The 71,801-nt window shown below is 38.8% G+C and overlaps 3 protein-coding genes and 1 long non-coding RNA gene across 7 annotated transcripts; 1 reads left to right on the top strand and 3 right to left on the bottom strand.

The window, feature by feature from the left end:
* Positions 1 to 17,007: 17,007 nt before the first annotated feature.
* On the bottom strand, positions 17,008 to 17,346 carry LOC135657274 (sigma factor binding protein 1, chloroplastic-like). Its single transcript, XM_065175942.1, has one exon. The coding sequence runs from the start codon at positions 17,344 to 17,346 to the stop codon at positions 17,008 to 17,010; it is 339 nt and encodes a 112-aa protein (XP_065032014.1).
* Positions 17,347 to 30,063: 12,717 nt separating this feature from the next.
* LOC135657271 (flavonoid 3',5'-hydroxylase 1-like) lies at positions 30,064 to 37,802 on the bottom strand. Of its 3 annotated transcripts, none has more exons than XM_065175937.1 (3): positions 36,623 to 37,736; positions 34,585 to 35,065; positions 30,064 to 30,909 (listed from the first exon to the last, which is right to left on the bottom strand). In XM_065175937.1, the coding sequence occupies exons 1-3, from the start codon at positions 37,511 to 37,513 to the stop codon at positions 30,212 to 30,214; spliced, it is 2,070 nt and encodes a 689-aa protein (XP_065032009.1). In that variant the 5' UTR covers positions 37,514 to 37,736; the 3' UTR covers positions 30,064 to 30,211. The 3 variants fall into 3 exon arrangements, with proteins under 3 accessions (XP_065032009.1, XP_065032010.1, XP_065032011.1); XM_065175939.1 differs by lacking the exon at positions 30,064 to 30,909 and adding an exon at positions 34,077 to 34,214 and having other exon boundaries at positions 36,623 to 37,802; XM_065175938.1 differs by lacking the exon at positions 34,585 to 35,065 and having other exon boundaries at positions 36,623 to 37,711.
* A 25,694-nt stretch (positions 37,803 to 63,496) lies between these two features.
* On the top strand, positions 63,497 to 70,042 carry LOC135657273 (uncharacterized). Of its 2 annotated transcripts, none has more exons than XR_010504732.1 (5): positions 63,497 to 64,806; positions 64,998 to 65,358; positions 67,876 to 67,980; positions 68,091 to 68,204; positions 69,393 to 70,042. It is a non-coding gene; the product is annotated as an uncharacterized LOC135657273 (long non-coding RNA). The 2 variants fall into 2 exon arrangements; XR_010504733.1 differs by having other exon boundaries at positions 64,926 to 65,358.
* LOC135657272 (uncharacterized) lies at positions 65,686 to 69,738 on the bottom strand. Its single transcript, XM_065175941.1, has 8 exons — positions 68,732 to 69,738; positions 68,532 to 68,664; positions 67,811 to 68,026; positions 67,288 to 67,443; positions 66,933 to 67,185; positions 66,457 to 66,857; positions 66,251 to 66,367; positions 65,686 to 66,130 (listed from the first exon to the last, which is right to left on the bottom strand). Exons 1-8 carry the CDS (start codon positions 69,736 to 69,738, stop codon positions 65,771 to 65,773), a joined length of 2,643 nt encoding a protein of 880 aa, XP_065032013.1. The 3' UTR covers positions 65,686 to 65,770.
* Positions 70,043 to 71,801: the final 1,759 nt, after the last annotated feature.

The raw sequence follows: 71,801 nt of genomic DNA, 5'->3' as shown, positions 1-71,801 counted from the left end.
CGATTGGGCAATAGGCTGCAGGAGAGGACGATGCGCCGAAGAATCGGACGAAGCGTCGAGGGACCAATGACATGTCGGACAACTTGGTTAATTGCTTAGGATTAATTGTCTCGATCGAAGTTTTGTTTTAAGTGTGCAGGATTAACTACGATGAGAGTAAGACAAGCAGCAGGAGTTGCGCCGGAGTCAAGATCATGATCACGTTGGGAGTTCGAGAGTTCGACGGAAGTTCGGACGGTCGTCGGAGGTTCAGAGAGAACAGATCCGAGAAGTCCAGAAGCTTGCCAAGCGAAGCTCGTCGGAACTCGCCAAGTGGATCGTCGCAAAGTCCAGGAGTATGCCGGATGTCCGCAGAAGGATCACCGAGGGTTATCGGTTGATCGACGGAAGTTGGCAGGAAACTCGCCGGAAGAAGCGATTGACGCATCGGAGCAAAGCTGCAGAAGTTGTCTTAGAGTTAATCGTAGTTAGCATGATGATTAAGCATGAAAATGGGAGGTGATCCCATTAGCTTAATCTTGGGGCAATTGGGCCCCTGAAAAGATTCAAAGTGGGCCGAATGGAGTGAACCATTCGGACCCTGATTGCACCAGGAGGTGCAACCGCCCCAGCCAGGAGGTGCAACCGCCTGGGCTGTGGGGTTGAGAGGTGCAACCGCCCCAGCCAGGAGGTGCAACCGCCTGGGCTGTGGGGTTGAGAGGTGCAACCGCCCCAGCCAGGAGGTGCAACCGCCTGGGCTGTGGGGTTGAGAGGTGCAACCGCCCCAGCCAGGAGGTGCAACCGCCTGGGCTGCGAGGCTGGGAGGTGCAACCGCCCCAGCCAAGAGGTTGCACCGCCAGAGCTCAAGTTCCGAGCTCTGCCAGGCGATGCAACCACCGAGCTCAGTCTTCGAGCTCTGGCAGAGAGGTGCATCAGCCTGAGCTCAGTCTCGAGCTCTGCCAGGTGATGCATTCACCAAGCTCAGTCTTCGAGCTCTGGCAGAGAGGTGGATCAGCCTGAGCTCAGCTTGGAGCTCTGCCAGGTGATGCAACCACCGAGCTCAGTTTCGAGCTCTGCCAGGTGATGCAATCACCAAGCTCAGTCTTCGAGCTCTGCCAGGTGATGCAACCATCGAGCTCAGTCTTCGAGCTCTGGCAGAGAGAAGCAATCGGCAGAGCTCAGTCTTCGAGCTCTGCCAGGCGGTGCCACCTCTCTAGTCGAGAGGTGCAACCGCCTGATCCCAGAATTCTGGGATTTGATCGATTTGATCGTTTTGAGCTCGAATTTTGAATTGGGTTGGGGCCTATAAATACCCCACCCATTCAGCACTGAATTGACCAAGAACTGACCCGAAATCTTGATCTTTTCAGTGGTTCTTAGAGCTCAAAACTGCTAGTTTTCCTCCTCCTTCTGTTCTTCAAGTTTGAGTTGTAAAGAGAGGAGAGAAAACATCTGTAAAGGTTGTCTCCTAAGCCTGTCAAAAGGAGAGAAATTGTAAAAGGGCAGTTTGGCCTTCGCCCATTGAAGGAAGGCACCTAGTTGACGTCGGCAACCTCATCGGCGGAGGAAGCCAAAAGTGGAGTAGGTCAAGGCTGACCGAACCACTCTAAATCTCTGGTTTGCGTTTATTTTCGAGCACTTTATCATTACTGCAAACCTCCCTCATCACTACTGCTCTCTGCGCTTTCACGAACAAGTTCTAAGTGCTGTTCTTCCAAATCTGCATTCAGACGTAAATTCGTATTTTCATACATTACAGTTTACGTTTACGTTTGATTCTGCAGAACTGTTTTCCGTGCTTTTACGAATGAGCGTCTTTGCAGTTTACGCTTACATTTTAATCCTATTAATAACTGCAATCTGTCCTCTACGATTTTACGAACGAGTTTCAACATTTAGACGTAAAACTGCATTCAGACGTAAATCGGCTTTCCTCGCTCAATCATCAGATTTCAGTTCACGTTTACGTCTTGATTTCAACTGCATACTGCCTTCTGCGAGTATACAAACGAGTTTCAAAGTTTAGACGTAAATCTGCGTCTAGACGTAAAACTGCGTTTAGACGTAAATCTGCGTTTAGACGTAAAACTGCGTTTAGACGTAAAACTGCGTTTAGACGTAAATCTGCGTTTAGACGTAAATCTGCGTTTAGACGTAAATCTGCGTTTAGACGTAAATCTGCGTTTAGACGTAAATCTGCGTTTAGACGTAAATCTGAGTTTAGACGCAAAACTGCGCTTAGACGCAAAACTGCGCTTAGACGCAAAACTGCGCTTAAACGCAATCTGCGCTTAGACGCAAACTGCACTTAGATACAAACTGAGAATTTGCTTTTGCATCATAATAGTTTTTGAACGAACGCAGCTTTTGGTTTTTAAATTATTGTAAGATTTCCGCTGCACTAATTCACCCCCCCCCTCTTAGTGCTCTCGATCCTAACAAGACGATACAGGGGAATCCAATCCATTGGACCTGTCTGTCCTCAGTTACCGTGTACCTATAGTCCCTCATCCATCTAATATCCCAGAGACCGTATATCGAGCATGGTGCTGTCAGACCCATACGGTTTCTACTCGAGTCTCGCTCTAATCGGATTCTCCCGGAGAACTCTTTCTCTCTCAACCCGAATGACCCTAGCCAGGGATTTGTCTGAGCAAGAACACATAGGATATTCCTCTCATGACGCCGAGAGTGGATGATCCTCTATTGACACTCAATAGCCCTCGTAAGGTCGACTACCACTCCCAATGACCAGCTGTACTAGATCTGGGGACAGCCAAACCTATAAGTCTGGTATCAAAGAATGGAGCACTCATACAGGACATCCTTGGTGTCTCAAGTCTAAGGACCAGATACACCACTAGGACTACGGAATCGCTGTCTGACAATAAGGCATCATCAACCATCCAGCATTCCGTAAGCGGATCAATCAGTGAACTCATTCTCCAATGAGCACCTGTACTGTATCCCTAGTGTCCCTACACGAGCAGCTATGAGACCAGCTGCATCCATCATATGGACGGGTATACAGCACACCAGTCTATCCGGTTATCACGATGTCCCTCTCGAGTAACCTATGACCGGGATTACTTAGGATATGTGTTTAAAGGTGAATCGATCTCATTATCGTGATCTCATCACGATCCGATTCCCATTGCACAAATCCAAGGACATCACAATATATATATGCATTTATGCAATAGTTATAAAGTGATATATGCCAAAATATAATAAGCAAAAAGATTCTGTATCAAGTCACACGTGCCATCACTCACGTGATTGGCTTGCTGGGCACCTATGACTAGCATAATCTCTCTATTCTTGTGTTTTTTAACTAGGGATGAGAGGGGTATTTATAGGCTTCAAGTTGATTCAAACTTGGAGCCTAAAAATATCTCATCCTGAGTTTCCCGAGCACGGGCGGTACCACCTCCTGCGCTGGGCGGTACCACCGCTAGTGTCAGTCTGATATTGGGCGGTACCATCACTTGGCACCCTGTCAAGGGCGGTACAATCGCCTAGACTAGCTGTACCACCGCTTGACATAGTCTTGAAGACTGTGCCATGACGGTGTCACCTCTTGGGGCACTGTTTGGGCCTTTTCATTGGGCCCAACATAGTTCTTACATGGGCCCAACTGGCCCCTAATTGGGTTGGCCCAAATCTAAAGTCAATTATGTGCTAACTATGATTCCTAAGACATATTCTATGCTAAACAAGTCTGTAAGTCTAGTTTCTTCCGGCGAGCTTCCGGTGATCTTCCGACGAACTTCCGACGATCTCTCGGCAATGTTCCAGCGGACTCCCGACAAGCTCCTGGACTTCACGACGATCTTCTTGGCGAGTTCCAACGAGCTTCTTTGGCAAGCTCCGGGACTTCTCGACAAAACTTCCGATGAATGTACGAACTTCCGACGAACTCTCGAACTCCCAACGAAATCGCATCCTTAACTCCGGGACTTCATTTTGCTTCAAGCCTTGCTATCGTAGTTAATCCTGCACATGTAAAACACACTTCGATCTAGACAATTAATACTAAGCATTAATCATGTTGTCCGACATGTCATTGGTCCCTTGACGCTTCGTCCGATTCTTTGGCGCATCGTCCTCTCTTGCGGCATATTACCCAATTGGCTAGTTAACTCTGCAACTCCAATATCCTTGGCGCAATATTCACTCTTCTTGGCCCGATGCCGGAATCCATGGCCCGAAGCCTTCTATCGATACGTCGATTGATTCTCTAGCTCGACATCCAATCTTCTGACATATTTTCCTGCAACACAACATGATTTTTCTTACTTTAATTATCTCATCTTGATCAAAGCATCCTTCGTCACTCAAAACATAGATTAAATCATAAACACCTATCAATTTGTTTCATCATCAAAATACGAGATTTAATACTTTTGGCTCAGTGAATTATTATCTTCATAATAATTCACTCGACTCATCGATTACGAACGTACTAGGCCACTACACCGTAGTCTCAAACGATATAAGGGAATCTAATCCTTTGGATCTATCTATCCTCAGTTATCGTATACCTATAATCTCTCATCCATCTAATATCCTGGAGACTATACATTGGGCATGGTGCTGTCAAGCCCATATGGTTTCTTCTCGAATCTCGCTTTAATCGGATTCTCCCAAAGAACTCTTTCTCTCTCAATTTGAATGACCTTGGCTAAGGATTTGTTTGAGCAAGAACACATGAGATATTTCTCTCATAATAGTGAGAGCAGATGATCCTCTATTGACACTCAATAGCCCTCGTAAGATTGGTTGCCACTCCCAATGACCAATTATACTATATTTGAAACTTCTAAACCTATAAGTTCATTATAAAAAAAATGGAGTACTCATACAGGACATCCTTGATGTCTCAAGTCTAAGGGCCAAGTACACCACTGGGACGACGGAATCGTTGTCTAACAATGAGGTATCATCAATCATCCAACATTCCGTGAGCGGATCAATCAGTGAACTCATTCTCTAATGAGCACTTACATTGTAGCCCTAGTATCCCCATATAAATAGCTATGAGACTAGTCGCCTCCATCATATAGATAGGTATATAGCTAGTTTATTAAGTTATCTCGATGTCCCTCTCGAGTAACCTATGACCATGATTATTTTGGGTCTATGTTAAAAGGTGAATTAGTCTCATTATCGTGATCTCATCACGATCCGATTCCCATTACACAAATCTATAGATATCATAATATATTTATGTATCAAGCAATATAAAGTGAGAAAATATCATAATAATAATAAGCAAAAAAATTATGTGTCATGTCATACACTCATGTGATTGGCTTGCAAGGCACTATGACTAGCAATAACGAGATATTTTCATATGTTGATTTTGTAAATTGACTCGAAAGTAAGAAGTTCATTTCATGATTCATATTCATGTTAGCTGAAGTGTCAATTTCTTTTAAAAGTGTAAGGCAATCGTTTATTACATCATCAATATTAGAAATTAAATTTCTGACATGCTTTAAGACCATAAATAAGGTAATCGCTTATTGAATCATCAGGACTTAGTGTGGTTGACTCAATTACTAGACCATTGAAGATATTTTGTGATAATATCGTAATAATTTTTTTCTCTAAAAATGATTAGTATTCTAGTGGTTTTAAGCATATTGAAATAATGTACTTAGTGGTTAGAGAAAGAATCCAAAAACAATGTGTCAATTAAGAACATAAGCACCACTTTGATGATTGTTGATCTATTTACTAAAGTTTTATAACCTAAAATGTTTAAAGAATATATTCTTAGAATGAGACTTGTGATCAACTCAAGAAAGATAGGCTGATGTGTATAAGTGAATATTTTTATTAATTTTTTATTACTTAATTAAAATTATTTATTTCTGTTATCCTATTGACATTTATGTATATATAAATTCTAGTTGAATGTGATTATAGGATTATCTTAACAAGATAAATTACAAAGATCATTATGGACTATAATAAAAAATATTAGAATCTAAAAATGAACTCAAAAAGGATACAATCACTTGCTATGAACACAAAAAGTCAGGGCACTCCAAAGTTGAGTGTACAAAACTAAAAAAAAAATTGCCAAAAAAGAAGAAAGCACTCAAGGTAACTTGGACTATTCCAGTACATCTAAAGATGAGGAGCAAACCAACAAAGTCGATGTGGCCAACTACACCTTGATGGCCTTTGACGACGAGGTATGCGACTCAACTGAAGCTTCTTTACTTTACAATGAATTACTTAATGTTTTTCATGATTTGTTTGATGAATGTAAATTAGTTGGTAAAAAATATAAATTATTAAAAAAGGATCACCCTTCTCTTTCTAATGAGTTTAAAAATTTTAAAAATGAGTATGATAAATACTTGTTAACTCCTTGCACTAAAATATGAAGAGATAGATTTATATAAAAAGAAATTTATGTTATTAGAACAAGCATTAGAAAATTTTAAAATTGGTAGCAAATCATTAAATATGATTCTTACCAATAAGGGTCATGTTCATGGAAAGGAAGAAATCAGCTTTATGAGTAACACTCAACAAAATCTAACTACATTTGTTAAAGGACTAACATTACATATTTTTCCTAAGGTTAAGTATAATTTTTGTAGTAGACATGGTCATTTTGCTTATAAATATATATTTAAAAAGTATGACTCGTATAAATTAGTTTGGGTTTCTAAAGGAACCATAAATGACTTTATGCCAATAGACAAGATAGGTAGATCTAATCTTGAGGGACCCAAAGTCAAATTGGTACCTAAAACAAACCCACCTTTCTTATAGAAATGACTATAATCGAAAGCTATGAGCAAAATGATATCTTGATAATGGATACTCAAGGCATATGACCGGAGATCCAACACACTTCATAAAGCTCACTAGATGAAATAACAATAGCATTGACATTGAAATTATTTGATTAAAGATGTTTTTTTTATGTTATACTATTGATCATTATTATGACAAAACTTATTTTTCGGTTTTAATCGATGATGTATGGATTTAGCATAAAAGACAAGAGCATGCTTATATGAAATCAATCACATGAATTGAAATAGCCAAAAAAGAATAATATATTTTTCTTGAAAATTTCTCTATCCCTTAAGCTTATCGAATTTTTCAATAAGAGATTGATGAACCTAATTATGATATTTTTGAATCTCTTGAACTATAAAAGTGATTTTGATTATTTAAAATTGAAAGAGTTTTTTTCAACCGAATCATGAACTCTCTTGAATTCTTGACTTGAGGTATCTTTTATAGGAATCAAAATCTTTTTTATCTTCTATGATTTCTTCGTTTTACCATTTACTAAAGAGGTGAATTATGCAAACAAACCATGATCTTGATAATTATAACTTGAGATTTTTATATAAATCAAGATCGTTCACTATAATTCTCTTATTTTATTGAAGAGAATTATTCAAATGAATCATGTTTTTTCTCTTGATTCATGACTTAAAATTTTTTTTGAAGATCTTTTACTATTTGATCTCCTAAGATTTCTTTTTGTTATTCAAGAGGAGATTTATCAAAATAAATCATATCTTTTGGTGCTCATGATTTGATATTAATATCTTTCATGTCATAATTTATTTATCCCATATGACTCCCTTGTATTCATGAATTATATACCTCATCACCAAATTGATATCTTTTTTTCATGATTTAAAAATTTATGTAAAGAGAAAAGAATTATACTATTGTATTATTCTCTTCTTTATGATAATGACAAAAGGGGAGACAAAATTGCTAGCTTACATATTTCAAAGAAAGGCAAAGATTGTTAGCTTGCACATCTCAAAAGAGAAGCAAAGTTTGCTAGCTACACATTTTAAGAAAAGCAAAAGTGCTAGCTTTCACATCTTAAGAAAAGTAAAATTGCTAACTTTTATATCTCAAAAACTTACTAGCTTGCATGTTCAAAAGTGAAGTAAAACTTGCTAACTTACTAAATTGCATGTTTCAAAAAATTTACTAGTTGCACTTTTCTCCTTTTTGTTGATGACAAAGGGGGAGAAGTTATGATGATGATCATGCATGGTATACTTTAATGGTTTGAAATTATGATGAGTTGAAATTATGCATGTGTGCATGCAGCGATGTGAAAGTCATTGTTTAAAAAGTTATCATTCTTTTTGATTGAAAGTTTATTTTAATTCAATATGACACATTGATAAGAGGAGTTTAGTTTAAACTCTATCATCAATTGGATATCATCATCAAATAGGGGGAGATTATTGAATCTCAGATTTTGATGATGAAATCAATTGATGAAGTTAAGATCTAATATGTGTTTGAGTGATATAGGACTAAATTCGATTATGGAAAGGCAAATTGATTAAAGAACGAAGAATCAAACGTTGGGCCGGAGTGGAACATGTCAGAAGATTGGACATTTGGCAGGAGGACTGGTCGACGTGTTGGAAGGACTTCGTGCCATGAGTTTAAGCATCGGGTTGTAGGATTGAACATTGCGCCAAAGGAGATCGGATGTTACGGAAGGTCAATATGCTGATTAGATAATATGTTAAAGGAGAGGACGATGCACCTAATGATCAGATAAAGCACCATATAAACCAATGACATAATGGATAATATATGATTCATCCTTGTAATCATGTGTGTCTAGATCAAAATAGTCTAGGACTAATTGAGTTAATTTCGGGTGTAACTAGGCTAACTCAATTAGGGGCCTATTGGGCCTGATTTTGGGCTGAGTTGGGCCCATTGGGAGGCTCATTCAGTGACTCATAAATGGGTCAAGTGGTGGCACCGCCAGACTAGGCGGTGGTATCGCCCAGACATAGTTTCCCAAACTATGTCAGGCGATGGTACTGCCCAGTGTCAGTCTAGTAGACAAAGTTATGATGATGATCATGCATGGTATATTTTAATGTTTTGAAATTATGATGAGTTGAAATTATGCATACAATACTCATGATTTTATGTGCATGCAATGATATAAAAGTCATGGTTTCAAAGGTTATCGTTCTTTTTGAAGAAAAGTTTATTTTAATTCAATATGACATATTAATAGGGGGAGTTTAGTTTAAACTTCATCATCAATTGGTTATCATCATCAAATAGGGGAAGATTATTGAATCTCATATTTTGATGATGAAACCAATTGATGAAGTTATGATCTAATATGCATTTGAGTGATGCAAGACTAACTTCGATCATGGAAAGGTAAATTGATTAAAGCAGGAAGAATCAAGCGTTAGACTAGAGTGAAACATGTTAGAAGATTGGACATTGGGCCGAAAGACTGGTCTGTTAGGATCGAGTCGGCACTAAGAGGGAGGGTGAATTAGTGCAACGGTAAAAACATCAATTTTAAAATTTCGTTTCGATTAAATATGATATCTGACAAAGCTCGTATAGGTAATATGTTCAACTTGAAAGTGTATGGAAGCATAGTGAAAGTAAAGTAGTTTGCAGTAAAGGTAAATTGTATAAAAGAATTACAAACCAGATTTTTATAGTGGTTTGGTCGTCGTGACCTACATACACTCCGTAGATTCCCCTTTCGTCAAGGCCACCGGCATCCACCAACGATCTTCTTTCAATGGGCAAAGATCAACTACCATTTTACACCCCTCTTCTCCTTCTTATAGGTTTAGGAGACAATATTTTACAACCCTCTTTTATAAGGTATCCCTCATACATCTCATTTAGAACTCTCTCTAAGCTTTTGGAAGAGGGAACTCAACTTTCTAATAAGGCTTACAACTTTAGAATCTTAGAGTTTTGCTCAACTTTCTTGTTACTCCTTGCAGGAATAGTTGGGGTATTTATAGACCCCAAATGGCTTCAAAACTTGGAGCCAAAATTCAAATCCCTGAGATTTCGGGGTACGGGCAGTACCACTGCCTTCAGCCTGACACTGGGCGGTACCACCACCCAGTCTTGCGGTACCACCACCTAGAAGACTATGTCTGAGCGGTACCACTGCCTAGACTGGTCGTACTACCACCTGACAATCTCGTAGATTTTGTCTAGACAGTACCACCATTTGACATGGTCTTAGAGACTGTGCCACGACGGTTTTGAATTGGCCGAACACAGCTCAAACTTGGGCCCAATTGGCTCCTAATTGAGCTGGCTCAATTCTAACCCAATTATGCCTAAAATCTACTTTGATCTAGATAATTATTACAAAGCAAATCAAATGTTGTCGAGCATGTTATTGGTTCATCGATGCCTAGACCGATTCTTCGGCGCATCATCCTTTCTTGCGGCCCATTGCCCAATCGGCCAGTTGACCTCCGCAACTTCGATTTCCTTGGTGTAATTTCCGCTCTTCTTAGCCCGATGCTCGATCCCATGGCCCGAGGCCTTCTATCAATATGTCAACTAATCCTCTAGCTCGACGTCCAATCTTTTGACATGTTCTACTCCGGCCCAACATGATTATTTCTGCTTTAATTGTCTTTCCTGATCGAAGGTAGTCCTGCGTCACTCAAAACGCAGATTAGATCATAAACACATCAATTGGTTTCATCATCAAAAATCAAGATTCAACAATCTCCCCCTTTTTTATGATGACAACCAATTGATGACGGAGTTAACCTTAACTCCCCCTATCAATATACCACATCGATAGAACCTTGAATTCAAATTGAATTCAAGTCAAAGCAAATTTAATCATAAATATTTGCAACACATTATATGCATATCATTGCTTTGCATGCATCATTATCTTAAGTTTTGCATGCATTATCATAAATATTTTAAATCATCATGGTATCAAAATATCAAAGTATATTACATCCTATCCCATACATAATTCTCATATCATCGTATCTTCTCCCCTTTGTCATCAACAAAAAGGAGAAGTGCATCTAGCCAATTTTTTGAGATGTAATTTCAAATCAAAACATAATTTCAAGTTTTATCATCATGCAAGCTAGTAATTTTCTTTCTTCTCTTTTAAGAAGTGTATTTGTTGCTTCCTTTGCAAAGCGCAAGATAGCAAAATTTTACTTCATTTTACAACATGCAAGTTAGCATCTTTGGAAAGTTTTATATCATTTTCCAATATATAAGCTAGCAAATTTTGAGATGTTCATGCATCATGAGTATTGCCTCTCTTGAGATGTGTAAGATAGTACTTTTGCTTCTCTTGAGATTGCAAAATAGCAATTCTTGATGATGTTCAAGATAGCAAGTTCTTTCTTCTCTCTTGAGAAGTGCAAGCTAGTAATTTTGCTTCTACTTTGAGATGTGCAAGCTAGTAATTCTTGCTTCTCTTTTGAAATGAGCAAGCTAGCAAGTTTTAGATATACAAGTTAGTAAAATTTTACATCTTTTTAGAACATGTAAGCTAGTGAGTTCTTTCTCCCCCTTTGTTATTGTCAAAAAGAAGAGAAGAATACAGTTTTGTAATTCTTTTCCTTTTACATTAATTTTCACATCATAACAAAGATAAATTTAAATCAAATATGATGAGGTATACAATTTATGAATATAAGGGAGTATCATAAATAAATCATGGCATGAAAGATATAATATCAAATATTATTTGAATACCAAAAGACATTATTCTAATAGAAAATTTTCTCTTAATCAAAATGCAAGAATAATACAAGAATAAAGAGCAAGAGATTTTGATTCATAAAAGAAAATCTCAAGTTAAGAAATTAAGAGAAGGTTCATGATTCGATTGGAAAAAAAATCTCATTTAGATTCAAATCATGAAATCATCAAAATCATTTTCAAGAGATTCAAAATGACATAAATTGATTTATCAAATCTCTTGATATCAATGCTCTAAGCATCACATAAATACAAATGTAATCAAATGAAAATCATGACATGAAAAATGAAAGATCAAGAAAGATCAATTCGTAAATGATTCATCTTAACAAATCTCCTTTTTAAATAATAAAAAGAAAATCTTAGGAGATCAAATAGTATAAGATCTTTAATAGAAATTGTTAGTCATTAATTTTAAAAAAGATATTCTCTTTAGTAAACAACAAAAGAATTGTAGGAGAAAAAATAATCAATCATCTTGATTCATGCATAAGAAATCTCATAATTTATATCGAAAAGCTCCTCTTAAATATATATAGCAAGTAGAATCATAAGAGAATAATGAAAAGCCTTGATTCATATAAAGAAAATCTCAACTTATCATGATTTGATAAATATTCTCTTAAAAGAGTGAATCATACGTGCATCAAGAAAGATGTTTCATGTTGAATATATCACAAGTCATAAATGCGATAAATGATTTAGTTGAATATATCATCTCATTAGTAAAATGAGTCATATGAAAATAGATCCAAAATCATCATCAATATCACTTTTCGAAAAATTCAATAAAGGCAGCGTAGATAGATTCCTATAAAAAAATAGCTCAAGTTCTTTTAGTTCCAAATTTTGTGATTGATTTCATGTAAGTATGCTCAAGTTTTTTTCATATGAAAACCATCTATCATTTTTAAAATCGAAAAACAATACAAAATCATCAAGATACACATAATTGTTTCTTATAACATACAAGGAATTAATCTTATTTAATGTGCAAGTATTATTAGCAATTCTCATGATAAAAAATATATATATTTAAAACTAATCATGAAAAATACTAAGTAATTTTATGGTAAGGAAAAAGATATTCGATTTAGTCGCTTACCTTATTGACGAAAGCCGTCAAAGCGTAGTTCGCCACATTGCCCTTGTTGGTTTGCTCCTCATCTTCGGATGAGCTCGTTTTGTCCGTAGTCACCTTGAGTGTCTTCTTCTTTGGCAACCTCTTCTTTTTAAGTTTATTTTTATTCTTCGATTCTTGTTTTAAAATTTTTTTAAGCTTTATTGTTAAGAGTTCAAAGTTATCATCACTTGAGCTTTCGCTTGAGTGGTCTTTATTTGTTCTAAGTGTCAAATCCGATAAATTCTTCAATTGGAAAATGGTTCAAGTTCTTAGATTCTTGAATAGCCGTTACTTTAGGATCCCAACTCTTTGGAAGGGATCTTAATATCTTGTTAACAAGTTCAAAATTTGAAAAAACTTTTACCAAGTGTTTTTAAACTATTGATGACATCCATAAAATGGGTGTATATGTCAATAATAGTTTCGCTTGGTTTTATATGAAATAACTCGAAATCATGCATCAAAAGATTAATTTTAGAGTCTTTAACTCTACTCGTCCTTTCGTGTGTGATTTCAAGTGTATGCCAAATCTCATAAGTAGTTTCGCAAATAGAAACATGATTAAATTCATTTTTGTCTAAGACGTAAAACAAAGCATTCATAGCTTTGGCATTCAAAGAGAAAGTCTTCTTCTCCAAATTATTCTTTCAACGGGCAAAGATTAACTACCCTTTTATACCCCTTTTCTCCTTTTCACAAGTTTATGAGACAACCTTTTACGATCCTCTTTTACAAGGTATCCCTCATACACCTCCCTTAGAATTCTCTCTAAGCTTTAGGAGAAGGGAACTCAACTTTCTAATAGGGTTTACAACTTTAGAATTATAGAGTTTTGCTTAACTTTCTTACTACTCCTTGTAGGAATAGCTGGGGTTTTTATAGACTCCAAATGACTTCAAAACTTGGAGCTAAGATTCAAATCCCTAAGATTTCGGGGTACGGGCGATACCACCACCTGCACTGGGCGGTACCACCGCCTAGAAGATTGTGTCTGGGCGATACCACTGCCCAGACTAGCGGTACAATCGCTTGACAGTCTCTCAAAGATTGTGTCTGGGCGGTACCATTGCCCAAATCAGTGATACCACCACCTGACACAGTCTCGGAGATTGTGCCATGACGGTTTCACATGTTGGGTCACTATTTGGACCTTTTCACTTGGCCCAACACAGCCCAAACTTAGGCCCAATTGGCCCCTAATTGAGTTGGCCCAATTCCAACCCAATTACGCCTAAAATCTACTTCGATCTAGAAAATTATTACAAAGCTAATCAAATATTATTCGGCATGTCATTGATTCATCGACGCCTCGTCCAATTCTTCAGCGCATTATCCTCTTTTGTAGCCTATTGTCCAATCGGTCAGTTGACCTCCGCAACTCTGATTTTCTTGGTGTAATTTTTGCTCTTCTTGGCCCGATGCGCGATCCCATGGCCCAAGGCCTTTTGTTGATACATCGACCGATCCTTCGGCTCGACGTCCAATCTTCTAACATGTTCCACTCCGGCCCAACATAATTCTTCTTGCTTTAATTATCTTTCCTAATCGAAGTTAGTCCTACATCACTCAAAATGTAGATTAGATCATAAACACATCAATTGGTTTCATTATCAAAATCCAAGATTCAACATGGTCGACATGCCGGAAGGACTTCGTGCCATAAGTTCAGGCATTGGGCCAAAAGATTGGATATTGTACTAAAGGAGATCGGATGTTACAGAAGGTCAATATGCCGATTGGGCAATACACCAAACGAGATGACTATGCGTTGAAGGATCATATGAATCAATGATATATCAAGCAACATAGGATTCACGCTTGTAATCATGTGTGTCTAGATCAAAGTAGTCTAGGTCTAATTGAGTTAGTTTCAGGTTTAACTAGGCTAACTCAATTATGGGCTCATTGGACCTGATTCAAGGTTGAGTTAGGCCCATTAGGAGGCTGATTCAATGACCCATATATGGGTCAAGCGGTGGCACTGGTAGAACAGGTGGTGGTACCACCAAGATACAGTCTCCCAAATTGTATCAAGTGGTGGTACCGCCCAATGTCAGTCTGGTAGGCAGTAGTATCGCCCAGATTGGATAGTAGTACCACCAGTTGTCAAGGGTGCAGGTGGTAGTACCACCCAATACTGACGGTGGGACCGCCAGTACCGTTGAAACCGAGGATGTGATATTTTTTTGACTCTACTTTTGAAGTCATTTGGGGTCTATAAATACCCCACTCTTTCCTAATTGAGGTAGCAAGAAATTAAATAGAAAGAGAAATAATACTTGAGTGAAAATGTGTTGTAATCTCTTTTAAAATTTAGAGTATCTTCCTCCTAGAGTTAGAGGTATTTCTAAGGGAGGAATGACGTCTAAGTGTAAAAGAGAAGTATAAAGGTTCTTTCCTGAGCATATGAAAAAGAGAAAGAGTTGTAAGAGGGTAGTTGATCTTCATCCGTCGAAAGAAGATCGATAGTGAACGTCAATGGCCTCGACGGAAGAAGAATCAAGAGTGGACGTAGGTCGGGACAACCGAACCACTATAAAATTAGCTTGCATTTCTATTTATGCTTTTTATTCATATTGCTTACTGATTTACTTGCTCACTACTTTTATGCACATTGCAAGTTAAACATCTTTTCGATACTGGTTTGATTGAACGATATTTTTGAATTAATGTAATTTTTATGAAAGCACTAATTCACCCCCTCTCTTAATGTCGAAACGATCCTAATAGAAGGGAGCATGATATTGATGACATAGAACCATTGTGACTTGTATTGATAATCAGATTTAATAAAGTATTATTGTATTTATTTGACTTGTTGACTTATTTTAAAATTTATGACCATGCATAAAATATTATTTAATTTTTCTAAAATTGAATTGATAAAATTATTTTTAATAAACTTTTATTTTATTTATTTTAATTTTAATTTTTTTATCTTATAAATTAATGAGTAAGTGAAAAAATATTAGATAAGATAATTAAAAATATGATTATATTTTGATTATGGTTATTATACAATAAAAAGAAAGTCGATAGATTTCTTAGGAGATGACCTCTCTCACCTATAATATATAGGATATCCTAAAGACTTAATACACCTTATAACATAATACAACAAGAGATTATATATCTATTCTCAACTCTCCCTAATTTCTATTTCATCACTCATGGTGGTTCTTTGAGAGATAATAAGAGAGGAGATTGGTATTGCTGCATTCTATAGATTAAACTATAAAGTGCATTCTATGAATCAAATAAAAATATTCTCATTGAAAAATACGCACATTGGATATATGATTATTTGATTTTAGATTTGATATTAAAATTATTCTGTATAATAACAATAATATGAATACAGTTAAATTAACATAATTAACTAGCTAAAACTATACTAATTGTATGGACACCCATAAGAAAGTTCATGATAGCTGACTTGGCTACCTGGTTGATAAAAGAACACAATTGCCTTAACTATGATAGCTCACTTGGCTACGTGGTTGATAGCACCATCTTATCTATCTAACCTATCAAATATGAAAGCAAGTGAACTACCATAAGTGTTTTATGAATAGTGGACAGCAAAGCAAAAGAACGGAACATCAATGAGCATTAACTCAACCTTATAACACTGGTTTTAATTAAACATGTATAGATCAGGAGAAGATTAATGGAAACATAAGAAATTAGAAAAAAAAAAAAAAAGATGTTTTATTTTTTCTTAAATAAGGAGAATATCAATATTGAGAAGACTTAACATATATTAATAGATGGTGTCCCAAATACTGATAGAGAATACCAGTGTTATATGTTTTGTTACCTACAAGAATTTTATTGTATAAAAGGAATTTTTAGTTACTAGGGATGTAATCATACACATTTCTTGCTTCCCTTTTCTAGTGAGAAGGTAATTAAGTAGAGGTCTTGTGCAAAAATGTTGTTCATTTTTGTAAGAAAAATCACTTCCTTTTCATAAATCCCAACTTTTATTTGGAAGATATATAATTTTTGTGGCCAGGAGGCATAATATATGGGTAAAAGAATTGTTTATGAAGGAATTCCATGAGATGCTACTCCACTTCATTCACCACTACACATAAAATCTTATATACATCTCCTATATTTGTATCATCCCAATGCCTTCCAATAACCCATGGCCAAGCATGTTTGATCTTTTCATAAGAAGATCACACTCAAATAAGAGTTTACTTGCAAGTGCAATGGAAAGTACAGTAATACTACCAAAGGAGGAATATATACAGAATCCTTGGGAGAACACCACCATGATGGAGTCACACTTGTTAAACTCCCAACGTCCTCTTACTTGAGGATTGGAGCTAGTACAGCGTCGGCTACATGAATCCAGAAAAGCTCTCCAGCATTCGTGCAACAAACGCCTCATCAAACGCTTCGATCGGAGCCACCAAGCTGTTCTCCTGCTCCACGTTGCAGCTGACGCCATGATTCGACGGGGTCGAGCTCGCCGCCGAGGGAGATGCAGACGCTGTCGAGGAGTCATCCGTCGTTTCGAGCACCGAGTCCCGGCCGGTGAGCCTCTGAACGAGGGAGCGGAAGGTGGCGGCGGTGGCGGTCACCCTCATGGGGTCCGAGATGTACACCACCTTGATCGGGGTCTTCTTGGCCGCCTTGGACCGCTTGAGGCACTTGGGGTGGACGCCCAGTCTCTTCATCGCCAGGAACTCCTAAGGATGAAGGGGAGGAGATTTTTATGGTGCAGAGCCGTGGTTTTTGGAGAGGAGGGTATGCGGTTTCTGGGAAGAGATGATGGAGGGAGGAAAAAGAAATGTTATCAGAGCATGGCGTGGCTACTGTGCATCCAATAAAGATTCGTGCACACACCTATATATACAGAGAGAGAGAAAGAAAGAGAGAGAGAGAGAGAGGGAGAGGTGTGATGGGGATAAAAAGAGGAATAACCTTTGTATAGGAACAAATACTAGAAGACCAAAATACGCAGCGGAATAAAATGGAAACACAATCAAACAGAACACCAAGATATACGTGGAAAACCCCTTCAATGTGAAGGGTAAAAACCACGGGGCAAACTAGAGATAATCCACTATGAGAATAATGAATATACAAATCTCAATCTCTTGCTCAAAACCCTAGCAACAACCACAAGAGAATAACTGGGATACAAGGATCACGTCACTGCTCACAATATCTAAAACCTCCCCAAGTAATCACAGCAAGAGTCTACTGTAGATTTGATCTAACCTGAGATGAGAACACTGCTAGATGATTGTGAACAGTCTCTCTGCGTTGTCCTTGTCTTCTTCCCTTTCTTTCTCTTCCTTTTCTGCCTTGATCTCCTTCTTCTCTTTGGAATCCCGTGGCCTCCAAGATCTGCCTCGTTGCTGCCTTTTTATAGCCTTAATCTGCCTCTAAAACGCAGCCACCACACCCCCCTAATCTTAATTAGGGTTAGGTTAAGAGAGAGTGTGGGCTGTGGGCTGATAAAGCCCACATGGGCTGAATATGGGCCATCAGCCCAACAACCTCCCCCTTCAGCCCATAAGGGAGGCTGTCCCATGACTCCTCAATGTGAAGCCATGCCGACCAACTGTCGGCATATCTCCTGTCTTTCTTTTGGTAAGGTCTTCGTTAACATGTCTGCTCCGTTGTCATCTGTATGAATTTTCTGAAGCTGCAACTGCTTCTCTTCAAATACATTTCGAATCCAGTGGTATCTGACATCTATATGCTTTGACTTGGAATGAAACATTGGGTTCTTACACAAATGGATGGCACTCTGGCTGTCACAATGCACCACATAATTTTTTTGTTTCAGCCCCAATTCTTGTAAGAATTCTTTCATCCATAATATTTCTTTGCATACCTCTGTAGCAGCAATATATTCTGCTTCTGTGGTGGAGAGAGCAATACACCTTTGTAACCTGGATTGCCATGACACAGCTCCCCCTGCAAAAGTAAGTACATAACCTGAAGTAGACTTCCTCGTATCTATATCTCTGGCCATATCTGCATCTGTGTAACCTGTCAACACAGGTGGTCCACCTCCAAAGCTTAAACAAACCTTAGAGCTCCCTCTGAGATATCTAAAAATCCACTTCACCGCTGCCCAGTGTTCTTTGCCTGGATTTGCAAGAAATCTGCTAGTAACACCCACTGCATATGCGATGTCTGGCCTCGTACATACCATTGCATACATTAAACTTCCAACTGCTGAAGCATAAGGAACCTTTTGCATTTTCTCCTTCTCCTCATCACTTGACGGACTCTGTTCTGAGCACAACTTGAAGTGACCTGCAAGAGGAGAACCAACTGGCTTAGCATTGCTCATACTGAATCTTTCCAATACCTTCTCGATGTATTTCTCCTGTGACAACCAAATCTTCTTATTTTTCCTGTCACGAGAAATCTGCATGCCTAGTATTTGCTTTGCTGGCCCCATGTCCTTCATTGCAAAAGACTCACTCAGTTCCTTCTTCAACCTGTCAATTTTAGACATATCTTTCCCAAGAATAAGCATGTCATCAACATAAAGTAAGAGAATAATAAAATCCTCACCAAACCATTTGATGTACACACAATGATCTGAAGCCATTCTTTTGTATCCATTTTCTGTCATAAATGAATCAAACTTTCTGTACCACTGTCTTGGAGCTTGCTTTAGCCCATACAAGCTCTTCTTCAACTTGCAGACAAAATTATTTTTACCTTTAACTTTGAAGCCTTCTGGTTGCTCCATATAAATTTCCTCCTCCAAATCACCATGAAGGAAAGCTGTTTTCACATCTAACTGCTCAACCTCCAAGTCCTGGCTAGCAGCAATACCAAGAGCAACACGAATAGAAGACATTTTAACAACAGGAGAAAATATCTCTTCAAAGTCAATACATTTCTTTTGACCAAAGCCTTTCACAACCAATCTAGCTTTGTACTTTGGTTGAGAACAATATTCTTGAGTCTTCAACCTAAAAACCCACTTGTTCTTCAAGGCCTTCATTCCATTTGGTAGTAGCACCAAATCATAAGTGTGGTTCTTCTGAAGAGCATCCATCTCTTCCTGCATAGCAGCTAACCACTTCTCTTTCTGCTCACTCTCAATTGCTTCCTGGTAACTCTCTGGTTCACCTGCATCAGTAAGCATCACATACTCATCTGTAGAGTATCTTCTGGAAGGTTGACGTTGTCTAAAAGATCTTCTCAACTGAGGTTCTGCGGGAACTTGCTCTCCTACTTCTTCTTGCTCAACATGTCCTACAGGTAGATCAATATCAGGTTCTACACCATCTTCCTGCATATCTCCCCCATCACCCTGATATACTGGAGGAGTAATTGGGTCACAATCTGCTAATCCTTCTGCAGAAGTCTTGGCTGATGCCTTCTTCTTCAAATCCTCAAAGGTTTGATCCTCAAAGAAGATCACATCTCTGCTCCTGAACACCTTCTGCTTTTCTGGATCCCAAAGCCTGTAACCAAACTGATCATGTGAGTAACCAAGAAAAATACATTCTTTAGACTTACCATCCAGCTTGGACCTCTCATTATCTGGAACATGTGCAAATGCACGACAACCAAACACTTTCAAATGCTTGTAGGAAACATCTTTCCCTGACCATACATGCTCTGCAACATCACCATCTAGGGCTGTACATGGTGATAAGTTGATCACATCAACTGCAGTCCTCAAAGCCTCATCCCAAAACCTTTTGGGTAGCTTGGCCTGTGAAAGCATACATCTGATATTTTCCATAATGGTGCGGTTCATCCTCTCTGCAATTGCATTATGCTGAGGTGTACCAGGAACTGTCATCTCATGTTGGATTCCATGTGACCTGCAATAGTCATTAAACAATCCTGTATACTCACCACCATTATCTGATCTTATGCATTTCAATTTCCTTTCTGTCTCCCTTTCAACCCTGGCATGAAACTCTTTAAAGACATTAATAACCTGATCTTTGGTCTTCAAAGCATAGGCCCAAACTTTCCTAGAAAAATCATCTATAAAAGTGACAAAATAAAGTGCACCACTTATACCAAGAACATCAACGGATCCACCAGGAGTTTTTATCCTCAAAGGACCACATACATCTGTATAAACACGGTCTAAGGCATGCATTTTTCTAGACAAAGCAGCACTAGCAAATGAAACTCTATGTTGTTTACCAGCTAAACAATCAATACAAGGGTTCAGATGTATACCTCTGAGATCTGGTAATACCTCTCTCTTGGAAAGAGTTTGCAGCCCCTTCTCGCTCATGTGTCCCAATCGCCTATGCCACAACTCCATACTGAAGTCTTTCTCTGTAGCATTTAACTGCTCACCATAAGCTTTAGCCTGCAACCTGTACAAAGTATGACATTTCTTTCCATTAGCTATAACAAGAGAACCCTTACTGAGTTTCCATTGCCCTCTGTGAAATCTGCTTTCATAGTCTTCATCATCTAGTCTTCCAACTGAAATTAAATTCAGCCTCAAGTCAACCACATGTCTCACATCCTTAAGTACCAACTTGCAGCCAAGGTTGGTCTTTAAATGGATATCACCCATGCCAATGATGTCTGCTGTGCCATAGTTGCCCATCTTGACAACACCAAAGTTTCCAGACCTGTATGTAGCAAAAAACTCCCTCCGAGGTGTAGCATGATAAGAAGCACCTGTGTCAATCACCCACTCAAGATCCTGACACACACAAGAAAAAATATCATCAGAAGGAGACAAAATCAAATAATCACCACCCTGCACTATAGCTGTAGTATTATCCTTTGATTCTGTAGACTCCACTTCTTTTCCCTTTTTCTTGTTCTTCTTAGGTTGCTTACATTGGTTCTTGTAATGTCCTTTCTCACCACAGTTATAGCAAACAATATCTTTTCTTGATCTTGACTTGCTCCTACCCATACGTGAACTGCTTCTGGACTTTGACCTTCCTCTGTTCTCTGAGATAAGTGACTGTGAATCATTCTGAGATGTTGCTGAACTCTTTCTTCTCAACTCCTCATTCAACAAACTGCTTATTACTTGACTCATAGTGACAATACCATCTGGCGCAGAATTACTGAGGGAAACCACCAGTGTCTCCCAACTTTCTGGTAATGAACTGAGAAGTAACAATGCCTGCAACTCATCATCAAGAGACATTTTCATAGAGGATAACTGGTTAATAATACTCTGCATTTCATTCAAATGCTCAGCAATAGAAGCACCCTCTCTATATTTTAGGTTCACAAGTTTTCTGATCAAAAAAGCTTTGTTGCCAGCTGTTTTTCTCTCATAGAGACTTTCCAATTTTTTCCAAAGAGAATATGCAGAAATTTCAGTAGAAACATGGTGAAAGACACTATCATCAAGCCACTGTCTAATAAACCCAATTGTTTTTCGATCTAACCTCTTCCACTCATCATCTGTCATAGTTGTAGGTTTTGCACTATCCCCTTGCAAAGGTCCATACAAATCTTTGCAATACAAGAGATCTTCTATTCTTGGTTTCCATATCATCCAATTATTTCAATTTAAACTAATCATGCGAGAAATATTACTGGCCTCCATGTTCAAATACAAAAATTAAATCACCAAAACCCCGCTCTGATACCAGTTGATGGGGATAAAAAGAGGAATAACCTTTGTATAGGAACAAATACTATAAGACCAAAATACGCAGCGGAATAAAATGGAAACACAATCAAACAGAACACCAAGATATACGTGGAAAACCCCTTCAATGTGAAGGGTAAAAACCACGGGGCAAACTAGAGATAATCCACTATGAGAATAATGAATATACAAATCTCAATCTCTTGCTCAAAACCCTAGCAACAACCACAAGAGAATAACTGGGATACAAGGATCACGTCACTGCTCACAATATCTAAAACCTCCCCAAGTAATCACAGCAAGAGTTTACTGTAGATTTGATCTAACCTGAGATGAGAACACTGCTAGATGATTGTGAACAGTCTCTCTGCGTTGTCCTTGTCTTCTTCCCTTTCTTTCTCTTCCTTTTCTGCCTTGATCTCCTTCTTCTCTTTGGAATCCCGTGGCCTCCAAGATCTGTCTCGTTGCTGCCTTTTTATAGCCTTAATCTGCCTCTAAAACGCAGCCACCACACCCCCCTAATCTTAATTAGGGTTAGGTTAAGAGAGGGTGTGGGCTGTGGGCTGATAAAGCCCACATGGGCTGAATATGGGCCATCAGCCCAACAAGATGTAGAGGAGCAATCAATGGGGCAATAATGGTCTGGTATTCGGCTTTCGAGAAAGATATTGGTAGGACATAATGACGTAGTAGTTGGGGTTGAAGATGACGACGATTAGATCCTGAAGGGAAGTTATTGTTGGATTTTATGTCGGGTGGTTCACATGGATTGCAGCGTAGTTGGCAATAGAAAGAAAGGGAACCACAAATCATACTTTGTGAATCCGAATTCAATATATGCGTCAAAATAATCCGTATCAGAAACACACACGTTATATATATATATATATATATATATATATATATATACATGAACATAATTTATCACATGATCATCTTCTATTTGCACTTCATTTGACCTACTAAGTTGAACTTTATACATGGATATATGATTAAAGTAGTACAAATTATGTTTTCACCAACTACCATGACTAAATCATAATAAATCTGATGATTATGAAACCTGAAAGGTGGGGCTACACTGATCCATTGTTATTTTGTATTGCATTCAATCATGTTATCATAACATTCAATAAGTTTAAACATAATAATTTTTTCAATGTGTTAGATAGTTTAGTTGGTAAAAAATTTGATAGTTTTTCTTTTAGGGTCATGAGTTGCTTTCGTCACTTATCTTATTTTTAAAAAAAATGTAAACATGATAAACTTCACCTTTTTAAAATTGAGAGTTTGATATTTGCATTTGATAACGAAGTTAAAACTATCATAATCAACATTAGGTGAAGAAGATATAGTTTATTCATATTGTTTTAAGTTATTCTTGTATTTGGAAGTATAATTGGGTTATGATCATTATTTATAAACTCGATTCAGTCGGAATAGATAGAACATATATACTTATGGTGCTATTCGATTTGACTGTCAATCCATACTAGTCGCGGTTTAGATTGTTGCTGAGGAGATACTTAGAACTAGTGGTTAACAAATTATATATATATAATTTTATTATAAATATTTTATGTTCATAATTAGATAATATTTATATATAAATAATAATAATAATAAATAATAATAATAATAATAATAATAATAATAATAATAAACCTTTGACTTGGGTCAGTCCACCACTTGTTAAGTTGATTAGGGATAATTCCTTTTTTTGTAGAACTGCTTAAGATTTCAGCTAAAAAAATGAAATAATTTTTCATTAACTCAATTGAATGGATCAGTCTTCCCATATGAGAAGCTCATCAGTTCAACTGTAATGGGTTGCAATCATAAATTGGACATGGGTCATATTGAGTAATGATCAGATTAATATGATTGGACCGATCTGTTGTTTTCTTGGTCCATGCTCAATCCAATTAAATGAAGACTTAAAATAAACCCCATTCTAGTTCCCAATTTTTAGGGTTTTGGACTCAGACCAACCCACCCCATTCCAAACCCTACTCAAGAAATTATAGGGAATAAAAATTAGTAGGTACAAGACCAAGAATTGCAGCCAAACACCGATGGCATTTGGATGTGATCCACTGTGCTACGTTTAAGCTGCTTCAATGAGGTCACCATCAATTTCTCTCTCTGCATCCCACATTTGTTAGTCTCTCCAATGATTCGATTCCTTGATAGTACTATTTCACCAGTTTTTTAATGCCAGTACATGAAGGCAAACCTCCTCCCATATGATGTTAAGATTAATTCAAATAATTAAAATTAAATAAAATTAAAAAATCAAGATTTAGATTTAAATAAATAGATTATGATGAAAAGATTTATTTGAGATATGATAGATTTTTTTATTATTTTAAAAAACTTATGTTTTATCTTTTAGTCAATATAAATAGGTACCTTGGATCAATTAAAAAACACCATAGATTGGAAGTACTCTTTGTTTTCTCTATTATTCTCTTCCTCTTCTCCTTGAAATTTTATAGAAAAGCCAAAAGTGTAGTATCAGAGCTAACAATATGGTATCAGAGCTTGGTTCAAATAAGATCAATAGTATGATATTAGAGCCAAAGAAGATCAATAGGAGTATATCGATTAAAAAGAAAAGGAAAGGCTAATAGATCTAAAAAAAAAGAATATGGCAAGCATCAGAGTTTGTTCTTAATTTACTTCTTCCTATCTTTAAAGGTAATTATCAATTTTGAATTATTAAGATGAAAACCCTATTTATTTCATAAGAATTATGAAATTTGATAGAAAATGATAATGTTAAGTATAATTTACAAGATCCCAATATTACTAAAGATCAAAGAAATCAGATGAATGAGAATATACAAAAAGATATAAGAGCCCTCTATATGCTACAACAAGCAATAGATGATTCTGTATTTTTTTGAATCATGATGGCATCAATATTAATAGAAGCTTAAAAAAATATTAAAAAATATGTTTAGAGGCACAGATAAAGTAAAAAATTTTAAAACTTCAAATTTTTTAGTTTGAATTCGAAGCTCTTATGGTGAAAGATTATGAATCTATTATTGATTTCTTTTCCAAAGTATCTTTTCTTGTGAACCGATAAGATCTTACGATGAAAATCTAACAAATCAAACTATAGTAAAAAAGGTTTTACGGAGTTTATCTCCAAAATTTGATATGATTTCTACCGAAGAAGCTAAAGATACAAATATATTATCTATTGATAAATTAATGGGCTCCCTTTTAGTTCATAAACAAAAGGTAAATAGATCTTCAAAAGAAACTTCATAACATAATCAAAATAGGTAAGATGAAGGATTAAAAGAAAAATTCAGAAATCGAATGGGAGAGATCAAAATAGTAGAGGTCATGATCGAAAATGAAGGTAATAAAGAAACTCATCAATATTTTTGTTACAAAAATATTAGACATTTTAAAAAAAATTGTTGGTACAAAAATAAAAATCCAAATGTTTCTCTCAGCTCTTACTATGATCATCTTGAAAAAGATTGTTAGAATTAAAATTAAACAAATATCATAAGAAAAATAATGATGAAAAATGAGATAAAAAATTTTTTTTTTATAGTATCTAATAAAGAATATTCTAGATCTATTTGGTTTTTAAATAGTGGATGTAGTAATCGTATCATAGGGGATAAAAATTTATTCCAAATGCTAGGTGATTCAATCAAATCTATAGTACAAGATCGGAAATGACAATAAGGTTGATGATGTGATATTTATTCTTAATTAGATCGGAAATGACAATAAGATCGGAAATGACAATAAAGTAGAAGAAAAAGAAATAATTATTGTGAACACTAAATTTGATAAAAAAAAAAATATTGATGATGTGATATTTATTCTTAATTTAAAATAAAATCTTATCAATATAGGATAACTTATGAGAAAAGGATATTATACTATTTCTAATGATACAAAATACTTGATTTATGATAAAAAAAATTAAAAAATTAATAGCAACTGTGAGAATGACAAAAAATAAAATGTTTCCTTTATTGTTTTCGGATTTCTCTTTACATGCTGGTACAAAGGCTATGATTATCTGAATTTTTGTTGGTCTATATAAATTATCTCATATGATAAATTTATCAAAATAAGACTAAAGTTGATGAAAGTTTTGATGAGAGCGATGGGGAGCCACAATACAAGAAGCAAAAATTTTAGATTGTATTTCATCTACCACTAGTAAACATATTATAAAGACTATAAAAAAGGAGAGTACCAATACTGATGAAGATAAGGATGATAACTTTGAAGAAAGTTTCCATGATGAATATTCAAAATGGCAATAGAAATCTCAAGTATCAAAAGCCAACAATGGTTTTAACAAATCTTCTAAGGAAAATAAAAATAAGCAACCATTAAATATTTTAAAAAATATTAAAGATGCAAAAATGATATATGCAACACTAAAGACCAGTTTGCCGATATCTTTACAAAAGTTTTGGTAAAAAAAAAATATTTTATAGACAACTTCAAATTACAACTATTTGAATTAAGGAAGTGTATTAAGATTAATTCAAACAATATAGATTAGATAAAGAAAAAAAATAAAGATTTTGATTTAAATGAATAGATTAGGATAAAAAGATTTATTTGGGATATGGTAGATTTTTTAATTGCTTTAAAAATATTATAATTTACCTATCTTTTAGACAATATAAATAGATACTATTGAATCAATCCAAAAATACTATGGATTGGATTGGAAAAACTCCTAATTTTATCTACTATTCTCTTCCCCTTATCCTCGAAGTTGTGCAAGAAAAATCAACAGAGCTACAATGCACGACAATGACAAGCATGTAGTTGCAGTGAATTCAAGAATCAAAGTTGGGCTTCAACTACATTGAGATATCACATGTGCATACCTAAATGAAAGATAGGGGAGCTTTTCGTTGTGCAGTGTCATATAGATGAAATGAGATTACATGCATTGCATGTCCCACTTCATTCATTGGTATGGACTTGAGCTTTTCTTGTGGGCGCTTTGTGCCTGCGGTTGGGAGACCATAAAGCATTTCTGATGTATTGAGTAGGGATTTTTTTTCTGCAAATGATTGTCGAAAAACACAAAATAAAGGGGAATTTTCTTTTAAACCTTACAATGTAGTAAAATCTTGATCCTCATTTATGTTTTACACATTTTCTCTCTATTATTTTCATTTGTATCGAACATTTTGACCTAAATTTCGATTAAAAGTGGTTTTTCTATGAATATAAACAAGATTAAAAAAGGATTGTAATTTTTAATAAAACTCGACATGTGGCTAATAATTAAGACTCTAAGCAACCAATTATGTTTATACATGGTATCCAATTGGCCATTGATAGTCCACTTAACCAAATGATTATGTGGCTTCATTTCATATGATGATATGATACTATATAAGCATGATATCTAAAACAGAATATTTATATTTGATGAATGTATTAAGCTTTAGTCGAGATCTAATATTACGATTTGATCTAATGAGATAATTTTATTTGGTATAAATCATCAGTCAAAATATTTAAATTAAAATTAAAATTAATGCACCCATCAAATCCTTATAAGAAAATACGTGATAAAAAAAAACTAAGCTCTGAAGAAGTCGTCAGCTCAAATACTTCTGAAAGATCATTTGATTTGTTAACTTAATATGTTTCAAATTAGTGATCAAATCAATCGATTTCAAGATGTGGATTGATGTCCATTTTAACAGTAACAAATATCTAGAAGAGTAATAAATTATTATTTGAGTTTCACATATATATATATATATATATATATATAAAAAAAAAAAAAAAAAATAAGACAACGATTTGTTTGCAATTTAGTTGCAGGTTGATGCAGGAAGATGATCCATCACCAACCTGGGAGAAATAATCGAGAAACTTGGGTGACTGTTGCTATCTTGCATGATATTGTCGTGTTCTCGACGTCCCATGAGTGCTTTCGAGGCCAAACAAGGATGTGAACTCAGAGATGACGGCTTTGGCACGAAGCGAGAGTAAGGACGGAATTGAGAGAGCAGAGTTCATATGCTGACAGGAGACTTGCCCTTGCAGCGAAGCAATCAAGAAAAACAGAAGCAAACAAATGGCGACCACAACAGTTCATGGTGAGGCTTGTGTACGAGAAAATGCTACAATAATATATTTCTGAAAGGAATACATGACGAGCAGATGAAAGAGCCAATTGTATTCCCTCACTGATCCTTACAATTCCCACTCGTCATCTTATCCTCACGGGATGTGGACCATGGCGTCTTTCTTTCTTTTTTGCTGCTTTGTTCTCCGAGCTAATCCTCCAGATTGTGGCTTGGTCACATCTGACCTCTATCGCTGCAATAAGGGCATAAGTCACAGCTGACTCTCACACCATCTTCTTCTTCTGTGATATGTAACAAAAGAGTATTTAGTTTTTGGATCAAATCGCAGGGGAAGAAGAGACTGTTTTGCTTCTGTCGTTTAAAGAGAGGCAATTAATTGTTGGAACCATCCACTTCTATCAGAGACAGACAGTCTCTGATCCTTTTTATTTTGAAGTGCTGTTGCTTTTATACTTTCAAGCACTGAACCAGTCATTCCTATATGCATGCATCCTTGTTCAAGCGGTAATATGCTGCATCTTAATATCCCATGTCTTGTGTTCAGTTTGCATAGTGTTCATCAAACCCAACTTTTTTGGGGTTGAAAAAGTTATCTATGGATTGTTAAAGCATTTATGATCTTTAAGATAATATTAAAATATGTCATGAGTTCTCAAATCTTATATCGATCATATCAAGCCTAAACGGATTTGCTTATTAAGTCATTTCCTAACTCCTTAAACTTGTAGGATTTGTGATCCCCAATTCAATCTTTAAAAATGATGAACAAGTCCAGTGATCCTAAAGCATCAGATTTAAGATTCAGCCGGTGGCCAACTCTGGGGCGAGACTGTCACAACTCGAATGCAGTGTTCAGGCCTCAGCCCATCTTAATCTACAGCAACAATCACCAAAGCTTGTTTAGCTACCAACGTTTGTGTCTTGTGAGATATTAATTAGGAGAGGGAGAGAATGCTCTTGTAATTAGAGAGCTTATCAGAGTATTATGATTGATTAATGAATCAGAGAGCTCAGAGTATTATGATTTATAGATATTTTGAGATTTTTTTAAATACCCTTAAACTAGTTGATATTTAGCTATTGGAAAGGATAAATTTATCTTTTCTTCATAATTTAAATTACAAAATAATCAAAATACTCTTGATTGATGTTTGATCGGGAAAATTGGTTATTTGTTACCCTCGATCCGATGATCAACGTTGGGACCAAAGGATCGATCGATTTTAATGTTGACTATTTATTTATTTATTTATTTTTAAATTTATCAGTTTGAATTGGAATCGAAATAATTGATTATGGTCTTAATTTTAGTTTTATTTCTACCTACTTAGTGTTCATCAAAACCAATTCACTCAACTAACTCTCTCTCTCTCTCTCCCTCCCCCTTTTTGGGTTTAAGAAGTTCTCCCTCTTTCTTGAAGAATGATTGCTGAAGCATATGTTGGATTTATGATGTTTAAGATGACATTAGAATATCTATTTTGAGATCTTTATTAATATATTGTAACACAAGTGATATTTTCAATTAATTTTTTAAGAACGATGATCAAGTCGCCAGTAATCCTAATGTTCTCAAGCATATGCCAAAAGCCAATGCAGCCAGTGGTCAATTCTGGGACTGAAACTGGCCAATCCTGTTCAGGCCTCAGTCCATCTTGATCTATAACAACAACAACAAGATGATTGTCATCAAAGCATGTCTAGCTGCCAACTTCTGTCGTGTAACGATGCAGGTGTATTCATTCATATTCTATGGTTCTTCAAGCCATCCCAGTCTCAGTCTTTTGATGTAGCTACACATATCGACAATAGTTTTGCCGGCAATCGTATCACAGGTAGAGAAGCTACGTTCTTGTACAGCTAGCTACCTTTCAATTTCTGAGCTGAGAGAGCGAGAGATAGATAGATAGATAGATAGAGAGGGAGGGAGATCAGGCGTAGGCCGCCGGCGACAGGCGCGGGCGCAGAAAAACTTTGAGAGGCACAGCCTTGGGAAGAGCCAGGCCAAACTTCTCGTCCATGTTGAGCTCCTCGCCGTCGGGAAGGCTCCAGTCGAAAGCGTGCACTAGCATGCCCAACAGGTACTGGACGAACACCATGCCCACCAGCTTCCCCGCGCACACCCTTCTCCCGGCCCCGAAGGGGATGAACTCGAAGTCGTTCCCCTGCGGATCGTACCTCGCGCCCTTGCCTGTGATGAAGCGGTCGGGGTCGAACACCAGCGGCTCCTCCCACACCTCCGGGTCCCGCCCGATGGCCCAGATGTTGACGAGGAGCCGGGTGTTCTTGGGGATGTAGTAGCCGTTCACCTCGCAGTCCTCGTGGGAGAAGTGGGGGAGGCTGAGAGGGGTGGACGGGTGCAGCCGCATCGCCTCCTTGCATACCGCCTGCAGGTATGCGAGCTTCGGCAGGTCGGTTTCCTCCAGCAGGCGGTCGCGGCCGACCACATCGTCCAACTCCGCCTGCGCGCGGCTGAGGATCGCCGGGTTCTTGAGCATTTCCGCCATGGCCCACTCGACGATGATGGCGGAGGTATCGGTGCCGGCCGTGAACAGGTCCTGCATCAACACAGCTTGTTATGCACACTGTTCGAGTCAGATCAACTCAGAGAAATGCATTACATGGAATGGAATCAAGAGAGCCTCAAAACAGACACCCATATGATCCAAGCTGTCAATCTTATCATATCTATCTACCCTGCCGCCAACATCGTATTGAAAACTAAGTCATTGGCTAAATCACTCCCTTACTTTCTGCTCGTTTTGCTCAATCTTGCCGGGACAAGTGTACGCAGAAGAGCCTGACTTCATTAATAGGCTAAGTATTGAACAAGACAAAAGTCGTATCAAACACTTCATTACGGCGTTGACAAGCCACTACCATCTTCATTCTTGATGTGTATACGACGAGACACAGCCGATAAGTGTCCCAGAAAGCCCAAAGAACGAGCGTGGTGACGAGGATAAAAAGAGGAATAACTTTTGTATAGGAACAAATACTAGAAGACCAAAATACGCAGCGGAATAAAATGGAAACACAATCAAACAGAACACCAAGATATACGTGGAAAACCCCTTCAATGTGAAGGGTAAAAACCACGGGGCAAACTAGAGATAATCCACTATGAGAATAATGAATATACAAATCTCAATCTCTTGCCCAAAACCCTAGCAACAACCACAAGAGAATAACTGGGATACAAGAATCACGTCACTACCCACAATATCTAAAACCTCCCCAAGTAATCACAGCAAGAGTCTACTGTAGATTTGATCTAACCTGAGATGAGAACACTGCTAGATGATTATGAACAGTCTCTCTGCGTTGTCCTTGTCTTCTTCCCTTTCTTTCTCTTCCTTTTCTGCCTTGATCTCCTTCTTCTCTTTGGAATCCCGTGGCCTCAAAGATCTGCCTTGTTGCTGCCTTTTTATAGCCTTAATCTGCCTCTAAAACGCAGCCACCACACCCCCTAATCTTAATTAGGGTTAGGTTAAGAGAGGGTGTGGGCTGTGGGCTTATAAAGCCCACATGGGCTGAATATGGGCCATCAGCCCAACAACCTCCCCCTTCAGCCCATAAGAGAGGCTATCCCATGACTCCTCAATGTGAAGCCATGCCGACCAACTGTCGGCATATCTCCTGTCTTTCTTTTGGTAAGGTCTTCGTTAACATGTCTGCTCCGTTGTCATCTGTATGAATTTTCTGAAGCTGCAACTGCTTCTCTTCAAATACATTTCGAATCCAGTGGTATCTGACATCTATATGCTTTGACTTGGAATGAAACATTGGGTTCTTACACAAATGGATGGCACTTTGGCTGTCACAATGCACCACATAATTTTCTTGTTTCAGCCCCAATTCTTGTAAGAATTCTTTCATCCATAACATTTCTTTGCATACCTCTATAGCAGCAATATATTCTGCTTCTGTGGTGGAGAGAGCAATACACCTTTGTAACCTGGATTGCCATGACACAGCTCCCCCTGCAAAAGTAAGTACATAACCTGAAGTAGACTTCCTCGTATCTATATCTCTGGCCATATCTGCATCTGTGTAACCTGTCAACACAGGTGGTCCACCTCCAAAGCTTAAACAAACCTTAGAGCTCCCTCTGAGATATCTAAAAATCCACTTCACCGCTGCCCAGTGCTCTTTGCCTGGATTTGCAAGAAATCTGCTAGTAACACCCACTACATATGTGATGTCCGGCCTCGTACATACCATTGCATACATTAAACTTCCAACTGCTGAAGCATAAGGAACCTTTTGCATTTTCTCCTTCTCCTCATCACTTGACGGACTCTGTTCTGAGCACAACTTGAAGTGACCTGCAAGAGGAGAACCAACTGGCTTAGCATTGCTCATACTGAATCTTTCCAATACCTTCTCGATGTATTTCTCCTGTGACAACCAAATCTTCTTGTTTTTCCTGTCACGAGAAATCTGCATGCCCAGTATTTGCTTTGCTGGCCCCATGTCCTTCATTGCAAAAGACTCACTCAGTTCCTTCTTCAACCTGTCAATTTTAGACATATCTTTCCCAAGAATAAGCATGTCATCAACATAAAGTAAGAGAATAATAAAATCCTCACCAAACCATTTGATGTACACACAATGATCTGAAGCCATTCTTTTGTATCCATTTTCTGTCATAAATGAATCAAACTTTCTGTACCACTGTCTTGGAGCTTGTTTTAGCCCATACAAGCTCTTCTTCAACTTGCAGACAAAATTATCTTTACCTTTGACTTTGAAGCCTTCTGGTTGCTCCATATAAATTTCCTCCTCCAAATCACCATGAAGGAAAGCTGTCTTCACATCTAACTGCTCAACCTCCAAGTCCTGGCTAGCAGCAATACCTAAAGCAACACGAATAGAAGACATTTTAACAACAGGAGAAAAAATCTCTTCAAAGTCAATACCTTTCTTTTGACCAAAGCCTTTCACAACCAATCTAGCTTTGTACTTTGGTTGAGAACAATATTCTTGAGTCTTCAACCTAAAAACCCACTTGTTCTTCAAGGCCTTCATTCCATTTGGTAGCAGCACCAAATCATAAGTGTGGTTCTTCTGAAGAGCATCCATCTCTTCCTGCATAGCAGCTAACCACTTCTCTTTCTGCTCACTCTCAACTGCTTCCTGGTAACTCTCTGGTTCACCTGCATCAGTAAGCATCACATACTCATCTATAGAGTATCTTCTGGAAGGTTGACGTTGTCTAGAAGATCTTCTCAACTGAGGTTCTGCGGGAACTTGCTCTCCTACTTCTTCTTGCTCAACATGTCCTACAGGTAGATCAATATCAGGTTCTACACCATCTTCCTGCATATCTCCCCCATCACCCTGATATACTGGAGGAGTAACTGGGTCACAATCTGCTAATCCTTCTGCAGAAGTCTTGGCTGGTGCCTTCTTCTTCAAATCCTCAAAGGTTTGATCCTCAAAGAAGATCACATCTCTACTCCTGAACACCTTCTGCTTTTCTGGATCCCAAAGCCTGTAACCAAACTAATCATGTGAGTAACCAAGAAAAATACATTCTTTAGACTTACCATCCAGCTTGGACCTCTCATTATCTGGAACATGTGCAAATGCACGACAACCAAACACTTTCAAATGCCTGTAGGAAACATCTTTCCCTGACCATACATGCTCTGCAACATCACCATCTAGGGTTGTACATGGTGATAAGTTGATCACATCAACTACAGTCCTCAAAGCCTCATCCCAAAACCTTTTGGGTAGCTTGGCCTGTGAAAGCATACATCTGATCTTTTCCATGATGGTGCGGTTCATCCTCTCTGCAATTGCATTATGCTGAGGTGTACCAGGAACTGTCATCTCATGTTGGATTCCATGTGACCTGCAATAGTCATTAAACAATCCTGTATACTCACCACCATTATCTGATCTTATGCATTTCAATTTTCTTTCTGTCTCCCTTTCAACCCTGGCATGAAACTCTTTAAAGACATTAATAACCTGATCTTTGGTCTTCAAAGCATAGGCCCAAACTTTCCTAGAAAAATCATCTATAAAAGTGACAAAATAAAGTGCACCACTTATACCAAGAACATCAACAGATCCACCAGGAGTTTTTGTCCTCAAAGGACCACATACATCTGTATAAACACGGTCTAAGGCATGCATTTTTCTAGACAAAGCAGCACTAGCAAATGAAACTCTATGTTGTTTACCAGCTAAACAATCAATACAAGGGTTCAGATGTATACCTCTGAGATCTGGTAATACCTCTCTCTTGGAAAGAGTTTGCAGCCCCTTCTCGCTCATGTGTCCCAATCGCCTATGCCCCAACTCCATACTGAAGTCTTTCTCTGTAGCATTTAACTGCTCACCATAAGCTTTAGCCTGCAACCTGTACAAAGTATGACATTTCTTTCCATTAGCTATAACAAGAGAACCCTTACTGAGTTTCCATTGCCCTCTGTGAAATCTGCTTTCATAGTCTTCATCATCTAGTCTTCCAACTGAAATTAAATTCAGCCTCAAGTCAACCACATGTCTCACATCCTTAAGTACCAACTTGCAGCCAAGGTTGGTCTTTAAATGGATATCACCCATGCCAATGATGTCTGCTGTGCCATAGTTGCCCATCTTGACAACACCAAAGTTTCCAGACCTGTATGTAGCAAAAAACTCCCTCCGTGGTGTAGCATGATAAGAAGCACCTGTGTCAATCACCCACTCAAGATCCTGACACACACAAGAAAAAATATCATCAGAAGGAGACAAAATCAAATAATCACCACCCTGCACTGTAGCTGTAGTATTATCCTTTGACTCTGTAGACTCCACTTCTTTTCCCTTTTTCTTGTTCTTCTTAGGTTGCTTACATTGATTCTTGTAATGTCCTTTCTCACCACAGTTATAGCAAACAATATCTTTTCTTGATCTTGACTTGCTCCTACCCATACGTGAACTGCTTCTGGACTTTGACCTTCCTCTGTTCTCTGAGATAAGTGACTGTAAATCATTCTGAGATGTTGCTGAACTCTTTCTTCTCAACTCCTCATTCAACAAACTACTTGTTACTTGACTCATAGTGACAATACCATCTGGCGCAGAATTACTGAGGGAAACCACCAGTGTCTCCCAACTTTCTGGTAATGAACTGAGAAGTAACAATGCCTGCAACTCATCATCAAGAGACATTTTCATAGAGGATAACTGGTTAATAATACTCTGCATTTCATTCAAATGCTCAGCAATAGAAGCACCCTCTCTATATTTTAGGTTCACAAGTTTTCTGATCAAAAAAGCTTTGTTGCCAGCTGTTTTTCTCTCATAGAGACTTTCCAATTTTTTCCAAAGAGAATATGCAGAAATTTCAGTAGAAACATGGTGAAAGACACTATCATCAAGCCACTGTCTAATAAACCCAATTGTTTTTCGATCTAACCTCTTCCACTCATCATCTATCATAGTTGTAGGTTTTGCACTATCCCCTTGCAAAGGTTCATACAAATCTTTGCAATACAAGAGATCTTCCATTCTTGGTTTCCATATCATCCAATTATTTCCATTCAAACTAATCATGCGAGAAATATTACTGGCCTCCATGTTCAAATACAAAAATTAAATCACCAAAACCCCGCTCTGATACTAGTTGATGGGGATAAAAAGAGGAATAATCTTTGTATAGGAACAAATACTAGAAGACCAAAATACGCAGCGGAATAAAATGGAAACACAATCAAACAGAACACCAAGATATACGTGGAAAACCCCTTCAATGTGAAGGGTAAAAACCACGGGGCAAACTAGAGATAATCCACTATGAGAATAATGAATATACAAATCTCAATCTCTTGCCCAAAACCCAAGCAACAACCACAAGAGAATAACTGGGATACAAGGATCACGTCACTGCCCACAATATCTAAAACCTCCCCAAGTAATCACAGCAAGAGTCTACTGTAGATTTGATCTAACCTGAGATGAGAACACTGCTAGATGATTGTGAACAGTCTCTCTGCGTTGTCTCGTGGCTCCAAAGATCTGTCTTGTTGCTGCCTTTTTATAGCCTTAATCTGCCTCTAAAACTCAGTCACCACACCCCCCTAATCTTAATTAGGGTTAGGTTAAGAGGGGGTGTGAGCTGTGGGCTGATATAGGAGGAGGCCGGAATCTAGTGGTGATCATGTTGTTATGAACTCGACAAACAATGGATAATACCGTTGACCCTGGGAAACTGTTATTGAAGGTAACAAAGCAGTAATTTGAAGATATGATTCCCATCGGAAAACTTACGAAGATGAGTGCTTTAACGTTGACTTCCGAGATGGTCTCCCCGTCCTCCGTCACCTTGTTCGCCATGACCTTGTCGATGAAGTCCATCCTCCCCTGCCGCTCCCCCTTGGCCGCCTCGTGCTCCTCGAACAGCTTCGTCACCATGGCGTCGAACCTCAAGTGCACGCTCAACATCTTCTTCTGTATCCCCTGCAGGTCCATCCACGCGATCGACGGGAAGAAGTCGCCGATGTTGAACTGCGCGCCGCCGGTCAGCATGTCCACCAATATGTCCTTGAACTTGTTGGACTCCTCCCCGTGGGCGTCGAACACCCGCCTGCTCACCAAGATCAACCCGACGACGTTGGCCAGCGTGCACACCAGCACGTCCATCAGCTCCACCGGCTCGCCGGCCTCGGCCAGGCCGTGCAGGGAGCGGGCCATGCGCCGGAACTCATCCCGGCGGACGGGGGCCCAGTCGGCGAAGGCCTTGCCGCCGAGGAGGTGCAGGCTGCACATCTTGCGGAGGAGCTTCCACGTCGGGGTGTAGTCGGCCATCACCAGGTTCTGGCGCTGGTAGCTGACGTCGCGGGCGCTGATGGGGTCGGGGCGGTTGGCGAACTGGGCGTCGACGGTCTTGAGGAAGGCGCGTGCAGCGTCGGCGTTGGAGGCCACGACGCAGCCATGAGAGCCCAGCCGGAGGAACATGATGGGGCCGTAGCGCTCGGCGAGGCGGGCGAGGCTGGAGTGCGCGCTGGCCCCGACGAGGAGAAGCGAGCCGAGGATGGGGAGCCCCCGGGGGCCCGGCGGGTAGGGGAAGCGGGAAGGCGACTTGCGGAGGAAGCGGTGGAGGAGGAGGTGGACGAGGAGGCAGAGCGCGGTGGCGGCCACGAGGTAGGGATCGATCGCCATACCGCTGCCGATGGTGCAATCTATGAGAGTCTTCTCCTCGTGATGAAGCCCGGAAGTGCTACAAATAGCCGCTAAGAGAGTAAAAAAATGTGAACATCAATTTTTTACTTTTCTGCGCTCATAGCAATCTTTAACATTAAACTATACAAGAAATAAAATGTACAGAAATGAAACGAAAGCTATAAAACTTTGTTCAAAATACGATCACGTTTTCGTTGGTAGGTTTATGTTAACCGCAGGACGAAACAATCATAAAAAGGATGAAGAGGTGCCAGTCTGTTCTCTAAATCAATCCTCGATCCAGATTGCCAGTGTTAATGTATCAAAAAGCATGTAAGTTAAAATCAATTGTTATTTCTATGATTCAGTTCAACATGAAAGACAAATTTTGCTTCATCCATAAGAAATGGTCTAAAAGAAAAAGGTTTGGTCGTTTTCATTCTCTTTTTTTTTTTATTTCACATAACATGGTGGAAGTAAATGGAAAAAGGTGAAAATGATTGTGCTGAATTTGTGATGGAAACTCTCTCTCTCTCTCTCTCTCTCTCTCTCTCTCTCAATGGGATGAAAACATGGAGGAGGATAAGACGAGATGCAGTAGATAAAGGAAGTTGAAACTTTTGCTGGACAATCAAATGAATCCATTTTGCAAACCTAGTGAATGGCACCCCCTAAGAATGCACAACAGTTGTGATTTAACTGTAGGAAAGCAGAAGAGAGACGAAGAACAGCAACAAACATGGCAGATTTGGTGGGAACGGGAGCAGATTGCTGTGACTTGTTGGCATTTAGCATCTGTTCCATGTTATCTTGCTGATTCCATGTTTCAACCAGATCTGTAACACCCGAGTGAATCAACTCAACACTTCCCCACACAGCCTTCTCCTAAACAATGCTTTGACTGACATCAGGCTGGCATAAGGAATGAAACAGATGTGGCATCTGAAAGCTACAGTTCATCTACTCTCTTATGTTGCCTCTGAAAGCTACACTTTTTTTTAATGAAACTTCCAAGTTTGAATTGATCGACACCCAATACAGGAGGCTTCAGAAAAATCATGAACTACCCAAATCAAACAAACGGGTGTTACTTCTTGAGGTCCATAATTGCTGTGGGATTTGTTGAAACAGATAGGGATGTTAAGGTCCACGAAAAGAAGTCCCGAAAAGTTCAATCGCATGTATAGCACCACTTCTTTGACTATTTTTACGTTTGATGATGTTTATGTATTCACACTGTTCTTGTTGAGATTATTTGTGCTGCTATAAGGTTAAGGCTCCATGAACTAATAATCCAAGATGAGAAACAAATATAATTCAATTGTAAGAATCAAAATGTTCTATCATACTATCTGACTTTACAGTGACCTTCAATAATTTGATCAAAACCAAAAGTGATAGCCCTCGAGCGAGCTATTATAATATAGTTAGCGAAGAGTAAGTCTTGTTATAGCTATATAATAAGATCATTTAGTCTTATATTAATTAAGGAGTAGGGACTCATAAATCCATTGAATCTTCTTTACCCTTAAAAATTCTTTTTAGAGTTAATGTACTCTAAAAAGTAAAATCGTATGGTACACTCATATGTCCAAAATGGATAATTCCCCAAAAGTCCAATCGCATGTATAGCACCACTTCTTTGACTATTTCTACGTTTGATGATGTTTATGTATTCACACTGTTCTTGTTGAGATTATCTGTGATGTTATAAGGTTAAGGCTCCATGAACTAATAATCCAAGATGAGAAACAAATTTAATCCAATTGAAAGAATCAAAATGCTCTATCATGCTATCTAACTTATAATATAGTTAGCGAAGAGTAAGTCTTGTTATAGCTATATAATAAGATTATTTAGTCTTATATTAATTAAGGAGTAGGGACTCATAAATCCATTGAATCTTCTTTACCCTTAAAAATTCTTTTTAGAGTTAATGTGCTCTAAAAAGTAAAATCGTATGGGTACACTCATATGTCCAAAATGGATAATTCCCAAAAAGTTCAATCGCATATATAGCACCACTTCTTTGACTATTTTTACGTTTGATGATGTTTATGTATTTACATTGTTCTTGTTGAGATTATTTGTGCTGCTATAAGGTTAAAGCTCCATGAACTAATAATCCAAGATGAGAAACAAATATGCAGGAATCCAATTGAAAGAATCAAAACGCTCTATCATGCTATCTGACTTCACAGTGGCCTTTATTAATTTGATCAAAACCAAAAGTGATGGCCCTCGAGCGAGCTATTATAATATAGTTAAAGCGAAGAGTAAGTCTTGTTATAGCTATATAATAAGATCATTTAGTCTTATATTAATTAAGGAGTAGGGGCTCATAAGTCCGTTGAATCTTCTTTATCCTTAAAATTTCTTTTTAGAGTTAATGTGCTCTAAAAAGTAAAATCGTATGGAAACACTCATATGTCCAAAATGGATAATTCAACGCAAGCCCAATGACCGCTAAGTGATTTATCACCATTAAGAGTCTTCCCTGACCTCTTCTAATATATGTATGAATAGTATCTGTAAGCGCTTAATGGAATTATTCTACTTTTAGTGAAGCGAGTTAACTAAAATCTAAAGATGCATTTTAATGTAATAATATTTGCCTTAAAGGACGACAATGATGTCATGACAACTTGTACTTGATTTAGAAAGGATAAAGGACATTGCTCTCTTAGAAATTGATTGATTGACATTGAAAAACTCTAGTAGATGCATTTATTCTAATTGATCTTGGAAAACTAAATGTAAATAAGTTAAACTTTTATTAGAAATTCTTATAAAAGAAATTTTAATGATTTGTATACTCTTCTACTTTTAGAGATTCAGTTGTTTTTTATTTTTCTTTCCGCTCATTATATACACTTAGTTTTCTTCTAATATACTCTTCTAGAATGAGGAGTCATGTCTCATAATTTGAGAATCAAATGTGAAATATTCATGGTATGATGCGTCATCTTCTCTATAATGATGATGTTATTGTTGTGATGCAAATCAATACTTAGCGGAGCTAAATATGCTGTAAATATGAAATTGTACCATACATAATGGAGGTTAATTTGCACCAAATATGCAATCAAAACAAGATTGGAGATAATATTAGAGAAGCAGGAAGAAGAATCAAGTAACTGTTTCAGTTGTTATATTTGAGAAAACTCTAAAATGTAATAGGGAATTAAAATGTAATCATCTGTAACATCTACAATATTCTTACACCAAAAGGTTCCCCACAGTTCATCTAACGTAAATGAATATATAAAAGAATCAGTAATACTTGACATAACATGTTCTTTCTTTTCTTACACTCTATATACAATGTGATGTAGAGAGAGATTGCATTACGTTCCCTGTGGATTAGAAAAATCGATGTGGCTTGGACTGCATGCTATGTCATCGTTACGTAATAAAGAGGAGCTGTGTCATCATCCGTAGAAATTTCAAGAGCTTCTTGTCGACAGTCCAATCGATCACCAGCGGTTTTGCTCGTCTACCTCAATAGTCTCAAGGTTTTCTAGTTGCGGACATCACGGAGTTGAATTTCTATTGTATCTCTGAATAGTCAACTGACTTTGCATACAACTTTTCCAAGATCAGACTTTTCTACGTCAAGACTCGAGAGTTTGACTTTATGGATGTAAGCAGCATAGCGAGATCTTTAGGTTACACGAATTCAGGTAAGTCGAAGCAACTTCCAACAGCAGCCTAAAAACTGAAGAACTATATGATATTTTGCATCTGGTGCAGGTGCTGATCATAATATAGGAGCTTTGTGCATGGATCCTAGTTTTGGTTTGTATCTGCACTGCATAAACTAAAAGCTAGATGACAGTGAGGGCAGACAAGTCGAAATGACACCTCCGAGATATGTAATCTTTTCTTGACATCACTGCTTGCTTCTGTGTTCCACGATGCCTTGTTTTCTTGTCCATGGAAAGTTTTGCTAGCTCATCACGCTGTATTCATGCAATTGACGTCCTCTTTTTGAAGATGAAAGCTCTTCTTCCTCCGAACTATTCGATTGTGGAGAGAAAAAGAAGAGTGGTGAGGCTTTTGTCAAAATAGATAAAAAGATAAACCCTTTTTACATGTTAGTTCGATGTTGTATGCTGTAGTCACTACAAGATTTACGACTCCAATTTCTACTCGTTATGAAACCTATTTGAATCACAAATATAAAAATTATGCGCATGTAAAAGGATCAGAACTTCGGTGTCCCTACCAATGTTTAGGGTTTGTCATGATTATTGATACAATTGTTTAAAACACTCACCAACAAGACAACATGGACGTGAATCAAAAGATCAAGATGAGAAGGTCAACCTCTTCTCGAACAACCAGGGCGACTATTGTCACCCTATTATCTTCATGCTATACATATATATATTCCAAAGACTATTACGTAGAAACCGATAAGCATAACGAATGAGATTTTCCTAACTGCATAGCATATGAGATTTCTTCAACCCTGTTGTACAGAGTCTTCGAGTCTATTTCCATGCTTCAGTGCATAATGCTGGAATGTAGTTCCTGCAATATATCAACAGTTTCACAGTAAAAGATATCTAGAAACAATTAAGCAGCCGTAACCCAAAAAGACACATGAAGCATCAAACATTCAGAAGATTTATTACCATTTGTATGTGCAATGTCACCCTACTCCATGCTCAACATACTGATGTTATTTTTAGAATTTGAAAAAATATATATATATTTTTTAAAATAGAAGTATTAAAACTTCAAAAAAATTTGTACAATCAATAAAGTGATATCATCTATGAACATGAAAACAGAATGGCACTTCATGATTGTCCCTAGACATTCATGTGACCGAATACAATGTACCAATTTAAAAATTAAAAGTATTGAATTTTGAAATAATTTCATACAACCAATGAAGTGATAGCATCTACAATCCCTTAAAAAGATTTTTTACTTTACAATTGTTAAAACCTGTTTTCGGGTAAATAATCAGTATTTAAACTAAGAATTAATGTATGCTTATCATAAAAAAAAAAAGAAGATAAACTATTTTCTTAATCCAACTTTACCATCTATGAATGTGCTAGCTAGTTTGATTGGTAAATATATTGTCAAATCACTGCAAAGTATTAAAATCAAATCCTCAAAATCTGTCTTTCTGCCTCTTACCCAAGTGTTCACTAGTTTACTTGGGATTTTATTGAACCAACTTGTCCCCTCCTCCAGACTAACTATTAGTTGAAACTTTAATTTGCATTGATATATTTTAAGAGTTATTATGATAACAATATTGTGATTAATCTCATAGGCAACTTTTGCATGCACTAAAATTTAAATGCTAATTAAAAGAGAAAGCTTTGCTACCTTCCATAATTGTTGATTCTGGAATGCGTGACACTTAGATGCCTTCCCTCCTCTTTTTTTTTTTTGTGAATTGTTTCTCCAAGATTGGACATTTCAGAATCATTAAGGATCGGAGGCCGGAGAGATACTGCCACAAATCTTGGGGTAATGATTTAAGCTTCGGGCAAACCTCGATATGCACCCGATGAAGCATCGTGAGTTGTTGTAGTTCAAGCGGCAAGGACAGTAGGTTTGGACAATCATCAATTAATAAACTCTCGAGAGAGGTGAGCTGACCAATGTCTTCTGTTAATGAAGTTAGACCTATGCAATCAAGAATATTGAGTCTTTTGAGGGACGTGGGGCACCTAGGCATTTTTCTCAATCTCCCACATTCAATGATGCAAAGATCTTCTAGCTCCGGTGGGAGTCCAATTGGTATTGTTGTTGATGATGATGGAAGTGCAGGCGAGAAATCAATCAGGTTGCCACAATCCATTGCAACTAATGATTTCAAGGACTTCAAGCCTTGAAACTCCTCAGGGAACGTCCTCAGATCTTCACAAGAATCGATTGTCAGAGTGTGAATGGAGACGAGGCTTTTCCAAAACATGGACCGCCTTCATGAGAACAACCAATCGCAGTTAACAGCATTCAATCGTCGAAGCCCTATACTCCATGATGCCTTCGTGTCCTCTCCCTGTATCTCGATCTCGTTGCGTCCAACGATACGTAATTCTTCAAGGAACTGTAGATCACGAGGAAAGGTAAAACGTGTCTCGCCATCTACAGTTGCACTATCAGCGTAAATCAAGAGGACGGCTAATGTGCTCAGGTTCTCAATCGATCCCAACAACATCCTGTTGCCGCTCGGCATACCCAGAAATTTGAGGGAAGGCAACCGTGGCATTGATCCCAACTTCGAGCACTCTGAGATTCTTAGCTCAACAAGGTGCGGGAAGCACTTCCCCTCCTCCACTGCTCCGCCACCCTCCACCTCCCACCATTGCTCCAAGCTTGGCATCCCCTCCAGAACCAGCCTTTTCAATGCCGGGAATGTTTGTTCTCTGCAATCACCTCCACCTTCACCACGGATGATATGCTTCAGGGAATCCATATGTTTTAAACATAGCACCTCGAGCGAGGGCAGCAGCCAAAACGAAGGGAGATGATGGCAATTTCTGCATCCACCGAGATGAATCTCCACCAGCAGCTGGTACCGACTCAACAATTGCTCATCTGATGACCACGTCGGAAACCTGACTCCTCCGTAGCCCCAGATCGATAAGACCTTTATGCCGTCGGGTGGTGCCAGTGCTTCCAATAACGCCTCGCTATTCTCAGCTCTCGTCTCAACATTCTCGGAAAGTGATTCTTCCTCGGTCCATTCGACAACTCCCCAACATAGTGCCAAAGAGTGTAGGTCTCGTTTAGAATGGAGATTAGCTTCTCTTGCATTTGCAGCATCTCTCACTTTTCCCAGGCCATATATCTCTAGTTTGCCTGAAAGGTTTAACTCCTTTAGCTGTCCTATTCCTCTCCCAGCACCAACACCCACGATGTATTTTGACAATGTGTGCAAGCAGCTTAATCTCCCCTGAGATGGCCTTCGGGCATGTCCCTCAGCTCCGTACATTCATCGAGAAAGAGATGCCTGAGATTACTCATTTTCTTCATCTTACTTGGTAACTTACGTAGCTGTCGACATCCAGAAAGCTTCAACGTCTGCAAGTTGAGCAGCGTGGTGATAGCTTCAGGTAACTCCGCTATTTTAGAGTAAGAAATGTCCAGGAATCTGACATGCTTGAGATGTTGTGCTAGATTTAGCTGTAAGCATAAAAATCTGTAATTATGCTAAGTCAATAATGCGGAATTAACCTATATGCCAGGATTTGAAATCAATACATAGATCAAATTATACGATGCGTACCTTTTGAAGCCATCCTTTGATCTGCTCAGCACCGTGATCAAGATTGCTGCAGGCTCCGTCTTTAATCCGATTGCGCTGCGGAATCTGCAGGGAGTGCGAAGAGTAGACCCTTTCTCCTCTCTTCCTATCCGATCACTCAAATTGATGGATTTGGGGAGAGAGTTTTGGGGAGAGAGTCGAGGAGAATAACTAAATTCCTCAACGGAGAGATGCGACGTTATAACGCTCTAACACCCTTTCTCAGAAGATTTCCTCCCATCAAGGATATCTCCGAGGAATCGTTCCGTAATGGACTTGGCTAAAATATCGCAACGGAACCCAATTCTATTATATATCTTATTCAATAAAAACGCCACATATTCTAACATTCTCCCACTTGGCCCATTAATTGATAAGATATAAAAGAGATACAAAATCAAAACAAACAAAACAAAATTTGTTTGAAAACAATTTTATCTAATTGGATTCCAAAAAATTTTGAAAAGCATTTTATACATGGCCATGTTTTAAAAATAAGCCAATAAGTCCAATAATCACAATAATACTATATTAAGTCCAACTATCAATGCGAGTCATAACGGTTGTATTTCATCAATGTCATACTCCCTTCTATGTACCACAACATTGTTAGTCTTTCCTAACATAGTCCATAATGACCCCTGTAATTTGTCTTGTCAAGACAATCTTGTTATTACATTCAACCATAATATGCATAAACATAAATGTAAACAGGATAGCAGAAACAGATAACTTTAATTAAGTTAAAATGTCAATAATAGCATCCACATAAACATGCATCACCATATCCTTTATGACTTGCTCACAAGCCCCATTCTAAGAACATGTTCTTTGAATATTTTGCACTATAAGGCTTTTGTCAATGGATCAGCAATCATCATAGTGGTGCTCAAGTTCTCAATTGACACTTGCTGTTTCTGGACTCTTTCTCTAACCACCAAGTACTTTAACTCAATGTGCTTGGAACCACTAGAGTACTTGTCATTCTTAGAGAAGAAAACTGCTACGGTGTTATCACAAAATATCTTCAGCGGCTTGGTAATTGAGTCGACCACACCAAGTCCTGAGATAAAATTTCGCAGCCATAAAGCTTGATTTGTGGCCTCAAAGCATGCCACAAATTCAGCTTCCATTGTTGATGATGCAATAAGCGATTGCTTTGCACTTTTCCAAGAGATTGCCCCACCAGCTAACATAAATACAAATCCTGAAGTGAACTTCCTGCTGTCGAGGCAATTTGCAAAATCAGCATCTGAATATCCAGTTACTTCAAGCTGATCAGATCTCCTGTATGTGAGCATATAATCTTTTGTCCCTTGTAGATATCTCATTACTTTCTTTGCAGCTTTCCAATGTTCCATTCCTGGGTTGCTTTGATATCTACCCAGCATTGCAACTGCAAAACTGATATCTGGTCTTGTACAAGTTTGAGCATATAGTAGACTTCCAACTACGCATCCATAAGGAATATTCTTCATTTGATTCTTTTCTAAGTCATTTCTAGGGCACTGGTTTTGACTGAATTTTTCACCTTTAGTAATAGGCACATCATTGGTTGAGCAAAGCTGCATATTAAATCTCTCCAAGATACGATCAATATATCCTTTTTGAGACAATCCTAATAATCCTTGAGATCTATCCCTGAATATCTCAATGCCAATGACATAGGATGCCTCATTCATATCAACCATCTTAAAGTTCTTGTTGAGAAATATCTTGGTTTCGTGCAATAAACCAAGATCACTACTGGCAAGTAAAATATCATCCACATATAAGACCAATATAATAAACTTGCTCCCACTTACCTTCAGGTATATACACTGATCAACAGTGTTTTCCTTAAATCCGAAGGAAGTAATGGTATTATGAAACTTTATATACCATTGTCTGGAAGCTTGTTTAAGGCCATAAATGGATTTCTTAAGTTTACAAGCCCAACTTTCTTTTCCCTTTTCTATGAATCCTTCAGGTTGTTCCATATAGATTTCCTCATCCAGATCCCCGTTCAGAAATACCGTTTTCACATCCATCTGATGCAACTCAAGATCATAATGAGCTACTAATGCCATAACGATTCTTAATGAGTCCTTTTTAGAAACAGGAGAAAAAGTCTCATTATAGTCGATGCATTCCTTCTGAGAAAAACCTTTGGCCACAAGTCTGGCTTTATATCGTTCGATATTGCCCGTTGAGTCGCGTTTTGTCTTAAAGACCCATTTACAACCGACTCTTTTACAATCATTGGGCAATTCAACGAGATCCCAGACATCATTCTGTACCATTGATTTTAACTCTTCTTTCATTGCATCATACCATTTTTCAGAATCGTTACTTTCTATGGCTTGTGAAAACGATAAGGGGTCTCTTTTTATTCCTATATCATAATCTGATTCTTGTAGATATACAACATAATCATCAGAAATGGCATGTTTCCTTTTCCTTTGAGATCTTCTCAAATCTGCCAATTGTGATTGTTCTACAAGATCATCAGCGGCGACATCAACATCATGTGAGAGTTCTTGGATGTTATTTTGTTGTTCACCCTCATCAATACTCTCATTGATTTGAGGAACAACAATCTCTCGGACAGGAGATGATATGGGAGAATTAACCTGAATCTCCTCAATATCAAAATTAATCCTTCGAGATTTTTCACTCCCATTAATTTCGCCATTTTCTAGGAATTTTGCATTACCAGATTCTACTATTCTCATACTATGATTAGGGCAATAAAATCTGTATCCCTTGGATTTTTCTGGATAACCAATAAAATATCCTGAAATAGTTCTTGGCTCCAATTTCTTTTCATGTGGATTGAATACTCTTATCTCTGCAGGACACCCCCATATATGTAGATGTCTCAGACTGGGTTTCCTACCAGTCCATAACTCAAAAGGAGTCGATGAAACTGACTTGCTAGGAACCCTGTTCAAGATGTACATAGCTGTCCTAAGAGCTTCACCCCACATCGACTCAGGTACAGAGGAGTAACTCATCATGCTCCTAACCATATCCATCAGAGTACGATTTCGCCTTTCAGCAACACCGTTCTGCTGTGGCACACCTGGTAATGCATATTGAGCACAAATACCCCGTTGTTCTAGGAATCTAGCAAAAGGACCAATATTCTGACTAGATCCATCATATCTGCCATAAAATTCACCACCTCTATCAGATCTGACAATTTTAACTTTTCTATCTAATTGTCTCTCAACCTCATTTATGTATACTTCAAGAGTATCAACGGCTTGAGACTTTTCATGTATTAGATAAACTTTGCCATATCTGGACAGATCATCTATAAATGTGATGAAATATTTTTCTCCACTAAAACAAGGAATATGGAGTGGTCCGCAGATATCAGTATGAATAATCTCAAGGAGTTCTTTACTTCTTGTGGCATTTTTCTTTATTTGTTTAGTTTGCTTTCCCTTAATGCAATATATACAAATATCAAAACCAGTGAAGTCTAAATGTTCCAAAATATTATCCTTCACTAATCTTTCAATTCTTTCCTTGGAGATATGCCCCAATCGTCTATGCTACAATATGGAAGATCTTTCATTATTGAAACTATGTTTAATCCAACATTTGATTGCAGGGTCATTAGTGTCTTTGCAAACTCAAGATCCAAATTAATTCTGTACAAACCATCACACAGAATTCCAGAACCAACTTTTATTGAATCGTAAAATATGCTGAGTTTGCCACTACCAAAAGAAATACAATATCCCAACTCATCAATTCTAGAAAGAGAAATCAAATTTCTAGAAATTGTAGGGACATAACATGTGTCAACAAGATCCATCAAGTGACCCGTCTCTAAGCGTAGACGATAAGTTCCCATTGATATCACTTTCGCTTTAAGACGATTTCCCATAATAATGAATCTTTCATGTTCTTTTGGTTTCCGAATTGAAAGGAATCCCTGCATGTTATTTGTAACATGAGTTGAAGCACCGGAATCTATCCACCAAGTGTTAGAAGGAACTTCTGTAATGTTTGATTCGAAACATACAAAGGTCGAGTTAATACCTTTCTTTTTGAACCAAGTCTTGCGTTTAATGCAATCCTTCTTCACATGTCCTTTCTTGCCACAAAAGAAGCACTTTACAGTAAAGGCTTTCTTTTCATTAGTCTGTTTAACATTTCCAGACTTAGCAAATCTCTTTGATAGATGATGCTTCAACTTTCTTTTCTTATTACCTCCTCCTTAAGTAGTCGTCATAACATTATATGAATTTTCCTGCCTTAATCTCAATTCTTTCTGAACACACATGCTAGTCAACTCATTCAAGTTCCACTTATCCTTATTTGTATTATAGTGAATCTTGAATGGGCCAAACTGAGAAGGAAGAGAATTAAGAATAAATTGCACGAGGAAAGATTCATCAACATTCATGCCTAATGTTTTAAGTTTTGCAGCTTTGTCGGCCATATTGAGGATATGATCCTGAATTCCTCGAGTACCATCATACTGAGCCGTAGTCAGTTCTTTCATCAATGTGCCAGCCAATGACTTATCAGCAGATTTAAATCTGTCTTCAATAACTTTTAAATATTCCTTTGCGCTAGTTGCAATCGGTAATGAAGTCTTTATGTTATTTGCAATTGTCATTCTTATGAACATTAAACTAAGCCTATCAGATCTTTCCCAAGCCTTCATTTCATTTAACTTGTTCTGCAGTACTTGCTAGTCATAGGTGCCCAGCAAGCCAATCACGTGAGTGATGGCACGTGTGACTTGATATATAATCTTTTTGCTTATTATATTTTGGCGTATATCACTTTATAACTATTGCATAAATGCATATATATTGTGATGTCCTTGGATTTGTGCAATGGGAATCGGATCATGATGAGATCACGATAATGAGATCGATTCACCTTTAAACACATATCCTAAATAATCCCGGTCATAGGTTACTCGAGAGGGACATCGTGATAACCGGATAGACTGGTGTGCTGTATACCCGTCCATATGATGGATGCAGCTGGTCTCATAGCTGCTCGTGTAGGGACACTAGGGATACAGTACAGGTGCTCATTGGAGAATGAGTTCACTGATTGATCCGCTTACGGAATGCTGGATGGTTGATGATGCCTTATTGTCAGACAACGATTCCGTAGTCCTAGTGGTGTATCTGGTTCTTAGACTTGAGACACCAAGGATGTCCTGTATGAGTGCTCCACTCTTTGATACCAGACTTATAGGTTTGGTTGTTCCCAGATCTAGTACAGCTGGTCATTGGGAGTGGTAGTCGACCTTACGAGGGCTATTGAGTGTCGATAGAGGATCATCCACTCTCGGTATCATAAGAGGAATATCCCATGTGTTCTTGCTCAGACAAATCCCTGGCCAGGGTCATTCGGGTTGAGAGAGAAAGAGTTCTCCGGGAGAATCCGATTAGAGCGAGACTCGAGTAGAAACCGTATGGGTCTGACAGCACCATGCTCGATATACGGTCTCTGGGATATTAGATGGATGAGGGACTATAGGTACATGGTAACTGAGGACAGACAGGTCCAATGGATTGGATTCCCCTGTATCGTCTGGGGACTACGGCGTAGTGGCCTAGTACTTCCGTAGTCGATGAGTCGAGTGAATTATTACAGAGATAATAATTCACTGAGTTAGAAGGAGTTCTGACAGGTATGACTCACGGCCAGCTCGATATTGGGCCTAGAGGGTCACACACATATGGTAGGCATTGCGATGAGTAGAGGTTCGGATATGAGATATCCGACGGAGCCCTTGTCTTATTGGATGCAGATCCAATACCCACTAGGGAAAGGACCCATTAGGGTTTTGACACGGGATCTCTATAAATAGGAGGGATTCACAGCCTCATAGGCTAGAGTCTTTGCTTGCCCTTCCTATTCTCCTCTCCCTCTCCCCCTCAGAGTAGGCCTGGAGTTTTGAGGAGCGTCGTCGCAACCCTGCTGTGTGGATCACCGCTAGAGAGGAGGACGCTTGACCTCCTTCACCCTCTCCTAAGGATCTGCAAGGAAACAGAGATATACGATCTCCCTAGGTAACACAATCTCTATACGCAGTTTTGTGTTTTTGCGGATTTTGCGCACCAATCTTCGCACGACGATGAACATCTTTTTGGGAATCGGGGATTTTTGTTTTCTTGTTCTTCCGCTGCGCATATGATGTCGCCCCCCCTATGATTTCCCAACAGTGGTATCAGAGCCAGGTTGTTCGTGCGAATGATTGGTTTTTGAACTGCGTGTGTTGTGTTTAGGAAGAATATTGACGTCAAAATCGTTGACGCAAAAGCAAGGAAGGGCAGCAACAGTTGCTGCCCTCGATCTGCATGCCTGCAGCCAGCCGCAACCAGGCAGCACAGCGCCGGCGCATGCGCAAGCGCTGTGCCTGCAGCAGCCGGCCGGCGGTCTGCTTGCAGCAGGCTTGCGGCCGGCGGGGCTGGCAGCCCGCTCGGTAGAAGCGCCTGCGGCCACTGAGCCCGCGGGCAGAGGCGCCGCGGGGCAGCAGCGCGGGCTGAGGCACCGCAGGGCAGCGGCGCCTGTGGCCGCTGCTCCCACGGGCAAAAACCCTGCAGGGGCTGCCGCCAGCGAGACAGCACCACCTGCGGGCGCTGACTCGCGGGCAGAACCGCCCGCGAAGGCGGCGACGCCCGCGGGGGCGCCCACCTGCAGCGGCAGCGACCCCAGCGGGCGTGCCACCTGCAGGCGACGGCAGTGCCCTCGCCCTCGCCGCACAGGCCGCCGCCAGCAGGGTGGCGGCGGCGGCGGCGCAGCAGCAAGGGGGAGAAGGGCATTAGGGTTTTCTGGGCAAAAAGACAGTTTTGCCCCCTCGGAATTTGAGAAATTCCAGTTTCTGTCTTTTGTCCAAATTATGAAAATACCCTTAGGAATTGAGAAATTCCCTATATATCCCTGATTTCAGAAAATATTAATTAATTAAAAGGTTTAGTTGATTATTATTTTTATTATTATCTAGTAGTCCTACATGATGATAATTATTTATACATGTGATGTATGATGAGTGGACGGATGATCATGGACCGTGTGATGTGTGTACTTGTGATTATTATTATTGAGGTCTGCGAACCTCCATTATATTTCTCGTTTATTGTCGGGCCTGCGTGCCTATGATTAAGTTGTAATCACATGAGGAGGCGCAGCGGGAGCGTGGAAGCCATAGCGGGACCCACGAGACGGACGATCGTGATGCATGGAGATGCATCAAGATGTCGACGGAACCGACGAGGACGAGATGGACGATCACAAGGCATGGAGATGCACCGTTGCACACATAGATCTTGATGTGAGTGATTAGGCCTACTGGCTCGGGCCTAATCATATTAGGTTGTGGTCCATGATCATCTGGTGTGATTGCTTATACACATACTAGATATGTATATATATTTGCATGCGATGTAGATATATATTAAATATGTATATGTGTGACATGTCATATTAGGAGACCAAATCATAGAAACATCTCTCGATAAAATTAAGTCGGTAAACGTGAGGCAATTAGATTGACCCACGTGGCCTTCCATCGTTATGAGTAGGAACCGAATCCCGGTGTAGGTTGAGTTGGTCGAGTCCCTCGAGACTCACCTATATCGCGATTCGCTATCTTGCTTACGACATAGAGATGTCACCGGTGACCTGAGGGCATGATATGCTTGGTCGAGTCCCTCGAGGGTATATCATCAAATCAGACTCATCTTGTAACGAAGGTGTTGACTTAACCGAGCATCATGGTTGGTCGAGTCCCTCGAGGCCATGGTGATTCGGAGGCCGAACAGGACGGGAATCACAAGGAGTTGTGATCGGCAAGAGTTGTCTACCTTTTAGGCTTAGTGTGATTGGTCGAGTCCCTCGAGGTTACACTAAGACGCTGATTGGATCCTGATCCCCACTAGAAGTCTGCCGGAGACTTCCGTTTCACGTGCTGAGGGTATCGCGTGACTCGTTAGTAAAATAGTGGGAGCATATTAAGATAGAAGTCCATATCTTGATAGTTTATTTCTTGCAAAATCTGCATGTTATTCATTTTTGCTACATCTTTATTTTCAAAAATGTCGCTTTCAAATCCCTTACGTGGCATACTTGATGTCAACCGCCTCACTGGTCCAAATTATACGGATTGGCTCCGTAACTTGAGAATTGTTCTCACAGCGGAGAAAATCGTGTACGTCCTTGATACAGTGATGCCTACGCCCGAAGAAGGGGCAAGCGAGGATGAGATCGCTCGCTACGTGAAGTACATTGATGACTCCACTCTTGCTCAGTGCTATATGTTGGGCTCTATGACTCCAGAGTTACAGAGACAACATGAAAAGATGGATGCCAGATCCATTCTCCTACATGTCCGTAAATTGTTTGAGGAACAGGGAAGGACTCAACGATATGAGATATCCAAGAGCCTTTTCCGCGCTAGGATGACTGAAGGGACACCGGTTCAGAACCATGTCCTAAAGATGATTGAGTGGATAGAGAAACTCACAAGTCTAGGAATGGTCCTAGAGGATAACTTGTGTGTGGACATTGTGCTTCAGTCCCTACCAGATTCCTTTTCACAGTTCATAATGAACTTTAATATGAACAAGCTTGAGGTGACTCTCCCAGAGCTCCTCAATATGTTGAGGGAGGCAGAGAGTACTATTAAGAAAGAGAAGCCAGTTCTCTACACTGGTGAGACCAGAAAGAAAAGGAAAGCAGAAAGGTCCCTTAAGAAGGGAAAGGGCAAGGGCAAACAAGGTAAAGCAAAGGTTGCTAAGAAAGACCCAACAAAGGACAAAGGCCAGTGCTTCCACTGTGATAAAGATGGGCACTGGAAGAGAAACTGCAAAGAGTACCTTGCAGAAAGGGCGAAACAAAAGCTTGATGAAGCTTCAGGTACATTCATGATCAGTCTCCATTTGTCAGACTCTTATGATAACACATGGGTATTAGATACCGGTAGTGCTTATCATATATGCAATTCGTTGCAGGTTCTGGCAAGGCCTAGGAGACTAGAGAGAGGCGAGATGGACCTCAAGATGGGTAATGGAGCAAAAGTTGTTGTATTAGCTGTTGGCGAGGTCGCCCTACATCTGCCTAGTGGAGCTTTTATTGCATTAGATGCATGTTATTTTGTTCCTTCTATTATCAAAAACATTATCTCCATTTCATGTTTAACAGTTAGTGGATATAAATTTGTTTTTGAGAACAATGGTTGTTCGATATTATTAGATGATAAGATCATCACGAAAGGAACATTGCATAATGGTTTATTTATGTTAGACACCACTCCACATATCATGAATATAAATGTGTCCAAAAGGAAACGAGATGAGTTGAACAGTGCATACCTGTGGCATAGTAGGCTAGGTCACATCCATGAAAGAAGGATTCAAAAGTTGCTAAATGATGGATATCTAGATCCATTCGACCATGTGTCATATGCAACTTGTGAGCCTTGCATTCGTGGAAAACTGACCAACTCTCCATTTAGTGGAACTGGAGAGAGAGCCACTGAGTTGTTGGAACTCATACATAGTGATGTATGTGGACCCATGTCAACTCATGCCATTGGAGGTTACTCCTACTTCATTACATTTACTGATGATTTCTCAAGGTATGGATATGTGTACTTAATGAAGTACAAGTCCGAGGCCTTTGAGAAATTCAGAGAGTATAAGAATGAGGTGGAGAACCAAACTGGAAAGAGTATCAAAACTCTTCGATCAGATCGAGGAGGTGAGTACTTAAGTACAGAGTTTACTCACTTCCTCAAGGACCATGGGATATTATCCCAATGGACACCTCCTTATACACCTCAGCTCAATGGTGTCTCTGAAAGGAGAAATCGTACATTATTAGATATGGTACGGTCCATGATGAGTTTCGCTGACCTACCCATCTCATTCTGGGGATATGCCCTAGAAACCGCAGCTTACCTTCTGAACAGAGTTCCAACTAAGTCGGTGGTGTCTACACCATATGAGATATGAAAAGGGAAGAAGCCTGATCTTAAAGTAGTTAAGATTTGGGGCTGCTCTGCCCATGTTAAAAGACACAACCTCGATAAGTTAGAATCAAGGACAGGGCGATGTAAATTTGTGGGATACCCCAAGGAAACTTGTGGGTATTACTTCTATCATCTCGAGGACCAAAAGGTCTTTGTAGCTAAGAGAGCAGTGTTCCTTGAGAAGGAACACATTCTTGGCGGAGACAGTGGGAGAATGATAGAGTTGAGCGAAGTTAGGGAACCAAGCTCAAGCACCACTCTACAGCCCGAGTCTGTTCAGGTATCTAATACACAAGTTTCAACTTTACGCAGGTCTGATAGAGTATCCCATCCTCCTGAGAGATATGTGGGACATATTAGAGCAGAGGATGTAGAGGATATTGATCCTCAGACCTACGAGGAGGCTATTATGAGTATAGACTCCGGGAAGTGGAAAGAAGCCATGAATTCTGAGATGGATTCTATGTACTCCAATAAGGTTTGGAACCTAGTTGATGCACCCGAAGGTATTGTACCCATCGGTTGCAAGTGGATCTTTAAGAAAAAGATCGGAGTAGATGGAAAGGTAGAGACCTATAAAGCAAGGCTAGTGGCTAAGGGGTATCGTCAAAGGCAAGGTGTTGACTACGACGAAACTTTCTCACCCGTAGCAATACTAAAATCCATCAGAATTCTATTGGCTATTGCAGCACACTATGATTATGAGATCTGGCAGATGGATGTGAAAACCGCATTCCTCAACGGGAACCTAGAGGAGGAGGTGTATATGATGCAACCTGAGGGATTCGTGTCCAAGAACTGCCCAGATAAGGTGTGTAGGTTGCTTAGATCCATTTATGGACTAAAGCAAGCTTCCTGAAGTTGGAACATAAGATTTGATGAGGCAATCAGATCTTATGACTTCGTTAAGAACGAAGATGAGCCTTGTGTATACAGAAAGGTAAGTGGGAGCGCTATTAGCTTTTTGGTGTTATATGTGGATGACATCCTCATCATTGGGAATGACATAGGAATGCTATCCACAATAAAGGCTTGGTTATCTAGACACTTCTCTATGAAGGACTTAGGAGAAGCATCTTATATCTTGGGGATTAGAATCTATAGAGATAGATCCAAAAGGATGCTTGGCTTGTCCCAGTCCAGGTACATAGAAACTATTGTCAAAAGGTTTGACATGGAAATTTCCAAAAGAGGTCTCATACCGATGAGACATGGGATATCGCTTTCTACGAGTATGTCCCCAAAGACTCCAGAAGAAAGGGCGAACATGGATATGATACCTTATGCCTCAGCAATAGGGTCTATCATGTATGCCATGCTATGTACTAGGCCTGATATAGCGCATGCTCTGAGTGTCACGAGCAGGTATCAGGCGGATCCAGGCTTGGAGCACTGGAAAGCAGTAAAGTGTATCCTTAAGTACTTGAGAAGGACTAAGGATCTTTTACTAGTATATGGAGGTAATAGCCTTAAGGTTGAAGGCTACACTGACTCAAGTTTTTAGTCTGATGTCGATGATAGCAAGTCGAATTCAGGGTATGTGTACACCTTGAATAGAGGAGCAGTGTGCTGGAAGAGTTCCAAGCAAGATACCACTGCTGACTCGACCACAGAGGCGGAGTACATTGCTGCATCAGATGCAGCAAAGGAGGGAGTCTGGGTGAAGAAGTTCATCACAGATTTGGGAGTCGATACAGATAGCGACAAGTCGACTTCCTTATATTGCGACAACTATGGGGTGATTACTCAAATAAGGGAACCCGGGTCTTATCAGAAGTGTTCTGAGGAGGTTCCAGCTTATAAGAGAGATCGTAACCCGAGGAGATGTAGCAGTGGAAAGAGTTCCATCCGAAGATAACATTGCAGATCCACTAACAAAGCCATTGTCTCAGATTGTCTTTGAGCGTCACAGGGGTCTGATGGGGATCAGACACATAGGTGATTGGCTTTAGGTCAAGTGGGAGATTGCTAGTCATAGGTGCCCAGCAAGCCAATCACGTGAGTGATGGCACGTGTGACTTGATATATAATCTTTTTGCTTATTATATTTTGGCGTATATCACTTTATAACTATTGCATAAATGCATATATATTGTGATGTCCTTGGATTTGTGCAATGGGAATCGGATCGTGATGAGATCACGATAATGAGATCGATTCACCTTTAAACACATATCCTAAATAATCCCGGTCATAGGTTACTCGAGAGGGACATCGTGATAACCGGATAGACTGGTGTGCTGTATACCCGTCCATATGATGGATGCAGCTGGTCTCATAGCTACTCGTGTAGGGACACTAGGGATACAGTACAGGTGCTCATTGGAGAATGAGTTCATTGATTGATCCGCTTACGGAATGCTGGATGGTTGATGATGCCTTATTGTCAGACAACGATTCCGTAGTCCTAGTGGTGTATCTGGTTCTTAGACTTGAGACACCAAGGATGTCCTGTATGAGTGCTCCACTCTTTGATACCAGACTTATAGGTTTGGCTGTTCCCAGATCTAGTACAGCTGGTCATTGGGAGTGGTAGTCGACCTTACGAGGGCTATTGAGTGTCGATAGAGGATCATCCACTCTCGGTATCATGAGAGGAATATCCCATGTGTTCTTGCTCAGACAAATCCCTGGCCAGGGTCATTCGGGTTGAGAGAGAAAGAGTTCTCCGGGAGAATCCGATTAGAGCGAGACTCGAGTAGAAACCGTATGGGTCTGACAGCACCATGCTCGATATACGGTCTCTGGGATATTAGATGGATGAGGGACTATAGGTACATGGTAACTGAGGACAGACAGGTCCAATGGATTGGATTCCCCTGTATCGTTTGGGGACTACGGCGTAGTGGCCTAGTACTTCCGTAGTCGATGAGTCGAGTGAATTATTACAGAGATAATAATTCACTGAGTTAGAAGGAGTTCTGACAGGTATGACTCACGGCCAGCTCGATATTGGGCCTAGAGGGTCACACACATATGGTAGGCATTGCGATGAGTAGAGGTTCGGATATGAGATATCCGACGGAGCCCTTGTCTTATTGGATGTAGATCCAATACCCACTAGGGAAAGGACCCATTAGGGTTTTGACACGGGATCTCTATAAATAGGAGGGATTCACAGCCTCATAGGCTAGAGTCTTTGCTTGCCCTTCCTATTCTCCTCTCCCTCTCCCCCTCAGAGTAGGCCTGGAGTTTTGAGGAGCGTCGTCGCAACCCTGCTGTGTGGATCACCGCTAGAGAGGAGGACGCTTGACCTCCTTCACCCTCTCCTAAGGATCTGCAAGGAAACAGGGATATACGATCTCCCTAGGTAACACAATCTCTATACGCAGTTTTGTGTTTTTGCGGATTTTGCGCACCAATCTTCGCACGACGATGAACATCTTTTTGGGAATTGGGGATTTTTGTTTTCTTGTTCTTCCGCTGCGCATATGATGTCGCCCCCCCTATGATTTCCCAACAGTACTTTCATCAGTCAAGTCTGCATGCTTTTTAATAAGTAATGCTAGATCAAGATCTAATACACCCAGTGTGAATTGCACATGCTCTAACCATTCTGAATAATTTGATCCAGAAAGTACAGGGACACTTGAAGCATATGAGTATATATGCGGAAGTACCACTGCAAAAGATATATAACAACATTAATGCTTTGAGTTTGTCAAAAATTGATGAACTATTGATATCATCTATATTACACCTTTGGGTGAAATATTGACATATCTAGTGTTCACTCAAGAATATTTTGGAGGACTGATACCATCCTTGAGGAATAGGTATTGTTACCTTTGGGTATACAACCCTAAACTGCAAGGATATCTAAAAGAGTATCATCCTACCCCATCACATAATTATTTGAATTAGATTCTCCTTTGGGATTATCTAAATCTCATAATTATATGTGCCATTATGAATATTATTTCTTTAATATCATTTAGGACTAATTCTTTAATATTATTTTATAAGTCATTAGTCCAGGTCACTTTGGTGGCTTCAAGACTAATGCCATGATATAAAATAAAAATGTCCTATAAATGATAAAGCTTTTATTGTAATTCATATCACAAAAATCTATCATCCTAGGCCACTTTGGCAACTACTAGTCAGATAGAACTTAGGGAAATGAATTACAAATAATATTCATCAATTTATTTAATTTTTGCTAAGCAATTCAATAATAAAATGACCATAATAATTATTGAAAACTAATGCAAAACAGTTCAATAATAAAGAACAATAATAATTATTGAATATTAATACAAAACAATTCAATAATAAATAACCATAATAATTATTGAACAATAATGTAAAACAATTCAATAATAAAATAACAACAATAATTATTGAACATTTATATAAAGCAGTTCAATAATCAATTACCATAATAATTATTGAACTTTAATACAAAGCAATTCAATAATAAATAACAATAATAATTATTGAAATTTAATGCTAAGAAGTTCAATAATAAATAACCATAATAATTATTGAACATTTATGTAAAGCAGTTCAATAATAAAATAACCATAATAATTATTGAACTTTAATAAAAAGTAATTCAATAATAAATAACAATAATAATTATTGAAATTTAATGCTAAGAAGTTCAATAATAAATAACCATAATAATTATTGAACATTTATGTAAAGCAGTTCAATAATAAAATAACCATAATAATTATTGAACTTTAATAAAACTCATATGATAATTTCAAACATATACATGTGAAAATAAAAAAATTCCAAAAACAATAATTGGATTTTAATTTTATTTAACACATATATAATGAATAATTCATATGAGAAAACCATAAAATAAACCATAATTTATAGTTTTTTTTTTAATCAAAATTAAATCCAATCAAATAATCAAAAAATATAATCATGATTAAAATTAATCATAATTATAATAAATGATATTTATCAATTTTATAATTGAGAATATAACCTAAATTTCTCAATTTCATAATGATAAAAAACCGAAAATATTTGATAGGATATAAATCGAAAATATGCGAATGGCAGAACTGTAATTTGACAGAAATTAGACCCGAGGGCAAAACCGTAAATATGTTGACAGAACATAAACTGTAATTATGATATTTGCAAAGGGTAAAACTGTAAATTTTCAAAAACCCTATCCTCGAGGACAAAAACGTAAAACGTAAATATGCCAAAACCCTAATCTGCCATCGCCGCTGCCGCTGCTGCCTGCGGCTTGGCCGCCAGTACGCGGCTGCGGGCTTGGCCGCCAGTACGCAGCTGCGGGCTGCCGCCTGTGCGCGGCTGCCAGCGACCGCCTGTGCGCGGCCACTACCGCCACGGCACTACCGCCGCGGGGCTGCTACTGCTCACGCGCGGCCGCTGCCGCTGCGGCGGTTCCTGCCCGCGGGTGGCTGTTGCCAGCACGCGGCCGCCGCCTGTGCACGGCCAACTCACGCATGGCCGCCGCCTGGGCTATCTGCCTGCGTGCGGCCGACCGTCGCATGGACGGATTCTGGCCGTGTGCGACCGGGGTTCTGTGATGCCGTCGCACGGACGGAGTTCTGTGATACCGTCGCACGGACGGAGTTCTGTAATGTCGTCACGCTACTCGGCGTAACCGCAGATTTGCAGCGAGGTCGATGGTGACCATTACTGCTTAGCAGTTCTTGGAAAACAAAGGTAAACCGGGCTCTGATACCAATTGTAAGCATAAAAATCTGTAATTATGCTAAGTCAATAATGCGGAATTAACCTATATGCCAGAATTTGAAATCAATACATAGATCAAATTATACGATGCGTACCTTTTGAAGCCATCCGTTCAGAGATCTTGTTTGATCTGCTCAGCACCGTGATCCAAGATTGCTGCAGGCTCCGTCTTTAATCCGATCGCGCTGCGGAATCTGCAGGGAGTGCGAAGAGTAGACCCTTTCTCCTCTCTTCCTATCCTTTCACAGGATCACTCCGAGGAATCGTTCCGTAATGGACTTAGTCTTGGCTAAAATATCGCAACGGAACCCAATTCTATTATATATCTTATTCAATAAAAAGGCCACATATTCTAACATTAGCAACATCGTAGCATTTAAATTATGGAATCCTAACACTCTTAATTTGGCCGGTCTTGAAATGTTGTCCACAGCTTTTCCAAAATATGCATCTCGTACCAGTAGCGTCCGCAGGGCAGGAAATTTCCCCAGCGTCTCGTGGATTTTGGAAGACGAGTAGGTTCCTGGTAAGGACAAGTGATGCACATCCTTCCTTGGTTCTGTGGCAGTGTATGGCGCTAGCAACGCGACACCTTCTTCTCCCGATATATGTTGTGCAAGGTCATGAATGAGGTCGTGCATCTTGCATGTTCTCAAACTGCAATATCCTTTGACTTCTAACTCATAATCTCTCCAACGAAAATAATCATGCATGATATTACCCAAGAAGTCTACGTATCTACGTTCTTTAACTCGGCGTACATCTTGAAAGAAGCATCTCTTGTGTAGCTCCATGAAAATTCGGTGGCCTTTAACCTCCGGTTCTGCTGTTCCTTCCGATGGAATAAACCCCTGAGCCATCCACAGTCGAATCAACATGTCAACTTCTATCTCGTAATCTTTGGGGAATATGGCACAGAAGGCGAAGCATCGCTTCAGGTGCGAAGGCAAGTCATTATAACTCAGAAGCAGTGCAGGTAGGATATCACTACCGACTTTGGTAGCCCAGATGCTACTTTCCTTTATAGCAGACCACTCCCTTTCATCATTCTGGTAGCTCATCATGCTGCCCAGGGCCTTCACTGCGAGAGGCAATCCCCCACACTTTGTTACAATGGCTTTTCCAATCTCCACCAGATTTTGATGCTGCTGCTTATCATCATCTTGTCCGCTTGGAAATGCTCTTCTCCTGAACAAATCCCATGAATCTTCTTCAGATAGGAATGGCAGCTTGTGAGTGGTGAGCGTACCCATCATGGACGACACTCCATCACTACGCGTGGTCACAACAACTCTGCTTCCGTCTCCTCCGCAAGCTAACAGCGCTTTTAAGTCGTCCCACTTCGATGAGTCTTCATTCCATACGTCGTCTAACACAAGCAGATATCTTTTCCCGGCCAATACATCTCGAACACTGCATTGTAACATGTCCATAAATTTCAGGTCGCTCTGTCTCCCAGTGGCGGAACTGATGATCGCTTTAAGAATCTCTCCCAGATCAAAAACAGAGCCCACACAAACCCAAATACGCAATTGGAAATGCCTCTCCACCCGCTTGTCTTGGTAGATCAGTTTAGCTAAGGTAGTCTTTCCTAATCCTCCCATGCCAACTATAGGGAGGACTGCAATCTTCTCATTCTCATCCTGCTGTTCTATTAGCAGCTTTACTATCTCATCCTTCTCCTCGCCTCTACCAATAACATCCGATTCCACGACATAAGAGTGTGTTTGTCGTACAGTTGGGGGGGTTTGCTCTTGTGTGCGAACTGCAAAATTGAACTTACGACTCTCTGCTGCAATCTCATCTATACTCTTTACTACTTCGTTCAATTTCCTTGCCATTTTGAATCGAAAATAAAGTGGATTATGGGATGAAAAGAAGTCACTGACCTTGCCCATCATCTTGTTCTCGATTGCTCTGTTACTCTTCCTGAGGGTTTCGAGATTAAATTCGTCGAGAACGTCCTCTGCAGCGTAGGCCGCATCCCTGAGTGCCGTCAACCAATTTTTGACGGCAGTGTCCTTAATCTGCTGCTCCTCTGCATCTCCAACGATGGATTGAATCCGCAACAACGTCCTCTCAAGCTTTTCCAGGTCCTCCTCCAGACCCCAGACACCACCTATCTGCCGGACTACGCTATTCTTCGTTGAGCCGATCAGAATTTCCAAGAAGGACGAGAGAAGTGCCTCGACAACCATGATTATTGTTGTCAGAATATGGTGGTGCTGGAGGTTCAATGGACGATGTATCTCAGGTTGCATACGAGTCTTTTGCACCTCTCCGACCTTATTTTTCTTTCTCGCTTGGATGGGATGGAATTTGTTAGCTGCGGATGCAAGCTACTAACGAAAAAGTTTCTGCTTCCGTGGATTGCACGCAGCATACGATACTATTCCTTTCTTCTTCTTCCTCTTCTTACAAAGCGGTTAACGAAAAAGTTTCTGCTTCCCTGGATCGCACGCAGCATACGATACAATTCCTTTCTTCTTCTTACATAGCGGTTTTCTTTAACTATGCAACCCGAGAGGAGTTGCTATCTCCTGCTGTCTCATAAACTTTCTATTCATCGGAAGAAACTGCTTATGCATATTGACTTGGTGTCAATGGAGTGCAGACATATTACTTCACATCCAATGGAGACAGACAGCATCAGGAATCTGATAAAATGCTCTAATTAAAGCGAAAAATGCACCATCAATCTTCTGCTTTTTCGACAATAATCCACCGTTCCAGCCTCGGCAAGTTCATCTTTTCGGCACAAGGCAAAGCAAGAACATGAAGCAAATCATTACGTACACCCAACCAAGAAGCAAAGAACCTCTCGTTCTGTGAGTCCAGGGGAAACCTGCCCTCTTCTCCATTACACAGGATCAGCATACCTTCCTTTTTCCCACACAAAAATGAGATGTTTTGGTAGCTCGAGCAAAAGACGGCAACCATTTTTGCTCTACTTCTATAGCTCTCTGCTAATATCAATTTCCCTCCTCGCTTACACCGTCTCTCTAGTTTTGGGCATCCCGAGGTTGTCGAAGCTTCAAGGCTGGTGAAATATCACCATAAACCACCATCGGCGTCGATTTTAGCTTATGGAATCTCTCGAATTCCTTATCTGAAGGCGAAGATGATATGTTTGGACAACAACTAATGGATGAACTTTGGAGAGATACGAGCTGAGTAATGCATTCCATTAACGATATTAAACATGGGGAGTTTTGAGAGAAGAAGTCTTTCGAGGGATGCAGGGCAATCTGCGACAGCTCATCATGGAGGGAGGCGAGGCTTTTCCAGAAGTTGGATTGCTCCGACGAGAACAACCAGTCGCAGTGACGGACGTGCAGTTCTGCCTAGCTCCATGATATGCCCTCTCCTCGAACCAGCCTCTGATGGATTCCTTTGATAGACGCCTCGAGGACACCGTTTTCCCAAGGAATGGCTTGTCTCACCAACTCTACTACTTCACCTCCTCGGCTGCTCCTCCATCCTCGTCAAAAAAATAAATACCGCTGGGATCAATTGAGAAATTGGATAATTTAAAATTTTAGTGCATGCAAAATTTGCCTACATAAATCAATCATCATTGTGTTTGAATCTAACTAATATCAATTCCATCAAAAAACACTTGAGCTTCTAAGTTATAAGTCAAACCTAGTCAATATAACTCAATTCTTCTGATTAGAACATAGAAGTCAAACACAAACTTGAGTCAAAGGGTTAATCTTTTAAATTATGGGTCAAGGCTATTATATGTAATCCGATTATTTCAATCATTGTCGATACGAAAATATAATCTCTTACACATGAATATTTCCAGCAAAGACATTATGAAGATAGGAACATTTTTACCTGACAATTAATTGCTCAAATTTTTTTATATTTTGATACTGTTATCATATTTCTTAATTTTGCATGAAATTACAAGTTATATCATTATGTAAATTTAAATGCACCACAACGAGATCAATTTTGAAGATATCATCTCTTTTCTTCAACTTCTGAAGCTCTCTCTCTCTCTCTCTCTCTCTCTCTCTCCAGATTGTGTATATCACACAGAGTCAACCTTCCATAATTGCTTGACAAGCAACCACCTGGTGTCCCAACTGCTTGTTTTGTGTGTGTTCAATGGCAAGAGACACTCCAATATGCCTACATTTCGATCCCGTGGGTTTGAGTTGCAGAGACCCATCCAGCATTATGCTCTTTGGGACTGTTGAGGATTAAATAGTTAGACATTGGGCTTCTTAACCCACACTTGATCTGCATTGGAAATGGTAGCCAACTTGATGAATTCATGTGGTGGATGCACAGAATCTGTTCGATGAAATGCCTGTAAGAAGTGTTTCCTTTGCATGTTATTTTTTTCTTTTTGTCCTTTAGAGTGTTTGATTGAAATATTTCATATGACGACAAACAAAAGGTGTTCATTTAAATTTCGCTACTCTGTTCAGTTTAGGATACAAAGTTGACGGATACATTGAAACTGGAATCTGAAGATCATAGCTGTTAAATTTGTTTCGCAGAGCTCAACTCCAGAAGAAGAACAAAAGCATTTGCCAGAATAACATCTATAATAATGAATTTGTCACCAGGAGAGTATTCAAGAGAAAGTTTTGCCCAGTTTCATTGGTTAAGATGAAGGATGTCCTTTGAAGCACTTCAGATTCAATGAAAGAAATTCGAGGTCATTGAGAACTCACAAAGAAAGCAACAGTAACAGGAGGCTGAAATCTATTCATAAATTTCAATGGTGAAGCAAGCTCTTCTGTTGATCATTGGTTAAGATGGAAGACATGCATAGTTAAAGCTGTAAAAGTAGAGGTTATTGGTCATTGGTGAAGTGAGCAGAAGATTTACCTCCGCTCGACACGGTTCTAATTCATTGTAAGTGTAACTTCGCCTATTAATAATTACAATACCAGTTGTTATCTAAATTGTTTGGAATTCAGAAGCATTGAAATTAAAATATCTTTTGCACAATCCATGAAGTGACAGCATATATAAACGGGAAAATAGTATATTACTTCACAATTGTTATCTGACATCCATATGATTTTGTGTAGCTGTTTGAAATTTAAAACTATTGGACTTTGATATAATTTTGCTCAATCAATGAAGTGATAGCATCTATAATTTTCACAATTTCTCTGAGAATAAAGGTTATCATTTGAATTTATCATAAACATGCTACTTGCCAAAACAAATCAATCATGAATTCTAAAATTAGTGAGTATTAAAATAAGTTTAAAAAATGATATTTTGAGTACATAAATGAAACATTTATCATAAACACAAGCTATAGTATGTTAAGAGCTTTTAAGTTTCTTAAAAATGCTTCTCCTATGTGGGAACCGCACTTTACAAACACAGCTGGGTAGCCAATGGGAGCATCAACCCAGGCTTCAAACCCTTGATTATGCCCTGGGTGATTGAAAGGCCTGGTGAAGATCTTTCCTGTCCAAATGTGTTGCCAGGAACACCCACCTGCCATAGGGAAATAGGCCTTGACTTCCTTTTTGGCTTTGTCAAGGACAGGAACTACCAGTATATCTGTCCCAACTAAGAACTGCTGGTATGTCAAGCTATGTACATGCTTGTCATCTGGATAGTGGAGGAATAGATGCCTAGCAACAGGCAAGCCTCTCTGAGCTGCCTCCTGAGAAAAATAAATCAACAAAAGAAGCACATCAGAAAAATGAAAAGAGGATTTCTTGCATATAGATATTAATTTTTTTGAAACAAAATCTAATATCGACATACATTTATGAGAATGTACCTTTACAAGTTGGATTCGGTAGAATTTCCAAGCTTTGTATATCTTGGCACAGCGTGCAAAATGAGCTAATGTGTTTCTGTTAGAGTAAAACTGGCAATTGGACGATGGCTTGTTTCCCTGTAGATGCTACAAATGTTAGTGATGCTTCCACTTAGGGAAGTATGGAAATCAAACTTTGCTACTAGCTGAATTTTTTTGGTGCTTACTTCATGTGTCCGGAATACTACATTGAATGCATTTAATTCCATCCAGCGCATGAGAAGTTCTTCGCTTCGACGGTACCTGATGATAGGCATGTCTACTGTACAGTAGCCTCCAATATCACTATGGTTGAAGGCAAAACCTGAGAGGCCACTGCTCAGCAAACCTGTTACGCTACTCTTTATTCCATCATTAGCCTGCCAACTTACCATTTGATCACCCTCCCAAAACAACATAGACCACTTAGGGCTACCTCTGAAGCCAGCCCTCATGAAAAAGACTAAGTTTTCTTCTGGATCTTCCTTCTCCTTTCCATGACAGGTTGCTGCCCAATCATCTACAAATTCCCTGTTGACCTTAGCCCAAAGTTCAGGGTATCTGTTATGAGCTTCAAAGGGGTCTTCATCTATGTGAAAATATAAATACTATGTTAGTGTTTAAACATCATACTAATATTACAATAGAGAATTTTATTGAGTACCTGAATAGAGGTGAGCATCTAAAGGTAATCCTTCACCAAAATCGGCCATCCAACCTCTTACTCCAGTATCCACCATTTCGCGTAGAATTTTCTTGAACCAACTACTTGTTGCAGGATGTGTAAAATCCAACATTCCCACATCAAAAGCCGTGTTCGGTATCATGTATGTTCCTTGTGTTTTATCTTTTACTAAGATGCCTAAACTCTTAGCTTCTTCAAACAGATTCTTGTATTTGTTTGGCTTGTCATCAGTCTGCAATTGACAATGATCTCTTTTTCAGTTAAACTGATGACTGAATGAAATTGACCCATCTAATTAAATTGAAAAGGGCTCCAATGAGGGAAAGTTATTTACTGGAACAAGGCAGGGGTTGCAGTAGGTCATGACTCTAATATCATGAGTACGAAGATCGTTGACTAGCTCTCTCCATCCAGCATAATGGCAGGTATCAACTTCCCAGTTCCACCATAATTGTGACCCAATTACTGTTTCCCTCTTGCCAACCCAGTCCTGCAAGGTTATCACCTAGATTTTAATAAAGATTACAGAAAACATGCATGCATGTGTTGCAGGATGTCGTTACAGGTTGTCATGAATTCACACCACTAATTTTGCAAAGTGGTGGCTTCTATTTCTTCTGACTTCCCTTCTAGTTTTGAAGATCTTAGATCTGTGGTTAGCCATTTGCTATTTATTATAAGGCCACGCACACTTGAACAAACACTGGTGGCAAATGACATGATTGAACTTGTTGGTAGTGGTAACTTCATTTCATATAATTATTTGATGTGACTTACCGAGCTTATCTTGTATTTATCATAATTTTTCTTCTTTGAAATATTGTTCATATCATGATATTAGCATCAGTTTCAATCACCTGCAACCAAAATGCTGAAATAGGAACATCATGATCCTGTAATTGATCCCACACTCTGTGGACAGCTTCTGTGCCTCCCTGCATCCCGACAACAGCACCAGAAATAATCCAGTTTGGAAGCACTGGAGGTCTCCCTATGGTTTCTGTATAGGTTTCAATTAGTTCAACAGGTGAATATCCGTTCAGTATTCTTCCTTGAGCATAATTTCCATATATCTGTAAGAAGAATTTGCATTAGTTGTTTGTCATGCGGCTAGAAGTTTGATATGTACCCTTTCAGAAATACAAGTTACAACATGAAGAAGAAAAGATTAAGAGTTGAAGCGACTCAAAACTGTGCAGTCGAAGACAACAGCGTCACAAGACATGAGGTTGTCGATTGTCTTAGTATAAGGTTTGTCTCTTTTTTCCTAACTATGCAATTATGGATATACAGAAAATAGCCATTTAAGTGAGCTAATGTATAGTATTTCATTTTCCCGCAACTTTATTTTGTTTTCTGATGAAGATAAAACTATTTCACTCTGTCATGGTAAGTAAGATTCAGAGTTGGAAGATCTCATAAATCTTTGATACTCTTCCATGTTAAGAAGTGAAAAGGCAATGTGTTCCACAAAGAGTCCACTCTAATCCCATTAGCAAAAATTGTAGAACTCAAATGTCACTTTCGAAAATTCAACTACAAATCAAATAAATCATAGCTTTTGTCAGATTCAAGTACCTGAATCTGTACTCTATCAGGCTTTGTGAGATCAAAAGCTGAATAATTGTATCCTTCAAGATAAAGGGATCTCATTTTGGAGGTCATGTAGAATGGTGAAGGGGCATATGTCGTACTCCAATCACCTCCTGATCTGTCAATTGCGAAGCAGGAGAATTTACAATTTTGATTCTAAAAGAACCCTAATAAATAATGATTACCTGTAACTAATCAGATTGGCTGCGAAGGTGATGGGTTGATCTCCTCTTCCAATACCTTGCTCTTGGACAATTATAGGCACCCTCTTTCCTTTGAACTCCATATGGGAGAACTGCTCCCCAAAACCATAGAACTTTTCATCTTTGTCACTCGCATATGTGATGAAAACTTTATTGAATTCTGTAACCACTTGCTCTTCTCCTTGCTCATCCTGTGATGAGAGTGCAACAAAACCTCTTTGCCTTGAGATGTATGCAATGCATTGACGCTGCATTCGGATTAGTTTCCAGCTTGAGCCCTGTAGAATTCTTCTTTTTGTTACACTTGGGCTCAATTTCTTATCATATTCACCAAACTTTACAGAAAAACCAATTTGATTGCTGCTCCTCTGTTCAAGCAAAAACCAGTATCTAGCAACAAATGAAGGTTTCCTAGCCCATCCAAATCTGATTTTTTTCTTCCCCAGGTACAAGCTTTTCTTAGGAAGTATGTTAGTCTTCTTACTGAAGAGCCTTCCTGTGATCATCAGAATCGGGGAGTAAGACTTATTGAATGATTCAGGAGTTCCTTTATTGTTTGAGTTTGAAAACCCAGATAAGAGATTATCATCTTCAGCATTCTCTTCAATGTCCGTCTCATAAAGGACCCTTATTTCTTCCACAGACTGGTGCTTGCAGATGAAAAGAACATCACCATCCTTAATAGCGAAAGAGCCTCTGCTCTCCTCCACCTGAGTCTGGACAGCTGCAGCAGATATGAAGGCCTCTCCTGGGATCGTAGACCATATGCTCCTGTTAGGCTGAGATCGGTGCGAGATCGAAAGGCAGCCACCATTTCTGCAGCTCCAAGCAAGCTGGAAATCCTCCCCAATCTGATAACTCTGGTCTTGTGAAATCTTGTGTGGACTGAAGGAGAGTCCTCCATGGATGAAAGGCAGGCACTTTAGGGTGGAAGGAAAGGGATTGTTGATGTGCTTGTGGTGCTTCTTGGAGATCCTCAACTCTGGCATGGTTGGCTAATTGGGAAGTGATGCCCTCCTCCTGTAGGTTGAAAGATTCAGAGATCCAACTGCCTCTATATATACAAATAGCAAATTAATCCTGAATATTCTGGTGGAGCCCAGATCATCACTATCTTGAGCAAATTCACCATAGAGACCTTTTCTTGTGTCAGATGCATTTACAGTTGTCCTATTTCTTCTTTTCCTTAATTGTATTTCTTTTATATAAAGCATCTATTATCATTATGTATTTGACAAATTCCCAACTATTTTCATGTTCTTTGTCATGTAGAAAAGTGTTGTATTTTGTTCATTCATGTGGTTTTCTACCCTTGAAATTAAAAGTGAGAGAGACAGAGAGAGTGGAAAGAAAAGAAATCTGTCCATGGGGTCCAGGAGAGATTTCATATGCAGTGAACACAAAGATATCCTTTTTGTTTTTTTTTTTTGGTGGTTTGACAAAGTTCAAGTTACAGATCAAGGACTTGGTCAATTGATCATTTTCATGATATAGATGGAAATAAAAACATGTATATCAGGACCATAGATTCTGAGTGACCTTAAAGTCTGAAATTTTGAAAAGAAAAAAGTGAATATGGACATCTACTTTCACATTTCTTTTACTTGAAAACTGGAACTTTGAGTATGATGCTAGAGAAGTTTGACTCTTACATCATTCATACCTAATCTTTCATATCCAAAGACCTACTCTACTCAGTGAAAATTGACCAGATTGTTAAATTGTTTGCCAAAATAGTAAGTTTTTTTATTTGCAAATAGTGAAAATTAATAGCTATATGTAAATTTAATGTATCAACTATATACACATATATATATATATATATATATATATATATATATATATATATATATATATATATATATATATATATATATATATATGCCAGTGAAAGTTTCTATTAATAGTCAAACATGGGGTTTAAGTATATAAGAAAAAAATTGCAAGTTTATGAGTTTTGTTAATACACTAAAATACAGAAATCACTGATGGAATACATATGCAATTTTTATAGATATCCACATGTTGGACAGATTGGATGTATCTAGATGAGTTTCTGGTCTCCTGCATTGCCGGATGAATGCCGCCAACCCAACCTGCTTGGAACAAATTCTTCAAAAGAATATTGAATAGGAAACATTGCCATGTTTCCGGATCTATTCGTTGAGTATGTGTTGTGTATCTACCCACTTTAAGAAAGGAATTCTGGCTGGTGCACCTTCCCGTGATTGCGGGAGCATACACAACTTACATACGCACATTAGAGTCATTTTGCATATTATGTTCGGTTTGATGGGGACTAAAAATTTCGACACCGTTTCATTATATTTAAATAAATTAATTTAACATGTAATAGATTTAATCTACCGTTAGATTTTCAACTCTTTCACAAGTTATAAATCATCATATATAATAAATTCACTTCTTATTTTTAGCCTACTTAGACATAATTATAAACTAAGCCGCAGTCAGAGTCTACACGAGGAAAAAGCTAACAATTCTTATACGCATTGGGGAAGCCGACAGTAGTAAGTTTTCCAAAGTTAGATGGTGTTTTGAACGATGATGTCCATCTCGTATTCATTTCCGTAAGTTATTCGTTTTCATTAGTTATCTTTAATATTTTAGTTTCTATATTTTTAAATATTATATTAAGATATTTATATTTGTGAGAGTAAACTATTTAATCTCATTATTTTAATATTATTTTTTTAATCCTATATAGTGATCTCAATATTTTACTTTTAAAAGTATAAAAATCTTTATTTAAAATTTAAAATATTAAAATCAAAATATTAAATATAATTAATTATAAGAATAATTTATAATTCGCCCTAAGTATCAAGGATACAGATTACTTTTGAGAGAGCTTATGTCTTCAGTTTCTTACTCTCTCTTTTAAATATTTTTTTTCCTAGCAGATTTAATTCGTATAGTTATTTTTATTTAAAAAATAATAATAAAGATTGAAGTACGTAAAGTCAAGAAATCCTTGCCATTATTTTGGGTCTCATTTGTGGGTTTTGCTTCCACGTTTCATCAAATAACTATG

The sequence above is a fragment of the Musa acuminata genome, unplaced genomic scaffold (assembly GCF_036884655.1).
Source record: "Musa acuminata AAA Group cultivar baxijiao unplaced genomic scaffold, Cavendish_Baxijiao_AAA HiC_scaffold_243, whole genome shotgun sequence".
NCBI classification, from domain to species: Eukaryota; Viridiplantae; Streptophyta; class Magnoliopsida; order Zingiberales; family Musaceae; genus Musa; species Musa acuminata.
Note: the sequence above shows the minus strand (reverse complement) of the source record. Positions and strands in the feature narration are given on the sequence as shown.

What these genes read in the sequence shown, in the direction of transcription:
- LOC135657271 (XM_065175937.1), bottom strand. Translation starts at nt 37,513, where the DNA reads ATGGCGATCGATCCCTACCTCGTGGCCGCCACCGCGCTCTGCCTCCTC. An exon ending in ACGTTAAAGCACTCATCTTC is followed by an intron (nt 35,066 to 36,622) that starts GTAAGTTTTCCG and finishes TGTGTGTGTCAG; the next exon opens with GATCTTGAGTGGGTGATTGA. An exon ending in GGTATTACCAGATCTCAGAG is followed by an intron (nt 30,910 to 34,584) that starts GTATACATCTGA and finishes GTGTTGATGCAG; the next exon opens with GACCTGTTCACGGCCGGCAC.
- LOC135657272 (XM_065175941.1), bottom strand. Translation starts at nt 69,738, where the DNA reads ATGCCAGAGTTGAGGATCTCCAAGAAGCACCACAAGCACATCAACAAT. An exon ending in TAGTATTCCGGACACATGAA is followed by an intron (nt 66,368 to 66,456) that starts GTAAGCACCAAA and finishes TAGCATCTACAG; the next exon opens with GGAAACAAGCCATCGTCCAA. An exon ending in ACCGAATCCAACTTGTAAAG is followed by an intron (nt 66,131 to 66,250) that starts GTACATTCTCAT and finishes TATTTTTCTCAG; the next exon opens with GAGGCAGCTCAGAGAGGCTT.
- LOC135657274 (XM_065175942.1), bottom strand. Translation starts at nt 17,346, where the DNA reads ATGAAGAGACTGGGCGTCCACCCCAAGTGCCTCAAGCGGTCCAAGGCG.